This window comes from Cornus florida, unplaced genomic scaffold (genome assembly GCF_030987335.1).
Source record: "Cornus florida cultivar Cherokee Brave unplaced genomic scaffold, ASM3098733v1 CherokeeBrave_3.0.0_Hap2_Chr03, whole genome shotgun sequence".
Classification (NCBI taxonomy): domain Eukaryota; kingdom Viridiplantae; phylum Streptophyta; class Magnoliopsida; order Cornales; family Cornaceae; genus Cornus; species Cornus florida.
The window spans coordinates 6,623,008-6,694,675 of record NW_026775573.1 but is presented as its reverse complement, the minus strand read 5'-3'; the positions used below and the strand labels follow the sequence as shown (position 1 = coordinate 6,694,675).

Here is a 71,668-nt window from a genome sequence, read left to right as displayed (position 1 = left end):
AAACATTAAATTAAAATTCTTCAAGTTATTTAATTACATACTATCAATGTTTATTTGTTAATTTTTTCTCTACAACGGCGTAAATCTCTTGCATTAGGCTAACTTTTATATTAAAAGAAATGTTGTGTTCGGAGAAGTAGCCAAAAACTTGGCTCATAGGGCATACTAAACCTTTAAAATCGAAGGGGAAAAATTTAGAATTTCATTGAATAAAGGAAATACAATTTTTTAAAAACAAATTTAGAAGGGGAGGGCATTAAGCAATTATATATATATATATATATATATATGAACCATTTAATAGAGCAGCATGGCCCGTATGGGTCCAGGGAGGCACCTTTCAAAGGGGCCTATGCTGGCTCCCTCCTGGTTGTGTCTAAGAAACTTGTGTGTAATTGAGGAGGCCCAGGACGACATGGGCCGGATCTGACTTGCAAGCACGACATCCGGTCCGTACAGCTGGGTCGGCCCATAAAAAGACACTGCCATATGGGCCGAACGCGAATAAGCCCATCAAAGGTGACCAGGACTTATGGAGGAACAGGCCCAGATCCAGCAATCCGTCAATATTTGTAAATATCTTGTAAATATCTATAAATAAGGGAAGGAATGGAAAGAATGGGGGGATCTTTTTGTTGAAATGTAAGAATTCTAGAGAGAGAAAGAGAGTATGAATTTCTTGCATCTTCAATTGGCGCCGTCTGTGGGAATCGCATGGAAGTTTGGTTGATCAATGAGGAATATCGAGTGGATTCAGACCAATTCGGTTGATCGAGACTCGATCTTTGGGATTTGGATCCAGATCTGAGCGATTGTGACCTACTCTGGAGGAATTACAGTTCTTGAAGCTTTGGCAGAAGTGGCTTCAGATCTACGCAACAACGAGTTGTTTGATTATGGCAGGATCTGACGGATTTAAAGTTCAGACAATTCAGATCTCGTAAACGGTGAGCATAATTCGGAGAATTCGAAACCAGATCTGAAAAATTCCCACTCACGAAGCTCGGATCTACTCGCGAACTTGAGATTAATGCCTTTACTCCGTTCAGGAATAATGATAGGTGAAAGCTCCAATCCGATGGAGGCTGTCCAGCAAACAAAGCTTGAGGAGTTGATGAACTTGATTGAAGCTCTCAAAAAAGAGAATGCAGAATTAAAAGCTGGAATGCAACATCGGCAAATACCTGCGGTTTCGCATCCACTTCCGGTCGGTGAAGGAGGTCTTCAATCTAATATCGCGCGTCAAGGCGAGCAGGACGAGAACAATCAGTCAGCTCACCACCGTGATGAAAGGATGATGGACAATTTGCCGCCAAATGTTCGTCGAGTTGAGGATCACGAAGGATCGACTCACGTTGATCCGCGACATGAGCAGATTAGACGGAATGAAGCCATAACCTTCGATCCGCATCGGGAAAGGTTCGACCGAGAGGAAGTGATAGAGGTTGATCGCCGTCGAGTAGCTTCGCCTTGGCAAAGAGAGTTCATAGAGGAACGGTCGTTCGATCCGTCTTACCGGCCCTCTATGGCTACTATCACTCATCGCGGTTCGGAGGGCAGAACCGTAACTCACAGAGCTACCGCTGGACTCCAGAGAGAGAATGAAGCTCTCCGATCCGCAGCTCGGACGGTTGATTCACCATTCACCGACGAGATCTTGAATGCCCCGCATCCAAGGAAGTTTGCTATGCCAGTCTTTATTCTGTTTGACGGAACAACCGATCCGATCGATCATGTGTACCGTATCCAGTTGAAAATGGCCCTGAATACGGAAAACGACTCTTTAATGTGCAAATGTTTCCCTACAAGCCTAGCCGGACCGGCGCTCAGCTGGTTCAAAAACTTGCCTAGGAGCTCCATTGGTAGCTTCAGAAACCTGTGCGATCGGTTCATAAGCCAGTACTATGGGAACAAGCGCCCGCCGAAGGACATCTCGAGCCTATTCACGATGAGGCAGCACAAAGATGAACGTCTCCAGGCTTTTCTTACCAGGTTTAATCTCACTAAGAGTATGGTGATCGAATGCCACCCTTCTACAGCAGTTCAAGCCTTCAAGTTAGCCATGACACGTGGAACTCCGTTTCACACCAGTCTGGTAGTGAACACGCCGACTACTATGGATGAACTCAATGAAAGAGCCGATGGCTTTGTGCGCCTAGAAGAAGAGGAGGCAGCTAATGCTCGGACAGCGTCGCTCGTGTCGACCGAGGAAAAATCCAAGGCAAAGATCAGGCAGAAGCAGGCTCAGCCGCAACGTCAGACCTCTTGGAAGGCAGAAAAAAGGTCCAGGGAGGAAGAGCTGATTACTCCGCTGAAGGTCACTCTGGCGAGGCTGTATCAGGAGAACAAAGATAACTTTCATCCACCACTGCCAATTAGGCAACCCCTCGAACAGAGGGATCAAACTAAACATTGTGCTTTCCATTCCGATTTCGGTCATCAGACTAACGAATGCAGGAACCTGAGGAGGCAAGTGGAGATGTTGATAGCTAGAGGGGAGTTCGCGAGTTATGTTCAAGGCTCGACGATAGAGCAGAATCGACCGGTGGAACAAATAAAAAGGAGTCATAAACAAAGCTCCCACAATTCACAACCAGTTCGTTTAATCAATGCTATCCATGGTCGACCCGAGCCTAGTGAAGAGTCAGATGAGCTACTCCGGGCGCGCCTGCGGCAGGCGCAGATGAAGAAAAGGGTCAGCAGTGTGAATACTCTACACCAGCAGAGCCCGTCGATGCAGATAAAGTTCGACTGGATAGACCTGCAGCGTGTTCAACTGCCCCATAAAGACCCGTTGGTAGTCAGTTTGACAGTGGCGGACTGCTTGGTGCGCAGAGTTCTGATCGATCCTGGGAGCAGTGCGAATGTCATGCCGAGGGACACATTTGATAGGCTCGAGATTAAACCAGAGAGGCTCAAGCCCACTGGAAATCCCTTGTTAGGGTTCGATGGGAAGAGGGTGGAGCCCGTCGGGATGGTGGAAGTAGAAGTTCAAGCTGCAGAACGAGCTCTTATGGAAACTTTTGTGGTTGTAGAAATTCACCCCTCGTATAATCTCCTGATGGGAAGAGGATGGATTCACAGAGTCCAAGGTGTACCCTCAACTCTGCATCAGGTCATGAGGTGCCTCGGACCCGATGGAGATAAAGTGATAGACATTCGGGGGGATCAGGTTGCAGCCAAAGAGTGTTATTCCGTCACAATAAAGTATGCTGGGAAAGGGAAGGCGCCCGTTCGTTCGGCAAGCCCCAGATAGCAATTACAGGAACCTCCGCCCGAGCAGAACAGGGTGGAGGAGTCAGTCGACTTGACCGAGGAGCCCCTTCTGGATGTACAGATCGATCAGTCCAGGCCAGAACGAACTACCAGAGTAGGTATAAGACTGACCAGAGAAAAGCGGCAAGAGCTAGTGGACTTCTTGTCCCACAATGCCGATGTATTTGCATGGAGTCACCTAGACATGCCTGGAATTAGTCCCTCCGTATCCTGTCATTCCCTGAATGTCAATCCCAATTTCAAACCAGTGAAACAGAAGCAGCGAAGATTTGCTCCAGAACGTAATCAAATCATAGCGGAAGAAGTCGATAGGCTGCTTGATGCGGGATTTATCAGAGAAGTGCACTACCCTGATTGGTTGTCCAACGTCGTTGTCGTGCAGAAGAAGAATGGGAAATGGCGAGTATGCATTGATTTCACCAATTTGAACAAAGCCTGTCCGAAGGACAGCTTCCCGCTGCCTAAGATTGATCAAATGGTGGATGCCACCACCGGGTATGAGCGTTTAACCTTTATGGACGCTTATTCAGGTTATAATCAGATCCATATGGACCCCGCAGATGAAGAAAAAACTTCTTTTGTCACCGAGCGAGGAACATACTGCTACAAAGTTATGCCTTTCGGACTAAAGAATGCGGGAGCAACTTATCAAAGACTTGTTAGCAAAATTTTTAAGAATCAAATGGGAAAGATTGTGGAAGCCTATATTGATGATATGGTGGTAAAGAGTAGGAAGAAGGATGGTCATCTGAAGCATCTGCAAGATGTATTTGATGTACTGAAGCGATATGGGATGAGGCTCAATCCAACCAAGTGCTCGTTCGGTGTGAGTTCCGGACAGTTTCTGGGACACGTGGTCAACCGCAGAGGCATCGAAGTTAGCCCCGCTCAAGCAGAGGCTTTGATTAAGAATGCCGAGCCAAAGACGATCAGAGAGGTGCAAGCCCTCACAGGACGAATAGCTGCATTAAGTCGATTTATTTCAAAATTGTCAGATCACTGCAAGCCGTTCTTTGACACAATTCGGAGCCATGGAAGGCAGGCCTGGGGGGATAAGCAACGACAAGCATTGACTCATTTGAAGGAATATATGCAGAATCCACCAGTCCTGTCAGTCCCAGACCCGGAAGAAAAGTTATTTCTATATCTTGGAGTATCTGGTGTCGCGACAAGTGCCGTTCTGATTCGTTGCAAGGAAGGGGTGCAATACCCGGTATTTTATGTAAGCAAAACAATGACAGAGGCAGAACAAAGATACTCAAAGGCCGAACGGGTGGTACTTGCACTTGTAAATGCAAAAAGAAAGTTGAGGCATTATTTCGAATCCCACCCCATAGCTGTTCTAACAACTTTTCCAATCAGAACGCTTATGCACAAGCCAGAGCTCTCGGGCAGAATGACAAAGTGGGCCATAGAGCTGAGTTCATTTGACATAACGTATGAGCCGAGAACAGCTGTTAAAGGGCAAGCGGTGGCCGATTTCCTGCTAGAATGTGATGCCGAGGATACGGAAGAAGACCTTAGATGCGGCTCTTGGAAACTTTTTGTGGATGGCTCCTCCAACCAGATGGGGGCTGGAATTGGGATCAAACTGCAAACCCCAGAGGGTACTTCCTTGAGTCAAGCACTCAGACTTGAGTTCCGAGCCACCAATAATGAAGCGGAATACGAGGCGTTGCTAAATGGATTAAAGTTGGCCAGAGAGTTACAGATCAAAAGTTTGACTGTGTATAGTGACTCGCAGTTGATTGTTCGGCAGGTAAATGGTGAGTACGCGACCAAGGATGACACGATGGGGGCATATCGTTCTGCCATTCTGCATAAAGCCAAGGACTTTGCAAAGATTGAATTCATACAGTTACCGAGGGAACAGAATGCAGATGCGGACCGGTTAGCATGTAGTGCTTCGAGTTCCGGTGAAACATTGGCGAGGGTGATTCCAGTAGGAATACTGACCCAGCCATCTATTTTCGAAGAACCCTTGGACTCTGACCCTTGGCAAGTCAACGTCATACCGTATGAACCGAGTTGGATTGACCCCATCATTACCTATATTCGAGATGGCGTTTTGCCTATGCAGAGGGATGAAGCTAGGAGACTCAAAAAGAATGCTGCAAAGTACGCCATCGTGCGTAACCAGCTGTACAGAAGGTCCTACTCTGGCCCATACTTGAAGTGTGTCACCCCCGCGGAGTCGCAGCAGGTATTGCGAGCTATTCATGAGGGTGTGTGTGGCAATCATTCTGGGGGGCGATCGTTAGCGCATAAAGCAATGACACAAGGGTATTTCTGGCCAAACATGTCAAGAGATGCGGAGGAGTTCTCTCGAAGGTGCGATAAATGCCAACGATATGGACCATTGATCCACCAACCACCTGAGGAATTGCACGTAATGGCCTCGCCATGGCCTTTCGCGCAATGGGGGATGGATGTGGTCGGACCTCTGCCAACTGCAAGAGCTCAGAACAAGTATGTGTTACTGGCCACGGATTACTTCACTAAATGGGTGGAAGCAGAACCCTATCCTAGCGTGACTCAGACTCATGTGAGACGATTTATTTGGAACAATATTATCTGCCGTTTCGGCGTTCCAAGATCAATAGTCATGGACAATGGCACAAACCTCGACAGCAGGCAAGTAAGAGAGCTGCTGGAGGAGTATGGAATCAACCAGAAGTTGGCTGCAGTAAGTCATCCTCAGGCCAACGGACAAGCAGAAATCACAAACAGAACCATTTTCGCCTGCATTAAGAAGAAGCTGGAAGACCATAAAGGGAAGTGGTTGGATGAGCTCCCGAACGTTCTATGGGCTTACAGAACCACCCCAAGGCGGCCGACTGGGGAGGGCCCGTTTGCAATGGCATATGGTACCGAGGCAGTTATACCGGTTGAGCATTTGGTCCCCACTATCAGAAGCTTAGCATGGAGTCGAGATCAGAACGACAAGATGTTAAGATTGAACCTCGATATGATAGACGAAATGAGGGACACAGCGGCTATAAGGTTAGCATCGTATCAGCAAGTATTGGCGAATAATCACAACAAAAGAGTAAAACACAGGGATTTTGCCCCTGGCGATCTGGTTCTGAAAAGAAAGGTGGGGATGGTCAAAAAAATGATGCCAACCTGGGAAGGCCCATACAGAATTGCAGAAGTCATAGGCAAGGGAGCATATACGTTGGAAACCATGGCGGGAAGGTTGGTCAGCAAGCCCTGGAACGCCACGTCTCTGAAGAGGTACTACCAATAAAAGCTAAGTTTCGGCTTTAATTGGATGTTGTTTGTTGTCAATCAAATACGTATGAATGTGCAAGTTACTGAAGTTTACAAAAAAATAACTTTCTTTTCCAACGGCCTACTAAAAAATGAAAAGCCAAGTGGCAAGTGGCATTCTAGCCGAGCGCCAGGCACTTAAGCAAGATAAGTGGCAGCTGGCACCATAAGCCGAACGCCAGACACTTGCTAAAAGTTTAAAGCCAAGTGGCAAGTGGCATTCTAGCCGAGCGCCAGGCACTTAAGCAAGATAAGTGGTAGCTGGCACCATAAGCCGAACGCCAGACACTTGCTAAAAGTTTAAAGCCAAGTGGCAAGTGGCATTCTAGCCGAGCGCCAGGCACTTAAGCAAGATAAGTGGCAGCTGGCACCATAAGCCGAACGCCAGACACTTGCTAAAAGTTTAAAGCCAAGTGGCAAGTGGCATTCTAGCCGAGCGCCAGGCACTTAAGCAAGATAAGTGGCAGCTGGCACCATAAGCCGAACGCCAGACACTTGCTAAAAGTTTAAAGCCAAGTGGCAAGTGGCATTCTAGCCGAGCGCCAGGCACTTAAGCAAGATAAGTGGCAGCTGGCACCATAAGCCGAACGCCAGACACTTGCTAAAAATTTTAAGCCAAGTGGCAAGTGGCATTCTAGCCGAGCGCCAGGCACTTAAGCAAGATAAGTGGCAGCTGGCACCATAAGCCGAACGCCAGACACTTGCTAAAAGTTTAAAGCCAAGTGGCAAGTGGCATTCTAGCCGAGCGCCAGGCACTTAAGCAAGATAAGTGGCAGCTGGCACCATAAGCCGAACGCCAGACACTTGCTAAAAATTTTAAGCCAAGTGGCAAGTGGCATTCTAGCCGAGCGCCAGACACTTAAGCAAGATAAGTAGCAGCTGGCACCATAAGCCGAACGCTAGACACTTGCTAAAAATTTAAAGCCAAGTGGCAAGTGGCATTCTAGCCGAGCGCCAGGCACTTGCCATAAACAAACACACGGCAAAGCTAATATAAAAGAAAAGAGAGAAAAGATATATATGTATTGAAAATAGGTTGAACAGAGCACAACACAAAGGGAAAAAGAGTTCTGTCATTTCATTGATATTAAGCATTGAGTTTACAAAAAGTGAGATGTCCATCGTTACAAAAAGGTATGGAATCGAAGAGTCCGGAGGGGCCTTAGCTAGACGCCTCAGTACCAACAGCATCCTGGTTGTGCCGACCCGCCTCCTCGGCCCCATCAGCCGTCTCACCTTCACGAGGTGGGGAATCAAGATGAATGACTGAATCGTTCGGCTGGGGCTCAGCGTCAGCAGTGGCTATGGAAGGTACCACAGTTGACGATTGAGGAGCGGTCAGAGGCAGAGCGGTAGGAGGAGCTGTAATGATCCTTGAGGAAGCAATGTCCTGGCACTCATCGAATATGCGCTCCGCTTCGGTGGGTTCTGGGTCGACATAGACCCCCAGAGGTTCGATCCCTAAATCCTTGTCGACCTCATCTGGAGTGGAACTGGTCTGTCCCTCATCCGGAACTCGGTCGGCGAAACCTTCTCGGAATCCTTGAGCATATCTAAGAGCACCGACCCTTGAGAACCGAGCGTGAAGAGCCAGCATCCCACCGCTCACTCTGCTGATCGCATCGATCAGAGCGGTACGCTCGTCCAGAGCTCTCTTCTCAAAAGCCATCCGAGCAGACTGTTCATCAGCCAGAAGGCGCTGGAGCTCTGCCTTTTCGTCTTTGATTGAGTCACGCTCAGTCTGCCAGACGCTCTTTTCAAGCTGGAGGGCATCCTTCTCATCCTGAAGAGAGTCATTCTCCTTCTTCAGGACATCTCTCTCTTGTTCAGCTTTTTCAAGCCGAGCCAGTACCTCGGTATTCTTGATGGCGAGAAGGTCGTTTTCTTTATTAGCCACCTCCAGGCTATCAGAAAACTTACGAGCCCTGGCGTTCCCCATCTCCACCTGCTTCTGCATAGCCATCATTCCGAACAATGTCTGCATAGATGTACATTAAGAACGGTTAAGCCAATAGTCAGGTCGGGCGAAGGCAAGACCAAATAATATGAGAGAATTCATGAGTTGGAAAATAAAAGTCACCTCCATAGCAGATTGGGGAAAGCGGCTGAATACATCCTTCTGGGATAGGCCCTTTGTCGCCTCAAGGTCTTTCGGAGTCCACATGCTCCTATAGTACGCCATGGCGGTCTGGCCATCCTTCAGCATGGTCTCGTTCGGTTTCACGAACGTCCCATCCGTTCGGGTGTACCGAGGGGCCCATGGCGGTAAGGTGGGGATAGAAGGGGGGCCTGAAGCAGAAGCGGAGACACCAGCTGCAGTAGGCCCGGAGGGAGCAGGAGCTCTGATCGCACGATGCAAGAGAGCACCCGGCCCGGAGACCCGGGTCCTTCTTATGAGAGGTTCATCCTCAGGATCGACTTCACTGTCAGGATGAGGCCTTTTGCCTCGTTCTTTGTCCCGAACGCCCCCCGCGGCAGCAGGAGCTGTGGTAGTTTGGGGAGACGTGCTCGGGTTGGCAGCAGGGGTGCTGACAACGGAATTAATAGCCACTGTGCTCGGGATAGTGTCAGAGATGGTGGCTGAGGAAGAGGCTGATGCTGGAGAGGAGGTCGCCCCAGCAGCAGGAGTGGCTGGGGGAGTATTTTTCTTCCTGCCAAAAGAAGGAATCTGAAGCCTGCTCATGTTGTAGCCGAGTGATGAGAGCGCTAAGAGGTTGTCTGAAGTGAGGAGATCTGAGCAGGAAGGAATATCGTTCAGAACGTATTTCTTCAAGTAATTACTCCTATCCCTGCAAACACTGTAGCTCAAGTCATCACAAGGTATTCCTAAGGAACGGCATAAGAAAGTACAAAAACGGGGAACGCATGTTTCGCAGGGGCAATCATGTTTATGAGATTTGAATTTCTTATAGGAGGAAACAGAACAGACACCAAAGGCGCTCGGGATTGGGTAACCCTCTGCAGCCGGCGAAGACCAAGCCCCACTAATGCCCACGATGCTATCCCTCTAACCCTTTTCAGATTTTATTGTGTCCGTACATATGGACATCTTCTCGAACGGGTAGAGGTGGTAGAAGGGTTCGTTAGTACGGATCTTACTGACCTTATAACACAGAAGAAGGTCTATGAGGTCAAGGTCCAGATTTCTGTCACGCATCAACAGGAGCATAACGGATATGATTCTAAAGAAATTGGGGTTTACCTGCAGGGGGGATATCCCCAATCTATTGAAGACATAACTAAAGAAAGGGTGCAGAGGGAACCTAACGACATTCAATTGAAGGTTCGTGAATAAGACTTCGCCGGGCAGGAGGCCGGCACCGGTCATAATGTTAACGTCCTGAGGGCAAACCCTAACTTCGATGTTGTCAGGAAGTCTAAGTCTCATACGAAGAACATCCAGATCTACAACCATGGTGGAAGTGCTTGAAGGATCTAAAAGGGGGTAAATAGAAGCCTGCCGAAAGTAAAAAGGAACAAAACTAACCTCTGAGGACTGCAAGATCGCTGGAAGAATGACTCTTGAAGGATTTCACCAGAAAAAGCTTAGCACTGTTCTAGAAAGAGAGAGATTTGACTGATGATGGAGACGGTAAAAAGACGTGAAGTGGTATTCTAGAGCCTTATAAAGGTGAGGGGGGCCCGAGGGCCGAAGCGTCAGGAAGGCGAGAAATTCATCGAGCCCCGGAACATTGATTCTGGATCTGACCGTCCGTTCCCCCACGTGGTTTTCTCGAGCCGTCAACGTCATGATGAGACGCCATCAATAATTACCCCCTTATTAAATAAGGGGCAATTATGGGGGCAGTTGAGGAGGCCCAGGACGACATGGGCCGGATCTGACTTGCAAGCACGACATCCGGTCCGTACAGCTGGGTCGGCCCATAAAAAGACACTGCCATATGGGCCGAACGCGAATAAGCCCATCAAAGGTGACCAGGACTTATGGAGGAACAGGCCCAGATCCAGCAATCCGTCAATATTTGTAAATATCTTGTAAATATCTATAAATAAGGGAAGGAATGGAAAGAATGAGGGGATCTTTTTGTTGAAATGTAAGAATTCTAAAGAGAAAAAGAGAGTATGAATTTCTTGCATCTTCAGTAATTAAATGGTAGCTAAAACTTTCATAAGATATTTTAGGGGCATACTCTTTCCCACATATTTAGGCTTATGCTATAATTTTCATCACTATCACCCCACCGAATAATGCTGTGAAAGTTGTACCCCAGTCAATTAGTGTAACTGGGATAGTCTATTTTGAGTGAAACGACAAACCAACTGAATCATAGTGGGCCCAATTCTATACCGGATATGTTAGGTATGTGGTTTACATTGCCTATTTTGGATAATGAATTTCTGGAGGTTAGAAACTACCATGTGTCACAATTCCATTGTCTCCCACCAATTGAGAATTTTGATTTTATCTTCCTCACCATTTTCAATTTTTTTTTTTTAATTTTTTGCTGGATTTGATTTTTGTTTCTTAAAGATTTATATTCTAAATCAAGTACTTGTTTTTTACTGTTTATTTGGGTGGGGGGTACACCAGCTAAAAAGTGAGGAGGAATTTCAAGCAATAACTTTGACTTTTGAGTAAGAAAGAAATTCGTTAGTTTCATGATGTGCTTTTGAGTTTAAAAGGACTTTTGCTTGTTGCATGGTCTCATCAATATAGGGTTCTTAGATAAAAAAGAAAAAAGAAAAAAGAAAAAAGAAAAAAAAAAAAATATATATATATATATATAGAGAGAGAGAGAGTGTGTTCTTTGAAGGGATGTAATTGTAATAAAGATAACACATATAAGATTATTGTATACAAAATGGATTCTCAATTAGGCTGTCATGATTCGCAACTGAATTCTGTTTAAAATAATTTTTGAGTGTGATCGGCTGCATTTAATTAAAATTTGTGAAATTTTAAAAATTGCAAATATCTCCGCTTACAAACTATAAAGTAAAATTAGTAAATATGTCTACTTCCAAAGTGCAAAATATAATTATTTAATATCTATGCTTACAAACTGCAATGCTTTGAGTATTGGTGCCTCTTACCATCACACCTTCCAAAAGTCCACAACATCCCCTTGCAATGCCTTGTGTACTTGTGCCTCTGAGCATAACACCTTGCAAAAGTCCACAATATCCCTTTCGAGTGGAACAATAAGACATGTTCAGTTTTGTTCGAAAGGTGTAATGGTCAGAGGCACAAGTGTCCACAATATCCCCTTGGAGTGGAACAATAAGACATGTTCAATTTAATTCGAAATGTACTTTATAAAAAAGTTAGAATACTTAGTAAATATTTCAATCTTTTTATAAATTACATTCCTAACTAGACGAAAAAGATTGAAATGTACAATTCACAAGTGCGAATTTTCTTCGTCTACATTCAATATGGAGCATTGTCGAAATTATACTTTTATTAGTATTATTATTATTATTCATTTTGATATTTACAATAGCGCATAACTTTCATTTCATCCCATTTTTGAATTTTAAATTCGAGAGAGTCAAACCATTTATCTTTCTTAATACGGTTTAGAAAGAGCCGGACCCTGTACCTTTTACTAGTTCAAAAAGCTTGGAATAGCCCCCTCTTGTCCTAAATTCATGCAAACCTTAATTAAATCGTAAAGTTTTTAACCCATGAAAAGACTTTACCAGCTGTATTAACATGTACAGTCAAAGGCATTCAATCTCTAATTGACTTTACATCATTTTTATCATTCGTAAAGTCCATATATAAACAGAATATTGAGATACCTAGTTAAAAAAAAGACTATTATAAACAATATTATATTGATATGGAATAATAGTTTTGTTCCATATGTGTTTTCTGAAAATGGTTTCAGAAATTGTGGTTCATGAGAGCTGACTACATAGCCCTCAAACGCACCACACACCATATGTTCCCTAAAGTGAAAACACAAAAATGTGTTCATGTAATTTTCATATCTTTAAATAGGTGAGATTTGGTTGTCTCCGCTTATTGATTCTGATTGATTTTGTTAGCTAACCCAACAAATACATTGGCTTTGCCACCAATCTGTTTTTTGAGTCATCAAATTTCATGATGACTTTTGCATTTAGAGTATACAATATCCATGGCTATCTTGGCCTACACGTCGACGTTTTGCTAGTCCACATGTGGGTTTTCAAGGTCATGTCAAAAAGTTTCAAAATCACATCAAAATATTTTTTGAATAGTAAATCCATATTGAAACCTTGCTAATAGTAATATCCCAAATGGAAAATGGATTCAGACATTATATACCAAATATAGCAAAAATTGATAATATCATGTTCCAATTTTTATTAATAAAAATTTTAAAAAAAAAAAATAGTTCGCCTTAGACAATTTATGATCAATGTTAATTATATATGCTATTTTCAGAGGGATCATTGCTTGGTTTGGTGTAATTGTGATATAATAGAGAACATTTTTATTTTTTATTTTTTTTTATAATTGTGATATGTTTCATAAAAATTATGTATCACGAAAATTCAGCATTTAGATTTTACATGGCGTGTGCATGACATGAGTAGAGATTGTCAAGGATTGTAGAGAGAGTTGAAATATTCTGAAATGTTAGAGAGATTATAAATACTCAGTAGAGAATTTTATAGGACTGTAGAAGATAATTTATCAGAAAAGTTTTAGAGAATAAATATAATTGTCTATAAATAGTAAAAGTATAATTCGTAGCCAACAACTTGATGAGAGAGCCTTATAGGAGACAAAAATTTCTCTACATACTTTAATTAAAAAATATATTGAATGGGAAGGGTGTTCATGCTAATCATAAGGTGATGGTGGTGACAGAGATGATGGAAGGGGAGTTAAAATTAGTAGTACAAACACCGTAGGAGCTGAATTTTTGAACTTCAAAGTAGGTACAAATTACAAACAAATACACCAAAATATATATATATATATAGAAGTTACTGAGTATAAAAATTAGATTTTTATTACCCAAAATCTTGAAATAAACATGTGTAATTTTAAATTATTTCGTCACCCAAAAAAAAATTAACTATAGTTATTAGCAATTTAAGACACGCAATACATAAATAGTTGTTTAATATCTTGAATTGGATAAAGCCTTACAAAAAAAATTTAGTTGTTTAATCTCTTGGTAGTCCACGTATGGGTTTTCAAGGTCATGTCAAGAAGTTTCAAAAACACATCAAAATATTTTTTGAAAAGTAAATCCATATTGAAACTTTGCTAATATCCCAAATGAAAAATGGATTCAGACAATATGCAAAAAATGATAATATCATGTTCCAATTTTTATTAATTAAAAAAAAAAAAATAGTTGGCCTTAGACAGTATATATGATCAATTTTAATTACACATGCTATTTTCAGAGGGACATTGCTTGGTATGGTGTTTGTGATGGAAGATTATAGAGAACATTTTTTTTTTATATTTTTTTTATATTTTTTTGTAATTCAAAAAGTTATGCTTCTAATAAAGGAGCTTAGCTGCCTAAGAGTGGGAACGAAGAAGGGTAACTATGACCAATGATAAAAGTTTTTTTTGACTGCGTTATTTATGAATCTGAAGCCAAACAATGTCTCTGACCAAATTAGACAAAATAAAAATAAGAGATTCTGCGATTTTTTTTTTTGTATAAAAATAAAAAATAAAAGGTTGAAAGTGAATTATAAATAGTCACTGGAAGTTTGAAATAATCAATTCAACATTCAGGAAAAAAAAAAATAATAATAATCAATTCAAATATGTACTTTTAGGGAACGCTTTTTGCATTTTTATAATCTAAGAGACAACCAAACATAAATATAGCTAGAATTAATTCCTATTGAAAAAAAAAAAAAAAATGGCCCAAAAAATTTGCCACAACCATATATATATATATATATATATATATATATATATATATATATATATTTTTTTTCTTACAACAGAATATGACAAAGTCTGCCCGGCACTGTTGGAAATGTATCAGTGTGCTGAATATTCATGTCTTGAATGGTGTACATGATAGTCTGAATATTTTGAAAATGTATGAGTCAAATAGACAAACTTTAATATGTAATTGATATCCGTTTTAAAAATTGTCAGTTATTATGAAAATCTTGGAAATGTACTATCTTAGAAATATATGATTGAAGTACTCAACTTCAATCTGCAATTGATCTCGTTTTTCAAATTCTCGGTTATTATCGACATTATAAAAATGTACGAGTCAAGTAGGTTTTCTAGATTGTCATTTAATGTGAACTTGTTAGAAATGTATCGCTCACTCTGTTTTGAATTCTCATTTACGGTGAAATTCTTAAAAATGTATCATTTTGTGGATGGTGTTATATTTCATAGTTTGTGTGAACTTTTTAAAATTTTGTGTCTTAAATGATGGTTTTTCTTCTTAGTTACTGTCAATTTCTTAAAAATATATTACTCGTGTCACCATTTATGCCTTATATGGTAGACCGAACATCTTAGAAATATATATTTTACGGTGGTAGTTGAAGTTAATATATCTATTTTCTTAGATTCTCTGTCAAATTTATTGGAAATGTATCACTCTATATGTTGTACACTTGTTGGAAATGTATCAATTGTCTTTGTAGTCTTGAATTATCACTTAATGTGAAATTTTTTGAGAGGTATCATTTCCGGAGATACTGTGAACTTCTTGAAACTGTAACATTTATTTCGTGACTTTCTTGAATTGTTTTCCCAGATAACCTTCTCACGTTAATATTTTTTATTTATTAGAGCACTAATATTATTATTATATATTTTTGTTAAAGATTAGAACACTAATATTTACTTGTTAATGGAAGAAGCCATTTTTTTTTTTCTCTAAAATTACTTAAAAAATTATAAATATTAAATTTTTTTTTTTCAACACACCAATTTTGTTTGTTTGTTTTTTTTTTTTTTAAACATATAGAAAGGTTTGTAATCTAAAAGGTAGAGAAGTTTGCCATTGTTAGTAAGCGGTGGTAACAAGGGTCATTTGTCCCACATCGGAATCGGATGGAAAAGTGATTGGGTATAAATGGGTGGGTATGTAGCACTACCTAATAGTTCGAGCTTTTGGGTAAATGGGCAAGCGCCCACCCGTTACAGTTGGTATCAGAGCCAGACCCAGTCCTTGATCCGGTGTCACGCCAAGCACCCGGCCCGGAAGGCGTCCGGACTAACATCCCGGGTAGGCAGGGTGGCCCGAACCGCAACGAGGGCATTGTGAGTTTTGGTGGGGGAAAATGTAACAAGGGTCATTTGTCCCACATCGAAATCGAATGGGAAAGTAATTGGGTATAAATAGTTCGAGATTTTGGGTAAATGGGCAAACGCCCACCCGTTACAGCAGTCCACTGTTGAACTCGTAAATACTCGACGGACGTGGACAAAGGGTTAAATAATCAATTCAAATATATAATTTTAGCACAACTAAGCATAAATATAGCTTGAATTAATTTCTATTAAAAAATTATTTTTGCCGCAACTATATTTATTTTTATTTTTCTTACAAGACAAAAGTCTGTCATTTCTCCTTAGAACGCACAAGAAGATATTGTTGGAAATGAATGAGTATTCTGAATATTCGTGTCTTAAATAATGTACGTGGTAGACTGAATATCTTAGAAATGTATGAGATTGATTTTCGTTTATTAGATTGACAATAATTCTGAGAGCACACGTTAATGATATTTATTTGTAAATACATCAGTCTTGAATATTTGTGTTTATCATTTTTGTTTTGAATAGTGTACGTGTTACATATTATCATAGTTAGATAGACAAACTTTTCCCTTTTTTTTTTTTTTTTTTTTTTTTTCAGATTCTCAATTATGGTAAACATCTTTAAAATGTATGAGTCAGAACATTTTTCAAAGTCTCAATTATTATGAACTTGTATCACTCAGTGTGTCTTAAAATCTCATTTACAGTAAACTTCTTGAAAATATATTATTCGTTGCCAATACATGTAAACAGTTTTAGAATGAGTGTTCTGTTCAAGCATTTGATGATAAAAAAAAAAAAAAAACAACATATCTTATATCATGCTTAAATGAGAAAAGAGACTAAAAATTCTTTTTGTCGCTCCTACCCACTACAATTACAATGTGCAACATTTTAGTACAGGTTTTCTTTCTTCTTCTTCTTCATCTTCTTCTTCTTTTTTTTTTCTTTTCTTTTTTTTTTTTTCACAAAATTGAAGTACAGTTATCAGGCAACCCTTTTTATAATTTAAGAGGCCGTTTTTATATTTTTATAATCTGATATAGTTGTTTAATCACTCGTATTAAGAAAAAGTCGTCGTAATTTTTTTAATTTTCTTTTGGACGCAACGAATTTTATTTTTATTTTTTTTGGAAAAAAAAAAGGACAAAGCTTCGCCATCTCTTCTTAGAGCGTCCTTGGAAATGTATCATTTGTGTTTTGGACAGTGATAGCCTTCTGTTACAAGTGGGACTTATCTAACGTCGGATTTGGATGAGAATTGAAATGTGTATAAATAGATCGAAATGCAGCAATACCCAATAGTTTAAGTTTTTTGGTAAATGAACAAAAACCGACCCGTTACAGTTGGTATTAGAGTCAAACTCAATTCTTAGTATCACGCCAAGCATCTGATCAAAGGAATGTACACAGATGTATGTTACTCCTGTGAAAATCAGCATAACTATAGGATATTTTAACAATTAATTACTTAGAATAGTTTGGTACCAGCACAAGGAATTACTGGGGAGTGCTAAATAGAAAAAATAAAAATTTAAAAGTAGTACAGTCTTCAATATTTTTTTTAAAGCAGAAGTTAGAATCAATTTCTGTTTGTGTGTGTAGTGTCCCACATGAACCTTGACTAAACAACTGTCAATTAGTATCATTTTATAATGAAAGTGTTTTTTTTTTTTGGCCAACAACTCGGGTCACTAGTCAGTTGTCGCAAAATCTATCATTACTCTGTTTTTCAATCTCAATTTCAAAACTTATAACCATCGATTAGTTTGAAGGGACTTAATATCTCTCTTGTCTAATCACATTAATATAGAATCATCACTTACATCACATTACAAATAGAATTTTTTTTTTTTTTTTTTTTTTTTTTTTTTTTTGGTTATTCTCATAATTCAAATAATGAAGGGTTCATACCTCATTCACTGGAATATATGCATTATATGTGGCTTCAGTGACTAGCTTGCAAATAGAACTGGACAACTTGAATAAAATAAATTTCATGACAATGCAAATTCTTATTCTATGATTCTTTTTAAATGTATATAGCTCAAAAACTGAACGATATGTACAACATTCACTGGATTTGTATGCATTCTATATATGCACAGCTTGCAAAAAGAAATAGACAACTTGATAAAACAACTACACGTGGTTTGATGCATGAATGCTTATTTGATTATTCCTCGGAATATATGCTTTTATTATATGCATTCTCTGTGTCTTCAGTGACAAGCTTGTAAACAGAACCAGACAACATTACATTCCTAACAATGGATCTGTTTAATTGTTAATTCAGAATAAACAAACCAACACTCTCCAGATGAACCCCATCAACCATTTCCTTGTACCTGGATAATATAATACACACACACACACACACACACACACACACACATGTATGCATTCTTTATGTCTTCAGTGACAAGCTTGCATACAGAACCAGACAACATAACATTCCTAACAATGGATCTGTCGAATTGTTTTGAGAATAAACAATCAATGAACCAACACTCTCCAGATGAACCAATCAACCATTTCCTTATACAAGGATAAATCTGAACCGCGTATATGTGTATGCGCGCGCGCGCGGAGAGATAAATTTCTTGCTCTGGTGTGCAAGAGATCATATTATATATAAATATGAAGGTTGCTCACTTATTGCCAGAAAAACACCATTTCAGTCACCAACCACAATGTAATTAAAACAAGTAGACTAACACCAATGACCACCAACATAACATCTCCTGCGTAAAAATCAAATTGCAATGCATGTTTCACTCCAGCCAAACACAAAGCGGATCCAGTGTCAATACAATACCGTACTATAAATTTTAACTGAATCCATCATGGATGCATCTTTTATTTTGTCCGACCGGATTACATAAACTATACAAACAGTATATAAAATTATCAGAACAAATCATTACAAGGCACAGGGGTAATCCAAAAGAACAACTACAGCTCAGAAAATCTGAAAGAAAATCAAGATGATATGATCACATGTTCCACTACTTCTTTCAGTAAACCATCAGGTATTTAAAAAAAAAAAAAAAAAAAGGTAATATGATCACATCCAACCGTTTCTAGTTTATAGGGAAATCAATGAAGTACTGCATTAAAAGAAGAAGACAGAAACCGATTTCTATTAAATAAAGATTTTCTTACAATAATGAATGAAAATATTTACAGGTGTGATAGATTTTATTATAATTTCCATCAAATAAAGAACTCTCACAGTAATGAATGAGTATATTTACAGGTGTGGTTGATTTTATTATAACGTTGACTTCAATGAAAGACATAAAGAGTGTTAACCACACACAGTAGAAATCCATGCAATCAGTACTATAGGCCTGCATTCCAGGTTAACCCTTGATATCTCCAGGTGCAACTGGCAGGCCTTTGGCCTCTGGTGCTTTTGTGTAAGACATTGAGATCAGATTAGACCGACACTGTTCTGCCCCTTCACCATTTATACCGTCACCCAGATTCTTACTTTTTGAATTTTCGGGTTTTTGCCCAGAAAGATCCTTCTCTGGTATGCGATAAGAGATGGAAATTAGCGACTCTCGAGTCTTGTCTTCAGCAGCCTCCTTATCCATAAAATGATTTTCTTTGACCTGCATAACTCATAACATGTCATTCTATACGAGGAAGGATCAGGTTGAAAGGATAACAGATACAAAAAACTAATAGAAATCATTAAAAATTTCCATTGTCTGGTATCATAAAACTACAACCAGTGATTTTAAGCATCACTCTCAGCATGTATATTTAACATGCATTCAGTTTAGACATATATCTGAAAGGGACAGCAAATAATTCAATTTACAGTTGGCTGCAAGCATACTATTAATCTTGTTGAATACATCAGTTTTTTTTCTTGTTTTTCTTTTTGTAAGTACACAAATCAGCTATTGAGTTGGCTCACATTTTAACAAAGAATTATTCTTTTTCTTAGTGTCTATGCCTAATGGTGCTGCTGTCTGTTAATCAAGGATAGTGGGAGGGTGGACTAAATACAGATCTAATCTTCTACAATATTTGCACAAAGTGACTGCCCTCATATTGGAATTCACAGCACGAACATTTTACCACCACATCAAGCAATGCCAAAGGAAGATAGGATAACTATCGAAGGACACAACAATCTCCTTCCCACAAACTCTCAAGGAGGGTGGAAGGGTGAAGTGATCCCTGCAAGGAAAAGAGAGAACAACTCTTCTCTTGGTATGAAAAATCTGCTCTATAAACTGCTGACTTTGGGATCCAAACATCCAACATTTTTTAAGCAAGTTACTCGTGCACACCCAACATTCCGGCCACCGCCCCCCCCCCCCCCCCCAACACACGGGCGCACACGCACAAGGGCACTTGAACCGTCAACCTTTCATTCGAAAGGAAGAGGAGGTACCATTAGAGGCTAGAGCTAAAGGTTCGATGGTCATCCAACAGATTTCTGCATCTAAAGAATCTTGTGCAAGTACAAGATCTACTTCACAAGATGGTTGTAACATCACCAACCAATAGAAGTCCAAGATCTCACCCATTCCACCACCACATCTCAATAGCTGTCAATCACAAAATGCTTCAAATTTATAGAAGCTACCCGTAGGTATTCCAAGAAAGCACCAAATGTTTACCTCCATAGTGAAACCAGTGTAAACTTATTTTCCATACACTAGAGCTATATTCCTACCATCATCTAACCACCCCAGGTTGCCAAGGGAGCATTTATTAAAGTTAAGTATGACTTCGATTTCAGCAGTAGCCTGCAAGAAACATGGACAACTTCAGCATGCAATGAAAAGAACTAACAGCTGTATAGTGGTCCCCAAGATTCAGGAAAAACGCAACTCCTTTGAATTGTTTGGTAACTGACACTCGCTGAAAAGACATCATTGAATTCTTCCCCAAATCTCACGAAAAGAATTCTTATCATCAAATATTATAGAATTTCGCTCAGTGCTTTACTCCCAAATTATAGACAGGATAGCGAAGTATAAAAAGGTTTTTAGCTCCCCCCCTTGCCAAACACTTGAAAACAGATCTCAAGAGATGACCGTACCATCTACTAGAAGCTAAAGCCCGAAGTCTCTGGCAAAGGTCAAAGGAGGTAAAGCACTGAATAAAGGTATGTTTAGAGGATCCACTGCTCCCTCTGAAGATGTTTTAGGCTAAGAGCTCTGTTAGGCCTTCTAGCTTTTAGCACCTCATTCTTGTTGTCTTTTGTGCAACCGAACAAGTTAATGCCTAAAGTTTAGGAGTAAAAATGAGTTCTCAAATGAGATTGGCCACTTCAAAAAGGAAAGGGGTTTCTAATTTTAAAAAGGAAGAAAAAAAAGAATTTAGTAAAAAATGAACCTTTTGAAATCAAGTACCAATGTCACCTATTATCAATGATCATTCCATAATGTTAGGGGAAGATCAAAATTGACATGGATAGCTTAGTAACGAAAAATATAATAACATGTAGTTTAACTAAGGTTATGGGCTTAGATAGAGTATATTCATGTAGCGAACTCCAAATAGTTGGGAAAAGGCTTTGTTTAGTTAAATTGAGTTAACCAATACTAACTAGTGTTGGGTCTCTCTTCTGGTATTAGTTGGTTTCTTTAGTAGTTACCAAATTAGTGCAGTCATGGTTATATCCATTGTTAATTTAGTTGTTTTGATATTAAATTAGAACAATGTATGCACGCTAATTGTTTGTTTCAACTTCCTTTGTGAAGACAATGCATGGTTTTTCTCAAAACGAACCTCTAAGAGGTTCCCCCAACATTTGAGGTGGGCTCATCTCCCCCTATTCTAATACTTAATTTTAGTTTCGGAAAATAAACATAAAACTTTGCAATATTAATATAAATAAAAGTAACCACTAATTTTTTTATTTCTTTTGTAAGGTAACAAATAAGTATTTACTAAACTAACATTAAAATGTTGGAAGTATAAACTTACATATCAGATCCCTCTCTCCCTCTTTCTCAACTGGAGATATTTAAACCCTAAGGCCGTGATTCAACCACAAGATTGGGGCCAAAATTGGGGGCCATAATTGGAATAGAAGCCCTCAATTCCACTTCCATCATTTGGATATGAGATATTAAATTATATTACTCTCTCATCTCGACATTCTCTCATCTAAAAACTTGCTCCTCTTGCTTAAGTATCTACAATGCAAAAAGTGATCTGAATCTCAACAACACTTCCTCTCATATGGCTCTCAAGGCTTAGTCTACCTCTTCCTTCTCAATCTGGATTTCTGTTTCATTTAGACAGTGCTAAAAGGAAAATCACTTGACTACTGCACGCATGCAAGAAACACTAATCAAATTTGTCATGCTCAAATTTAGTTTAATTAGGACTTATGAATGGAACCTGAGGCTTTGATAGGTGTCGTGCAAGACCTATGAACCTAGAGAGGGGTTAATAGGTCTTATAGATTGACTTATCGATTTTTAATAGTTTTTTAAAAATTAAATAAACATAACAGAAAATTAAATTAACTTTCATCAATGCAATTAAACGATAAAGCAATAGAATAAGGAAAAAAAAAAAAAAAAAGGTTTGGCACCCAGGTTACAATGATTTTTTACGTGAAGAACTCAACCAGGAAAAACCACGGGACTTACTCTTGGCAAACTAGATCCACTATCTGAGAAAGAAAGTTTACCACCTAAGATATAGTTTCCTAAAACCCAAAATCCTAATTACCTCATTAACACATATTAATCCATCAAACTCTCATTGAGTCTCCACGCACACAATTAGCTCGACAACAGACTTTGATCCTCACAAAATCCGCTTTTCCACCGGTGATCCAGTCTCAGCCATAAGCTGTCCTATCCAATCTCTGATGATAGATTGAGAGTGGTGTTGAACTCTTTAGCTGTGGTGGCAGCAATAGATATAACATAGAGACATGAAGAACACTCACCACTTCTTAGAATGATGAATGCAACACAAATATATATTGCAACTCTACAACTCACAATAATGCTCTGTGTGTATGTACATGAGTTATTTTTATTCTGCCATAGCATAGTATATTTATAGACAAAATAGAGTATGTATGGAGTAAGGTTTGTTATGCTTAGATCAAAAAAGGAAACTAATTTTCTGCAAGGCTTGGTCAGTCCAAGAGTTGGTCGATCATTTCAATGGCCCTCAATCGATAGCTTAATCGGTGATAGTCTACTATAGTTTTAAAATCGAAAAAATTCAAACCAGGTAGTTTCCAATAACACATTTATGCATATTTTGAAAGATTTAGAGAATCAAATAAGATCAAATCAAATGAAAATTAGAAGCCTTAATCATGTATGCATGAACCCTAATTTGGTGAGTTCATCTATGTGTCAAATTGCCTTTTCAGCCTTGTAGAAGAAGATTACGCAAATACCCTTGGATGAAGCTTCAACTTTCTTCTTCAACCAACACTAACTAACTATTGAAAATTCTAATCTAAACTAGAAATTAATATAGAATTTATATAATCCAGTTTTCTTCTACAAAATTTGGCAACCTAATTCAATCAAAACCCTATTTCTGTTCTCTTTAGTCCCACGAATCCCACTCTTTAGTCCCACGAAGCCCACATAATTCTGTCTTTCATTCTCAGTTAAACCTCTCCAAATTCTTAATCTTAGGATACGAGACCCAACTTGAAATGCATCCAAAACTTGGATAGATACGTAGACACGTCTTACACACTTAATAAGACAATATGTTACATAAAAGTGTAACGCAGGAGATTATAATTCTGTGAAAATGTAATATCATCGAAATTAAATGAAATATGGTGAAAAAGGATTCTATCCATCTCAGAAGTAAGTAACTTTTCTTTGTTATCACGATTAGCTTTTCTTCTTTCTTCTTCTCATAAAAATTAGAGGATCTGGGTGTCCTATTTAGGTACATGTGTCAAACACATTGCATACCAATTCCCATGTCACATTCTTTCATGTAGACATGGGTAAATTCAGGAAAATAGGAGAGCCTAGATAACAAAGCTTCTACGTAATCTTGAATTGGCCCTCTTCTCCTACTGTTTTGTTTGATACATCACCTCCTCACCCTTCCAAAGCTTTGTTTTCCTGTTACCTATTACATTTTCCCCTTCAATTGGAGTTTCAGTCAGCACCCGCAACACTGTGTAGATAATGTTTGCTTTGCACAATCCCCGTGCTCAGGATTTTCAAAACGTGTCTAGGCAAGTAGGAGACATCCCCTTTATCAGTGTCAAGAAATTATCCCCCAAGGCAATGTGGGACGAAGAACTAATCTGTATAGGATTGAATGGGATTTCCTTGCTTCTATGATGAAACAACTAGGCTTCGATGGATCAATCTGATTATGGTTATTGGTCAGAATTGTGATTTCTGCTGCAATAAGTTTTGAGATGCCTTTAATCTAATCACAAAAGAACACAGATTTGTAGTTCCATATTTAAATCAATACATCCATATAACAGAGTTACTGACTTCGTTTCAATTCCAAATCTGGTGGAATTGATATTGAAATTAGAATTCCCGGCTCTAATCCAATTCTATGTTCCAATCAGACCCTTTAAAAAACCCTAAATTTGAATTTCACCTATGAATTCTCTGTAAAAAATAAAAAACTTTAAACCCCATACGCTTCAAAAGCCCTAATTTGTGTTAGCAAAACTCAATGCAATCAAAACATTCTTTAAATCCTTCAATTTCACAATGAACTAAAAGCAGGTCAACACAGTCAAACAAAATCTAATCAAATGAGAAATAGAGCTCGTACAAATTAGAGAGAGAATGTGAGAGAGGTCTAGAGAGAGAAATGAGGGTACCTGTTGCATGTTCTCTCGAGGTTCTTGGTCCTTCGCTTTCGTCTCTGCGCTTTGGCTAGGCTTCAACGTCTCTATCGATCAGATCCTCTTTAAATACCGTTCGATGGATTGTTTTTGGGAAATCAATCAATACCGTTCGATGATTGGTCGAAGATTACGCACCAAAACTTTGAAAAAGTATATAACAAGATATAGCCGTTATCACGTGCGTTGCGCGTGAGCAATAAATACCCAACGTTAACAAATACTTGCTGTAAGGATTGAATCAAGATCGTGTAAGAACAATATTTTTGGATGTTAGTATTTTTCTTTAATATTAAAATAAATATAAAAAATAATAATAATTTTTTTTTTAGGTGGGTTAAATTAATACTAAATCTATTCATATAGTCCAATAATATCACGACACAATTTAAATTTTTTAATGAGAAAATTTGTTCATCACGTGTCATAGGCAAGTATTAATTTTATTTATTATTATTATTTTTTTATAATTTATATAATACATAGATATATATCGGTTTTGGATAGACTCAAAGGAGATAAAATTTGAAAGAAAACTGTTCATGGACTTGGTCACGGAAATTCACAGAATTTGTTTCAGTCAATCAATTTGATGGACTTAAATGGCATATATGTGGGGAAAATTGGAACTGTGATTTTATTAGTTCAAATTTTGAATCAATTTTTCCCAAATTCTAAATTAAAGTGTGAATTACATGTTTAATGCAGCATTACGATAATTTAAAAAATGGTGAAGACTTAAATTCTAAACCTTATATGTTAAAAGACGGTGAAATACGATTAAAGTACAATCTTTATTTTAAATTAGTTATTGACTTATGAAAATTCAAAATTTTAACTTTTTGTTTTTTTATTTAAATCTTTTTACTATTGGATTAAACTTGTTAATTTGGAATTTTCTAGAAATAATTATCCAAAAAAAAAAAATCTAGAAACAAGGTGCCTAATAAAATATAGGGATTTTCTGTAACTAATTGCATTCAATAAGTGAAGCTAATAAGTGGTGAAGCAAAAGCCAGCCAGAGCCACTTATTTGTGATGCTTATAATTGACACTGTTATTTAAGGAACATAGTTCGTTATGGGCCATAATCAACAATTTAACAAACTTGTTTGACTTGTCACTGTGACATACTAAACTAGAAATTGCCAATTTGGCATATTTATGTGCTTACCACGAATAGATAGGCAATTTAACCGTTCTCTCTCATTTGGTTATAACTGCTTAAACCTCATCCTTAGACTAGAAACAGATTTAATTAGTGTGTGTTTTAATTTAACTATTACCATTTATATGAACAGTATGTTTGATTTTGCTTTTTTTGGGTTAGTGGTTCAGGTACAGCTCTAACAGCAATGATACTCTTGGGATCGGTTTTCTTTATTTACAATTTAAGGAATAAAAGAAAGAACCTGATGAGTTTGGATCCTCTGTTATACTGAATCTTTCTGTACTATGTTGCAATGGTTTTTTTTTTTTTTTTCGTTTTTGTTTTGTAACGTATTTAAATTGTTTTTAATAATTTATTCTATAATTTAATACAATTTCAACACATAAAACAAATGTGTTTAAGTGCTAAAATTATAAATAATTATGTTGAAAATAAATTTCAACACATTTAAATCTTATTTCTTGTTATAAATTTAAAATTCAAAACAATTATGTTGAAATATGATATAAGTTTGTTGCAAATTTTTGCAGCACACTACAACAATAATGAGTTATAGAGGATTTAAATACGAAACCAAATATGTTAAGGGTTAAAATTAGATATAAAGATGTCGAAAAGATATTTCAACGCATCTAAATCTTATTTCTTGTTTTAAATTAAAATTTAGAACAATTGTGTTGAAATATGATATAAGTGTGTTGCAAATTTTTACAGGATACTACATCAAGACGGTGTTGTAAAGGATTAAATATGAAATCTAATATGTTAAGGTGTAGAGCCCCACATAATTATATGCGGACGGAGTCAGGATTTCATGTGAGAGAGGCTACAATATAATTGGGTAGTAATTTAATGATTAAAAATTTTCAAGGGTCACCTTCAATAATTTTCAAGGGGCACTTTGTAATTTTTTAAAATATGTATATAAAAAAATAAAAAATAAATTTTTTTTTTGCACGTCCCCCTTTGAGTTCTAAATTTTTGAAATTGTGTAGAGAATTATGAAGTATTGTAAAAAGAGTTAGAAAGATTGTTTAACGTTGAGGAGTTTTGTAGGTAGTAGAATGTTTTTCAATTGTAGAGAATTTGGTATGGTTGTACCATTAAAGTAGAGAGTTTTAGAAGACGATGATGCCTATAAATAGGTAATTGGTCATTTGTAACAACCACCTTCAAGTGAGTGACGACTCACTTTGAGATACACACAAAAGAACAAAAAAAAAATAGAGTTTTGCTTTTCATTAATAGAATAATAATTAAAAGGAAACACGATAAAAACGTACTCCAAAAACTAGCTAGTAACATTTATACGCAACAATTTTATTTGCAATTCCAGAAAATGCGTTGGCATACAATCACTACAGGTTTTCAGGCTATAACACAATGATATGTATTGTTATATCAAAACTATATTTGTAATAGTTATTCTAACTATTACAAATTATTTAAGTGAAGCAAATTTACAACCAAAATAACCTCAATTCCCAACAAAGTTAAATACAACATACAAACTAGACAATTTAGTTTGGTTTTGATTTCTCTCTATAACGTAAATGAAGCATTTGATTGAAAATATTCCTAAACGTGAGAAAAATTATACTAAAATAGGATGAGAGAATTGTGACTCCCGAGTTCATCTCTACTTTTAGAATTCAATTTTGATTTATCTCAAAAATGTAAATAAAGTTGGCGTAGACTTTGGGAGTGAGGGTGAGAAGTGAAATGAGATTGAGATTTATCAAAAATAAATAAAGAAAAAGCGTGAGAATTTTTCATGAAATGAAATATATATATATATATATATATATATATATATATATATATATATATAAAGAATGTGAGGAAACGAAATGAAATATATAATATATAATGTGCAAGACCATCACGTGCGGTACTTTCTAGAAATTGCTCAGTTAAAATTTTGTCATTAAAGGAGTATTTTGTTGCAGTGATTGCAATAATTGGGTATATATATATATATATATATATATATAAAGAATGTGAGGAAGCGAAATGAAATATATAATATATAATGTGCAAGACCATCACGTGCGGCACTTTCTAGAAATTGCTCAGTTAAAATTTTGTCATTAAAGGAGTATTTTGTTGCAGTGATTGCAATAATTGGGTGCAATAAAATCAGTAAAACTAGTGGAACATAAAAATCTACTCCTAAAAGTATCTAACAGTTTGAAAGTATTAGCAAGTAAATTTAAGGGTTAATTACACTCGCACTCTTTGAATTTTGTCATATTGACAGTCAGATAAAATTTAATTTTTTTTTTTAACACTGAGATCACCTATCAAAAATTTCATCCAAACATTTCATTAAAATATGCGAGGATTGTAATTAAAAGGTCATACCGGCTACAATAGAATCAAACCACCACTGCTATCAAGAAGGGTATTCAAGTCATTTAATTATTCAAGTGTGTTTGTTGATAAGTCAAAGGTTATTTAAGTCATTTTATCCGGGTAAGATTGGTGTTGTAAAAAAAGAGGTTAACTTTCTTCTGGCAAACCTCAAAAAGTGTGAGTGTAATTAACCATTTTAATCCTGAATTTAATATAATTTGTATTCTACATTCTTAAATTCCGAACTTTTCTTGAATCTATTATCAAAAATTGCATCTATAAAGACAATAAAGTAAGAGGCTTGTGTGAAAGGCGCGAGTGGGAGTGCGGGAACTAGCGCGGTTGGCGGAGTGGACAAACTCTAGACCTATTGCTCCCTTGTTTAAGTCACGTGTTTGAAATTTGAATCAAGGGCTTTGGGCTTTGTTTGGGTTGCGGTAATTATGATCTTTTAGCCCATTGTCTTGGGACTGTTCTTACATGCTGTAATTCCGTAGCCCAGTATCTTGGGCCTGTTCTATGTGGTATTACTTTCGGATCCTTGATCCTTTAGCCCAATGCTAGCTTGCTAGTTATTGTTTTTTGTTTCCGGGTATTTGCCCTTGGTATATTGTATATTCTTGCTCTTTTAATATAGATTTATTTACCAAAATAAAAAATCCATTATGGACCAACCCATGAGATTAAATATGCATATATATACACACACACACATATGTCTATGTATTTAAAAAATACAAAACCGGCAAGGAGGGAGGGGGAAGTATGGGGTGAGTCGAATCTAGATTGTAGAGGACTGGAGTGCCTCTCTACCAACTGAATTTAATATGCACATATATTGTTTTATGTTATTTGGTCTTTTATTTGTACATGGACTTGCAAACACACAATATGGTTATTTCAACATGAGTCATTTGATTATTGATATTTATAATCTATAATAATACATTTATATGGGCATAGAATGTGTCAAATGAACCTAATGAATACATATACATAAAGGGGGCGGAGCCAATATTTTAATTCAGAGGGGCACAGTTTAAAAAAAAAAAAAATTAACTAACATTGATATAACACGCAAAAAGAGAAATTTTAAGAAGAAAAAATGAAAGAAAATTGAGATATATTTGAATTAAAGAAAAAAAAAATTAAGAACAAAAGAAATTTGACTTTTTTTGTTTAAAGAAGCTTAAAGAATTTAAAGAAAAAAAGAAAAAAAATAAATTAAGATAATTTTAGAAATTAAAAATTTAGGAGGATACGATATATATAAGTTTTCATATACACTAAAATAAATTACAAATTAATTATATATATTCTATTGAGCGGGGCTAAATAGGGGGGCACATGCCCCCAAACCTTAATTGTTTCCGTCCCAGACATTTGCCAAATGAACATAATGAATACATATACATGTAGGGGTGGAGTCAAGATTTCAATTCAGAGGGGCACAGTTTAAAAAAAAAAATTTCAACTAACATTGATATAACACGCAAAAAGAAGAATTTTAAGAAGAAAAAAGAAAAAAAACTGAGATAAATTTGAAAGAAAAAAAAAATTAAGAACAAAAGAAATTTAACTTTTTTTTTAAAAGAAATTTAAGAAACTTAAAGAACAAAAGAAAAAAAAAATTAAGATAATTTTAGAAATTAAAAATTTAGGAAGACACATATATATAATTTCTCATATATATTAAAAAAAAATTACAAATTAATTATATATATTCTATTTTGCTGGGCTAAATAGGGCAGGTACCCTCAAACTTTAATTGGTTCCGCTCCTGCGGACACGTGCCTCAAAATAAAATATAGAATATATAACTATTAATTGTGTGTTACCTGTGCTGCGATATTTGGGCTCAACTAGTAGTCATGTGCCTGGTTTTTTTTGGGGGGAGTTTAATTCATAAAAACATGACAAATCAAGTCAGTCTCTTGTTTTTTTCTGAAGGACCCTTAAGTTCTAATTAGTTTAATTTATCCTTTTAATCGCATCAAACGAAGAAGACAAACAACCGAGGCCCAAAAGACTTGCTACAGGAGTCTACCATAGCAATTGCAGTCATTGAAAACTGTTATCACAGAAGGGACAGACCGGAAGCGTCATGGAAGAAATGTCAAATGTGTCTCTGTGGGGTCAAAAAAAGTGGTTGGGTTAGGTACCAGATGTTTCATGTTTGAACTCCAATGTGGCAAAGACTTATCACATTATATTTTGAAGGTGAAAGTTCAAAATAATTATTCATGGGTAAAAAAATTATGAGATATTTTAAAAGACCAATCATTACAATATATTTATATAACCATCCAAAATAGTTAGGTATTTTTAAGGGTCACAAGTTCTAAAATACCTAACTATCTTGAGACAGAAGAAATATAAAATAATAAAATTCTAAAATTTTATTTGGATGTAAAATATTTTTAAAATATATATTTTTATTTTTTTTGTGTTAGGTTGTCATAAAATATTTATGAAGAAAAAAAAAAAATACCTAACAAAAAAAATTGTCTATTAATTTTTGGTAAGATATTTTATATGCCTTACCTGATAAATTCGACCTCAATCTCGACCTACACATTTACTAAATACCAAAAAAATAAAATTAAAAAAATATATTTTACTTGAAAAATAAAAATCTTTTTTTTTAAAAAAATATTTAACCTAAGGCGCCTAAATGTTTGCAATTTCCATTGAGAAGGGACAATTTGGTCGTTTCATTGAGAAGAGACACCAAAGAATTGAATATTCGCATATAAGGTTTAGAGTTTTTGTAGGATGTTTAGGATATAATGTTAGCTTTTGATATCATTTGTTTAAATAAATTAGTTGACATCCTTAGACTATACATCCTCACGTTTGAGAGTTTAAACTTTAACTATTGCATAGAATAATGATCCCTATTCAGTAAAGAGTTCTGAGTCTCCCATAAATATTGTTTTAGTTTTCTTACCCGAGAATTCTCGCTTGACATGGCTTCATTAATTGAATTTGCCAAAAGTCTTAAACCTACGCATGACATTAAAGAAACTTTCAATCCCCACTTTTTTCTTTTTTTCTTTTTTTTTTTTTTCCTGGGAAGGTTACTTTCAATCCCTATTTGAGGGTCAAACAATGTCTATCGCCACCACCAAAAGATAAAAACATGTTTTGGAAAAAATAGATAAATAATAAAAGGTAGATATTTATTTATTTTTTTTTATTGTTGTTGTTGTTACTACAGATATCTCGATAGCTCAGTGGATTAATATTTTCGGTGACTTTGGAAAAAAAAAAAAAAAAAATTTAAAAAGGTTAAAATTAAAAATTGTATATTGTATGTAATTAAAATTGTATATTGTATGTAGTTATTGGTTTTTTCTCTCCTTCATTCCCTTCAAAATTGGACGGATAGAAAAACATGAGGAAAGGGTGATTCCTCTCTTCCTTTCTCTTCAACCAAACACCTTTCCTTTCAACCAAATATGAAAAATTTCATACATTTTCTTCTCATCCATGTATCTCAATCCTTCCATCCAACCAAAAATAGCATAAAAAAAACTTTCAATCCCCAACTTCTTCTTCTTTTCTTTTTTTTTTATTTTTAGGAAGGTTACTTTGAATCCATATTTGAGGGTCAAACAATGTCTATCTCCACCACCAAAAGATAAAAACATGTTTTGGAAAAAAATAGATAAATAATATATGCAACTTGCTCAATTGAGGTCTATCTCCACCACCAAAAGATAAAAACATGTTTTGGAAAAAAATAGATAAATAAAATATGCAACTTGCTCAATTGAGGTGGCTGCCAGATGATAAGCACTCACTCTCTTCATATGTCACTATAAGATATCTAGCGGTGCTTATTTATATATACATATGTATCATTATAGTTATATATATTTATTAGGCGATAGGTAAGCCAAGCTGTGCATGAATTGAATACGAGCTGTTGCTTTTCATGTTCCCTTTCACTTGGAAAGTGAAAGCTGGAGTTAGACTCGTCTTAAGCCTACCAATTTTTGGATTCTTCTAAACCGACGGCTGAAATTTGCACAAATGAGAACATCAACTTTGATTAAATGACTATATGTCTAAATCGTTCTTTAGCTTTCTATATTATTTTAGTTTGCAGTTTATTAATTTGATTAGAATTTTATTTTAATGAAACGACACATGATTTGGATATGGACTAGAGTAAGGCAGTTCCCTTGTGTTTGTTTTCTTTCTTCTTAGGGAGATTCCTTACTAATTTGGTATAATGTATAATATACATTATATCACTTATTTTCGGTCTGATTGGAGGGATGAAAAAATAGACGAAAAAATAAAAGAAGTGGAATGAATAAGACATTCTGAAAAACTTGGTGTAATTAACTCCATTCTTGTATAAGTTATTTTGGATCGTCGAGATAACTATTAGTAAAAAAAGACTTTGAATTCTCTGCCTTTTATTCGAAAAGTGAAGAAGCACAGGTAGAATAATTTGGGAATTAGTTACCATACAGAATGGGATTTGTATGCTACATATTCAAGAAAATGAAAATGTCCTACGGGTCAATAAATTAGGTAGGGGTCATTTAGTCAAGATAACACATAGTTGGGAGGTTATCCAACACGTGTCAAGATAACATATATATTGACTCCATGCTGTGTTACATATTACTTCTAAATTTTTTAATTTTTATGATATGCTCAGTATGTTATAATATCAAATCTCTTGATTGTAACCCCTACCCATTTTTTTTCAGCATTCAATTATCAAAGGATGCTGCAGATTTTGCAGTTGGAATGGCTATTTTCATTGATTCCTTTATCCATGTCGTTTTCCCTCACGCTCAAACTTCATAAACTCTATAAAATTATGTGTGCATGCAACTGGTCCATAAACTATAATTTAGTCATGGCTATCTTGAAATAAATCATTAAACACAAACCTAAAAATTGGCTCACTAGTTTGGCACTAGTCCAACAACAAATTTAATTCAACGCTGCATAAAGTCTGTTTGCAGATAAATCGGAGTAATGATTCTCAGACCTAATAATCAAATCAAAAATCATAACAGAGAGAATTTGGCCTTATCCAATTCATTCAAGGAATATAATTCTCTCGGTTAAAATTTTCAATCTGTTAAATTATTAGGTCTGAATAGTATTGTCCTGAATAGCAGAGGTAAAATTATTAAATTGATAATGCATCCTAATTTTACAGTGTGATGTTGCATCCTGATTTAAATTTGTATTGGACCAGTCTAGTGCAGTGGAATAGATACTAGATTCCTTCACTAATTAGTTCTTTGTCATTATACTCTAAGTAAGCATCACAAGAGACTCTTCACCAGTTAGTCCCTGCCTTTCTATGTCTCAATTATAGACCTGGCTCAAGTCTGTACAAGCCACTGTTCTGAGCATCACCAAGAGGCTCTTCACCAGTTAGTCCCTCCCTGACTATGTATCAATTAATTGAGGAAGTATTATATTGCCTCGGACTAATCATGTGCTAACATATAAATAAATATGTCAGCTTTATCTCGCTTTTTTGACTTACGTGTCAATGCGTGATTGGTCAAAACAAATAGTCAATAATTTCTCCAATGAAAGACCTGAGTACTCAAGTCTACAAGTCAATGTTCAAAACTCTTGACAGCAATGAAGATAATTTCTACATATAAAATCATATGATAAGTCTGTTTTTTTTAGTAGACTTGTCAATTAAGTTAAAATGGTAAGGCGGCAGATTTGGTTGATGTATTAGTAAGAAGCAAGTAGGAAAGAGCCAAGACCTTACAAGGAAGGAATGGCTAAGCAAAAGTTGTATGTTTATGATCAAATGTCACTCTATTTGTTAATTACAAAATCTACATTGCATCTGACTTTGTTTAGTAGCCTTCTACATGATAAAATTCCATTGATGTCTTTTTCTTGTCTCCTCTTCCACTTCTAAAAGTTCAAAGAAAATGATCCATGCCTTGCTACCACTTTTGGGACTTTGTGGATGCCTTCAAACACCCTACATATTTAATAATTTTCTTTAGCACTATCTCACATTAACCTGCATTTAGGCCAGGAAAGGTGATATTTTTGGATCCACAGTTAAATATATGTTTATATATATCATTATAAATAGATATGTTACTGTGATGTTGTGGCCTGAATTTTGTTTTCGCCTTTATCGCGTTGCGACTCGGTGAATGAGATTTTGACTCATTTTTCTCTAGCAGATGGTGGACCCTATTTAGAACTCTCTTGTACCCCAATATGTAAAGTGCGTTTAGGGTTTGGAGTGAACAATGAGAGAACACTGAAAATGGCAAAAAAAAAAGAAAGTGAGAAAAGGTAAGGTGTAAGGACTGAAACTTGTAATATTTTGATTTTCGCATCGTTGGATCTTTACCGTGGACATGACCCAGATATTGGGTTTTGTATGACAAGTTTATTTTTCGGTCATAATTCTTGTTTGTACTTTCGCTATATTTATCGTAACAATCTCTAAATATAAAAGAATACTTAAAATTAAACTAATATTGCATTTGAGAGAATGAGATTCATGTTTTGGAATTGGAATACATAAAAAAGAAAAAAAGAAAAAAAGGGAATTAGTTCAAAGTTAAACTAATATTTAGTTGTAATTCCAATTCCTAGCTCAAGAAACATGAAAAATGTTGATTATTGGGACGAATATGTTAGTTAGTCCAATAATTAAAAAATAATATTCTTATACATTTTAAATGTCATAGAAATATTCCACTTGAAATGAAACTTGGTGAGAGTGCAAGTGACCTATAATCTACACACACAACTCAACAAACATGAGTCATCAAAAGGTCCTACCTAAAATGAAAAAAAGCATACATAAAAAGAGCCCATCTGAAGTGCATGTTTCAAAATGTCAGTGTCAAGACAGCCATATCACAACCACTATGAAAGATTCATCATTTAACAATCACCATTCACCAAAGCTCTGTATCCAACCGTGCCACGCTACTTCCAAGCTAGTCACCAATTTATGGACTTTGAGGTCTTCTTCCTCATGATCACTTCCCATATAATCTCAGCCATCCATTCAACCATTATACACTCTATATATACACATGACAACCCCCCTCTTTTAACTATCTTTCTACCTCAAAAACCCCCCCTCTCTCTCCTCTCTCTCTCTCTCTCTCTCTCTCTCTCTCCAACTTCAGCATCAATGGCTACCTTGAATGATGTAAAAGTGGTTAGTTCTTTTCTTATTCCCCTCGTATGAGCAAAAATTGCCACCTTTCCTTCTTTACTAGTATATTTCTTTCCATTTGAATGATCACTTATCCTATATTCTCAATGACTTACGCAATTTTGTTTTTGATATTAATGGTCACTTATTTGCTTTGATAACATTAACAACAGGTCAATTTTGCAGCCCAATATATTAATGGCGGCTTAATATGATAATTAACTAGGTACTCTGCATGTGTATAGTGATCGATGCAATACCAACCTCTAAATGAAATTTGATTGCATGGGCAGATAATAATTAACAATCATCATTTTCATGACAATCACCTTATGCATGTTCATATTTTGCAAGGGTACAAGGATAAGCCGTAGATGATTTGAAGTTTACAGTGAGAACAACCTCGTGATATAGTTATACACTTTTAGTTATTATGGCTAGAACAAGCTTCGAACATATGGAACTATACCATTTAACCAAATAGTATGTCTTGTAGCTCACAAAGTGAAAGATTGAGGTTCATGCATATGTTATTTGTCAATACAAAATTAATAAATACATAAAGTAAAATAGACAAAAATCATATCGAGAGATTAGTTTAAGTGTTACGTCCTCCTGGCCTAAGTGGAAAGTTAAGAGTTCAAGTCCCATAAAGAACAATTCTGCTAGCTTAGTGCCAGAATTATAATGAATCAACAGATAAAAATTGGAATGGATAGACTTCACTTGGTTAATTCCACTCTTTTGAAAGGGACTTTTAAGACTAAACTCAAAACTAACGGCTTTGTGGCGGTTTTGTGGTCTACTGATATTTCCTATACCTCCCAAAGTGGATGGTGAGCCTTCAAGTCTCCAAAGGACCAAAGTGGTGTGTGAGTGGGGGGTGTATTTCTTGCTGATGAAAAAAAAAAAAAAGAAGGCCCAAACACGACTTTAATTTGTTAATTATACTCTTAATCGGGTAGTAAAAATTGTCAAGAATACAACAGTTCTTGTTCACTTAGTTTTTTGGTTGGTTAATTAATTTCTGGACTTTATTTATTTATTTATTTTGAGTTCATACCCTATGTTTAATTTTCAGGATAAAATTGAAGAAAAGATAGTAAAGGAACTAGGGGATTGCACCCTTGATGGAACTGTTGATCATAAAGGTCACCCTGCAGTGCGTGCAAGAACTGGAAGATGGTTTGCAGGAATTCTCATTCTTGGTAAGTCTCACTATTTAATTATAAGCAATTTTGATTAATTTTATAATTATTTGTTAGCTTCATTAGTTAGTACTATTAGTTGTTATTGCTAGTCTAATTTTGAAGTACAGTTAGAAATTCCTAAGAACCTTATTTCTTCTGATAAATGTTTAATGAACTCCTTATGCAATTTCACAATATTGATTCAAAATTAAAGTCTATATGTATATTATGTGTCTATAGTTCTTGCTATAGTTCTATGTTATTTCTTCTAAATTTTTCCATACTTCTTAGTTCTTGTTATAGCTCCGCACCAAATTCAAAAGTTCATATGATTGTTCTGTGTGTATTTCTGTCTGCTAAATCAAACATTCTTATGAAGTCACTTTGTCTTGAATGATAATTTGTTTTATTTGATTGGAAAACAAATCAGTGAATCAAGGGCTTGCTACACTGGCATTTTTTGGGGTAGGGGTGAACTTGGTCCTGTTTCTTACTAGAGTGATGGGGCAAGACAATGCTGAGGCAGCTAACAGTGTTAGCAAATGGACCGGCACAGTTTATATCTTCTCCCTCCTTGGTGCCTTCCTTAGCGATTCCTACTGGGGCCGGTACAAGACCTGTGCCATCTTTCAGTTCATCTATGTCATTGTAAGTTTCCACCATAACAATTTTGCATCGAAATATCAAAGATCATGCATAAATATGCTATAACTACAGAACAATGTTACTCTAACTGATAAATTAGACCTAAAACACTAGCAGAAGGACATTTAGGTCTAACTTACCGGCTCAAATATCATTTTTTATAAGTATATGCATATGATTAGTTCAATTTGTTGCTTACATTAATGTTGTTTAATTCCAGGGTTTGATATCTTTGTCACTGTCATCCATATTCTTAGTCAAGCCTAGAGGCTGTGGCGATGAACAAATTCCGTGTGGGTCCCACTCGACTTTGCAGATCACACTGTTTTACATGTCCATATACCTGATTGCCCTTGGAAATGGAGGGTACCAACCTAATATTGCTACATTTGGGGCAGATCAGTTCGATGAGGAGGACCCTAAAGAAGGGCACTTAAAGGTGGCCTTCTTTAGCTACTTCTACTTGGCCTTGAACCTTGGTTCACTCTTTTCAAACACAATATTGGGCTACTTTGAGGATGAAGGAAAGTGGGCACTTGGTTTTTGGGCATCCACTGGCTCTGCCATCGTGGCACTGGTCTTGTTTCTCATTGGGACCCCTAGGTACAGGCATTTCATACCTAGAGGCAACCCTCTCTCTAGATTATGCCAAGTAGTGGTTGCTGCAGCCCGAAAATGGAAGGTCGTGATCCCGCCAAGTGGAGAGGAACTCTTTGAAGGGGATGGAAAAGAAAGGAAAATACTTCATACCCAAGGATTTAAGTAAGTTCAGCCCTTAGCCTTAGAATTACATTGATTTCCATTAAAAATTAACATTTAGAAAATGTAATTTGAAAATGCTAATTGGAATTGGTATTCATTAAACCAGATTCTTGGATAGAGCAGCTGTGATGACTTCAAAGGAGTATGACTTGAAGGACAAAGTTGACAGTGCTTGGCATCTGTGTCCTGTGACACAAGTGGAAGAAGTGAAATGTGTACTAAGGCTACTCCCAATTTGGTTATGCACTATACTATACTCTGTAGTCTTCACTCAAATGGCCTCCCTCTTTGTGGAACAAGGCGCCGCCATGAAAACTACCGTTGCAGGATTCCACATACCGGCTGCAAGCATGTCTAGCTTCGATATACTCAGCGTTGCAGCCTTCATTTTCATTTATAGGCGCATTCTTGACCCCTTTGCCGCGAGGCTAAGAAAGGGTAGCCCCAGAGGGCTCACCGAGCTTCAAAGGATGGGAGTAGGGCTTGTTATCGCTATAATGGCAATGGTTGCAGCTGGCACAGTGGAGCATTTCAGGCTCAAACATGCACAAAAAGATTGCACAAGCTGTGAAAGCTCGAGTTCATTAAGCATCTTTTGGCAGATCCCTCAATATGTGCTCATTGGAGCATCAGAGGTTTTCATGTACGTAGGTCAATTGGAGTTCTTTAACGGACAAGCACCGGATGGATTGAAGAGCTTTGGCAGTGCACTTTGCATGACATCCATTTCACTAGGAAACTATGTCAGCAGCTTGCTAGTGACCATTGTCATGAAAATCTCTACTGAAGATAAAATGCCGGGATGGATTCCCGGAAACCTAAACAAGGGTCATCTAGATCGGTTTTATTTCCTCTTAGCAGCATTGACAGTGGCAGATTTTGTGGTCTACATTATATGCGCTAAGTTGTATAAGCATATCAAGTTTGGAGGAAAGTATGGAGATAGTAACTGCAACAACTGCAGCTACTCAGAAGTTTAAAATTTGTGATCTCGGGTGTTTGGTTAGAGGAATGATGTGTGAAGAATAAAACAAGAAGGGGAAATGCCTATGAGGGAATAAATAGTTGCAATGAAACTAGAGAAATGTCATTTTTCATTTCTTTAGGTTGAGCACAATTTATTTTGACTATCATCTTGTGGAAAAGAAAAAGAAAAAAAAATGGCGACCTCTGTTTGTAATATAGTATGCAGGGCACTTTTGTAGCATTTATAAAGATGCAATACATGTATTTTCGCATAACATGGCCATATATATATATATATATATATATATAAAGTATTAAATTTCAAATTTCAAATTAAAATTTATAAATTAATAGTTCAAAAATAAATCACTGATTCTCTATTTTTTGAAATCCAAATTGGACGACCCAATCCGTTTGGTTGACTTTGGCTTGGAAGGAAAAGTAAAACTGATATTTTTAAATTTTTTATTTTATTTAGGTGATTATCTGAAAAAAGAAAAAGAAAAAAAATTTCATCTTAGAAAGTCAAAGAAAACATAAAATAATATTAATAACAAGATAAGGATAGACATTTTTCTTTATCTCTTATATTTCTCAGCTGAATTTTCATTTTCTCAAATTAGGATATGATAGATAAGTGGACTAAATTTTAAATTATCAAGTAGTGGATATTAATATATTAACAAATACTTTCAGTAAAGGAACAAGAGTTTTAAAAATATAAAATATATGTTTTATATATAAAAAAATTAAAAGTTATATGTATAATCGGATGGGATTTTTAATTATTTTATTGTACCCGTTCCAAATTCATTTAGGAACCACTAATTCTATCCCATTAGGAATAGGACTGGGCGAAACCGGTCCGGTCAAAGGAAATTGCCAATCCTAAGGAAAAGTAAAACTGATATTTTTAATTTTTTTATTTAGATGATTATCTGAAAAATGAAAATGAAAAATTTCATCTTAGAAGGTCAAACAAAACATAAAATAATATTAATAACAAGATAAGGGAAGACATTTTCCTTTTTATTTCCTATATTTCTCAGCTGAATTTTCATCTTCCCTGACATTCTCTCATCGCCAACACCGTCACGGACCGAACTCTCTCTCTTCCGACTTGCCCTTGACTCGCCATGTGGAGAAACTCACTGAGTTTCTCTTCCAAACTCGTCACCTCCTCAAATGCCAACCCTAGACCTACTCATCTTCTCTCGGGCATTTTCACTGTTAACCATGTCTCCGAAAGATCAGTTACCCAGTCTCGGTTCTATTCCGCGAGTTCACCTTCCTCTTCTGATTCACTGAAATTAGGGTTCCAGAGATTGGATCGGACTCGAGCTGGATTCGCCTCTACAGCCGCCTTCGTTGAGCCCTCCGCCGCGGCGGCGGCGTCGGTTGCGTCGGTGTCGAAGGCCAAGGATATCGTGGACCTAGCTCGGCATTATGGGCGGTGTTATTGGGAGCTCTCGAAAGCTCGTCTCAGGTTAGGGTTTTGGCAATTTGGAGTCTGTTTGGACGTTCAAAAAAATGATAGTTTACTGAATTATATGCTCTAAGTGATTGGACTGCTTATAAAAATAAAATAAAAAAAGTGACTGAACTGTTAGTTTGTGATTATATTGTGAAATTTATTGGGAAGCCTATTTTTTGTTGGATTGATCTGCTGAATATCGTGTTATAATTGATTGGTATTTGCGTAATTCAACTTTGCACATTCACATGAAGAACAAAATTAATAACTTGACCCCAGTATGACTCACGCACCGTAGCTGAAATTAATGTCTAGCAAATATCCTTTTAACACCTTAAATATAGGAAACATATAAAAAGTAACCTGTTACATACTAATCTAAAAATAGAAATAGAATAGGTATCGACTAACTGTCTAAGATTCAAAATCTATTAAGAAAGGTCCCAGCGAGCTCTGCTTTCAAATTGATCAATTTTATTATTTATGCTCTGTTTTCTTCCCGTGTAAGATGTGCGGAATCACTTTTTCTAGAAAGTGATTTGGCATTATGGGAGGTGTTATTGGTAGCTCTTGAAAGCTCACCTCAGGTTAGGGTTTTGACGGTTCGGAGTCTGTTTGGATGTTCAGAAAAATGATAATTTACTGAATTCTATGCTCTAAGTGATTGAACATTTGGTTTGTGATTATATTGTGAGGTTTATTGAGTTTTGGCCTCTTTAGTTGTTGGATTGATACGTTGAAAGTATTAAAATTGATAGGAATTTTTGTAATTCAACTCTTCTAGTCGGAAGTTATACTCACATTACGCATGAACCACCGAAGTAATAACTTGACCCAAGTTTGACCCATGCATCAAGTTGCAAAAATTAGCAGAAAAAGAAACAAGAACACAAGAAAGATCACACAGATTTACACAATTCACCCAAAACTTGGGCTACATCTACAGAGTCGCCGATATTTCACTATGATGGAGAGCGAAATGAAATTAAATAGTTCAAAATGAATAACCACTGCCTCCAACTATAGTTACTATACTGCTATAGAATTAAAGCTACACAACAAGTGTGAAGTTTTGCCTTAGTCTGCAGAGTCACAAAGTTGGAGTAAGGTGTGTTTCATGTCCAATAAATATCATTTTAACTCCTAAAATATAAGAAAACATATAAAAAGTAACCTGCAACGTACTAATTTAAAAGAAGAGATAGAATAGATATTTACTAAGAGTCTAGCTATTAAATAACTCAATTTAGCGCTTAATTCTGAATGGATTAAGCACTTATCCAATTAAGTGCGGTTGATAATGCAATTTGAGTATTACTAAATACGGTAAACCCCACTTAAAATGGGGTAGAATTTTAAGGGAGGGACATCACTTATCACTGAATGCTGAACACTAAAAATTGAAAAAGATACCAAAAACTATTTAGTTTTTAATTACCACTTAAAACTTCAGCACTTAAAAATTTCATTACTTAATTTTCAGTTTTACCAAACAGCACCTAAGATACAAAATTGAATAAGAAAGGTCCTGGTGAGCTATGCTTTGAATTTGGTCAATTTTTATTCGGGATGTCTGGTGCCTCTTCTTTTCTTTCCGTGTAAGCCGTGGATGTGCTGAATCAAATTTTCTAGAACTCTAATATCTCACTTTTTTTTTTTTTTTTTTTTTCCTACACATTATTTGCAGCATGCTAGTAGTTGCTACATCTGGGGCCGGATTTGTTCTTGGGAGTGGCAATGCCATTGATTTTGCTGGTCTCTGTTGCACTTGTGCTGGTACTATGATGGTTGCAGCATCTGCCAACTCCTTAAACCAGGTTTGAGATAGAACTTCTTTAAAAAGAAACTCTTACATTTTCGTTTCAACTATTTAAAACTTACACCATGTCGGTTTCGCAATTACAATTGCAAATTAGTAACATTGTCTTGATTTTGCTTTGCCATTAAGTTTATAATACAAACCAGTGATAAAGACCTCTAAGGATAGGGATGCCAATAGATCCGATTACATGGGTAAGTTGACCCACCCCACCTTGAGTTCTGGGTTCATTTTGGCCTGGTTCTAACCAGAGTAGTGGTGCATCTGGATTTCCGAACTTTTGTCCGGCAAAAAGAAAAAAGAAATCCTTTGCAGTCTCAGTTATATTGCTTATAAGGAGTGCATGTCTCATATCAGTAGTCAGAGAAAAAGTGAATTTTCTGGTCTTTGTGGAATGCCTGCCAAATTTGAATACTTCAGCTAAATGTGTCACTGTGACGTCATGTGACTTATCAGTTGATGTTATAAATTCTCTTGAGTCGATTGGAATTGTCTTGTCGCCACATGACTCAGTTTAAAATTTTAAATTTTGAAAAGGAGAAGAAAAGAGAGAGCAAGCATAATTTTTCCTTCTTTCTACTTTCAAGTGTTCCAACACCATATACTGTGCTTGATGCCTTGAGCTAGGTGACTTTGCATCTGAATTCTTTTTAATTGCCACATCTCATGTGTTAGGTTTTTGAGATAAATAATGATGCAAAGATGAAGAGAACAATGCAAAGACCACTACCTTCAGGGCGCATTACCATACCTCATGCTGTCACCTGGGCATCTTCTGTTGGTGTGGCTGGTACTGCTTTATTGGCATGCGAGGTGACCTGATAATTTCACAGGCTTGCAAGCCATTCGACCAATATTTTGAATTGTTGTCTTTCTCATTTTTTAATTACTATTGAGTCAAGGGACTAATGTTGCAAAATCACTGGCAAGGTTTTTGCAGGCTAACATGTTAGCAGCTGGGCTTGCTGCTTCTAATCTGATTCTATATGCATTTGTATATACTCCGTTGAAGCAAATACATCCAGTAAATACTTGGGTTGGAGCTGTTGTTGGTGCTATTCCACCCCTTCTTGGGTAACTTTTTCTTTGATACACCTTTGGATTCTTGGATTTGGTGTCTTATTTCTCTTTCAGAATTTTTTCCCCATTAATGGCTTTGGTTATGCATGATTTCTCGACATTTTTAGCTGTCATGTGTGCAGTAATCAATGCTTTGACTTGTTAAAAACATCTGAAACTTTTTGGTTTCATGGGAATCGACAAAGTATTAGGGAAAACCTAAATGATGTTATTTTGTGAAGTTTCAGAAGGAAAGATTCCAATCCTCTCGAAACTAGTGTACTCTATCAGCCCCAATCTCAGATGTCTGAGAAATTGCTGAATGAGTGAAGAGGAGGAGGAGGAGGAGGTGGGGAAAGATGTACCCACTTTATCATCATTGTCATCTTCTTCTTCTCTATCATTCACATCCTTTTAGGGATTTATTTTTTTGTTGTCATCGTCATCATTGTTTTTATATTTTTCTGCTAAGTCTGTAACTTTTTAACGATATAATTTCACTAATAGAAACACAACTACCACACAATATTAAGTGGGTTCCACAGTTGGGGTTGATTCCCCTAATCCTCCCTTTGAAAGGAAATGCGTTGAATATTTTTTTTTCCTTTCTGCAAATTGTGCCGCACTATAGAAATTGGCACCACACTTTTGGTTAGTGGTATCAAGTAAATTAATTGATACATTTGGTGTTTGTTTGGTATATTAGCACAACCAATCCAATGCGTAGTCTTTGGGTTTTAATAGAATTGGGGTTTCTGTACTTTTAGTTTTTTTATACTGTTCTAACTAGAAAAGATAGATATACAAATCAATGTGTGATGGAGAGAATAGCGCCTATTTAGTGACAAATTAAGAGCAAATAGATTTATGTGACATGGAGACACAGAACGTAGACCCATTGATGCACTGGGGAAGATTTGTTTGCATAGAAGGTAAGAGATAGTGAGGCCGACCAAAACTAATATGGACTGATTCACCTTTTCTGTTCTTGAATGTCAATAGGTTATATTAATTACATCTGATATTTGTCCGTTTAATTGTATTACTGTGCTTCTTGCTTTGGATTTCCTCAACACGACTTTTTTAGCACATGTTATAGCACATGCATGTGCACATACATCTATGGCTAACTGATATATTGTCTATTTGACATGCTAACGGTTGCTTCCTTTTTTAGGTGGGTGGCAGCTTCTGGTCAGGTTTCACTTAATGGACTTATTCTCCCAGCTGCCCTCTATTTTTGGCAAATACCCCATTTTATGGCCCTTGCATACTTGTGCCGCAACGACTATGCTACTGGAGGGTAAGTACACAAGCCGTTTTTGAAGTTCAAATGTATAAAAACCTCATTTTCTCATCATCCTTGTTATTTGAGTCATATCTGCTATTTGGAATCAGCTGCACGATTCTTCCACGTTTCAACTGATTTTATAGAGAGAATTTTCTTGAGGGATCTTCATGAACCTGGCATTTGTCTACACTATTTTTTGCCTTACACGTATGACTTGCTCACAAATAGCCATTGAACTACAATTAACTGGGAACTTCGTGCAAATAGGACCTGATGGCATGAGTCTAAATATCTTTTACTCCAAAAGTTATTGATTTTTTTTTTCTTTCCCCAGTAAGGAAAAAGTTATTGATTGAATAAATGGTAATATATTCAAAAAAAATAAATGGTCTTGAGGTGGAAGTTAAAGGTTCGTGATGTATTTCAATTTTCTAAATTGATGTCCTATGCAGCTGGTAAGAACCTCTGCATGTCTGTACATGCAATTTTGTGTGTGGACCGTGTGTTTTACTTGGTTTCTTTCCTCCTATTCTCATAGTTTTGCCATTTTCTTTATCTTTAGGTTTAGAATGATCTCTCTTGCCGATGCTTCTGGTCGGAGAACCTCGTTGGTGGCATTGAGGAACTGCCTATATCTGCTTCCATTGGGATACTTGGCCTATGATTGTGAGTTATTGTCCCAATAACAATACACACACACACACACACACACACATATGTATGTATGATCATTTCTTTTTCTTTTCAAATTTTCTTTTACTTTTTAATGTCAATTTTCATTTGTCAATTAAATTAATGTCTGATTCATAATTCTATAATGTAAAAGTTACTGGTGGTATGGTTTGTGTATCATGTACCACTTGTCGCTGTGTAAGCAGCGTGAAGTAGTAATTCTTCATGTGCAAAAATTCAGAGCGTAACTTCTCAAAGGCCTCCAGTGCAATACCTCCATGCAGAGCCTTTGGCTTTACCCTGAGACCTCTACCTTGAGTGTGTTTACCTTCCTATTTTTAGCTCACCCCACTGTACCCTGGAGGGGTTCTGGTACCTTGCCATTTGATCTCTTTGTTATCGCCATTGAATGGACCATTGTAAACTTTTCCAGCTGCTGTTCAATTTGTCTCACTCTAAGGGAACCCCAGTTTTTGAGAATTGATAGTTTGTTAGACCGTATCCCGAGGCCTTGACAGAAAATCTCGCAAAGTCTATCATTTATTAATTTTAACTACTTTTTAAATTCAGACAGATTAGTGGAAATTTAGATACTATAACCTAGGTTTAACAGTTTTTCAAAATCCCAGAAAACCCCTGGTTGCCACTTAACACTGATTGATCTACCAAACTTGCCATCAACAAACTTCGCACGAATCTGCTTCTCGAACCAATAAGTCAGTCTCAGCCAGTACTCGTCCAACCCAATCTCTAACGGGCTGATTAGAGTGGTTGGTGTTGAAAGAATAGCTCTGCAACGATGATGTCAACACAGTCAGAACACACTCAACAATTCTAATGGAAGAATAATGAATGTATATGGATGCTCTCTAGAACTCACAAATATGCTCTCCATATGCTCTGTGTATGCTCTATCAGATACATGTGGTCTGCCCTAGGGTAGTGTATATAGAGGAGAGTGGTTTGTCTCTGGGCAGAGAAATGGCTTTCCAGTCAGAAGGATGGAGAATAGGTAGGAATGGGCAGGCAAATTAGAAGTACAGAGAAAATATGTTTTGGACTGTTTCAATCTAAAAAAGGAAATTGGAATCCCGAATAGATCGATTGATCGAGGACTTGATACATAGATCAAACCAGATCCACAGAGCTTTGATCTGATACATTTGAATTTCTCTCTTAAATTTCCTTTTTTCCTTGTTTGAAAAAGTTGTTTGCGTGTGTGCAATTACCAATGCATGCTGCAGTAATATAAATGTAAGATTTCTGTTTAAGTTGGTAATTCCATTGAGAATTCGTCCCATTGCACCATCTAAATACCAGCTCTTGTTGCAGGGGGTATAACCTCTGGATGGTTTTGTCTTGAATCAACGCTCCTTGCTTTTGCAATCGGTGCAACAGCAGCGTCATTCTACCTAAACCGCACAACGAAGAATGCCAGGAGAATGTTCCATGCCAGCCTCCTGTATCTTCCCATGTTTATGTCTGGTCTTCTATTTCACCGCATTTCTGGTAGTGAGCAGATCCTGACAGAAGAAAGTTCAGAGAGGATTGCCGAGCTCTCATCTCCCCCAGAAACTCTAATACAGGAGACAGAAAATGTCAACTGTCGAAAAAAGGCTGTTGGTGGTCAAGCACGTGCTCCTGTAGCATACGCTTCTGCTGCACCATTTCCTTTCTTGCCAGCTCCTTGTTATGTTTCCTCCTGATTTACATTTTTAAATTTATATCTACCTTTAATAAAGTCGTGGAGAGGCGCAACGAGGTTTGCGATCATGTTTTTGAGTACTATATGGTACATTTTTTGTTCTTCGCATTGTTCGGGGTTGCAATAACTGATGTTATTGTGGTTGTTGATTTTGTTTGGCTTTTTATTGTATAAGTTGTACACAACAGGTTAAATTGATTCACACACACACACAAGAAACTACCTTCTCGATTAAGCATTATGTTTTGGAAGTTAGTGACGCAACAATTTGTGGATAAGAAAGTTTCGTATTGGTTCAAATCCATGTCTTACATTTCTTTGGTGCAACTTTTGATTTTGAGAGGTATATTATTAGACTCTGGTCTTTCGTGGTTGCACATAAATAACATAACCCATCACTTTGGCCTGTTTGGAAACTACTTTATTCTTCTTTTTTGTGGCTTGTTGCAGATCCAGAAACAAGTGAAGTGCGGAAAAAAAAGAAAAGAAAAAGAAAGAGGTGAAGAAAGTGAAAAATAAAAAATTGTTTTTGTTACTACAAAGGATTGTAGTGGATTTTTTTTTTATTTAAATAAAGCCTATATAATGTAAATGTCAGATTATTTTTTTGAGTTTTTCAAACATTTATTTATTACTCCGTATTATTATTATTTTGCCTTGAAAATTTGTAAAAAAAAAAAAAAAATTAAGTTACCAAACACGTTGTGAATGAATTACAACAAAATAAAAGCACTCCTTCTATTACATATAGAATGAAAAAACATAAAACAAAAGTGGTTGCTTATCATGCTTTGTGTAATTAAAAAAATCACTGTAATTAAAAATAGGAACTAAAAACAGACCAAAAAATTTAAAATTCTATTTGTCTCCTATAAAATTTTAATCTAATTATTCGAAAGAAAAAAAAAATGGATAAAATTGAAGAATCTTTGGATACAATTTGGAGCTTTGAAATGTACTTTTGGAAACTCTAAAATCGAGCCCTTTTCTAAAATTTGACGAATGCGCCATATATTCCAATTTCTGTAAAACACAGAGAAATAACTAATGCCAAAGAATCAAACGCGAAGGCATAACTACAGAGACCTCCGGTTTAACTACATCCTCGGCTAGAGAGAGAGAGGAGAGAAGAGAGAGAAATGGCGGTGAGACAGAAAGCAGTGGGAACACTTCCGACGCTGATGCGAGTTCTTCGAAAGGAGTCCCCAAAGCCCTCAAACCAACCCTTGCCATCACTCCGACGCGCTTTCTCTCTCTACGATCAGATCAATCTTATCGATAACATCCCCGATGACCAATTACGCTTCCAAAGGTATCAATTCATCAGTATTCATTCAACAATTCTTCCAATTTTTTATTATTATTATTATTTTTTATTACAATTGTTCTATTCTTTCCTATCTCGATTATCTTTCACCATCTTAAAACTGATTATATAGATTATTCAAAGTCAATTTACGTTTCCTCATAATTCTAGCATTTCTAGGTCATTTTTTGGACTTTCTAATTTGAAATCCACATTCGTTCCAATCGCCAAACTTGTTGTTCAAATTGTCAAAAACCGTGTTTATATATATGTTTGTGTGTGTGAGCTAAATTTGTAAAAGGAATAATTAAACCACTAGTTTGATTTCCATTCGGAGTCAATTCAGGTTTGCTCAAAACTTGGCATTTGTAAGTCGTTCTTTGCATACTTTCTAATTTGAAATCCGCATTCACTCGAATCACCAAACCTATTGTTCAAATTATTAACAGACCGAGTTTATGTATCTGTGTGTGCATGTGTCCGCGCATATGTATCTATAGAGAGAGATGGGGAATATATATATATATATCTACACACACATGTTAGCTGGATTTGTAAAAAGAAGCCAATTTTATTTGTATATCTTCCACTAATATGAAAAATTAAAAATGTTTGCCGATTTTCTATTAGAATTTTGGCTAATTTTCATGGCTATATGGCTGAAGTATGATACACTTGCTAGTTCTTCGTTTTTGGATGCTAATAGTTACATTTGTGCTATAGCTATACCGATACAGGGTTTACTGTGAATGGAGTTCATTATGAAGGCAGCTTGCTTTGTGTTGGAAACATGGTAATGTCTTGGAGTCCGAAGAAATTTTCAGAAATCACACCTGATAGGTAAGTACAGATGCAAATATTGTTTTTGGTAATGCTTTTTGCAGTGAGTGCAATTCATAATTTTATGCAAAGTTGAAATGTTTGTATGACATAGTTTGGCTTCTCAAACCTTGCACCTTTGAATGCTAGTAGTTTAGCAGTAGGGAAAATTTTCATAATTCGGACGGTTTGAACTGTGTGTACAATTTGTAGAGTGCCAAATATCAGCCCATCATCTAATTATTATTTATGCCGTATATGAACTTGAGTGTTCCCTCATGAAAATCTACTGTTAGCTAGAGTAAGAAAATGCCTCCTTCATGATGTTATTTTGTATATTTTTCTGACGTATAATCATTTATGTGTTGATGATGCAGCTTATCGATCTTTAAAACAGTGCGGCCTATACCAGGTGAGAACTCAAATAATATGTGTCTGCTAAAGAGTGCGATGCCCCATGATCTCAGTTACTGAGATTTAATGCTGGACATTGTACTAAACTGCTCAAAACTGCAGACAATACAATCGGGTTTTTTTCATTTGTCAAAATTTAAGTATAGAACAAGCTTGAGACCATGAACCACCCGTTATAGTTTACTTCTTTTTTTTTTTACTGTTACAAACTGCATGACTTTGTGTCCAGCATGTTGAATATATTTTCTGATTCTGCGTTTTCCTGGACTAATGGTTATTAGGGGTGCCTTCCTAGTACTTTCTTAATATACTTTATATGACAAAAAAAAAAAAAAAAATGTGCCACTTCGCAGAAATTACTCTCTATAATACTTGGCCAAGTTCTGCCAATAATGTCCTTCAAACCCCATTTAAAGATTAAAACCTTCACTAGGTGCACTATCCCTATCCCATTTGGATTGGAAAATAAATTTTTTTTTTTTTTCAGTTGGGATGGAGAATTCAAAATTTACGCTAGTCATCAACATCAGACATGCATTTGCAAATTGTATTTTGTTACCCTATGTCTATCAAATATCAAGGAAATGATTCTACATTCTTTCTCTTTTTGCCTTTTTCGTTTTTCCTTTTCCGGGTAGGTAGGTGTGCACACCCAACTCTCAACACACACTCACTATTTCCGAATGGGACTAAAACTCTCATGCGGGAGGAGGAGATGCCACTTGAATTAAAGCCTTCTTGTTGAATCTATATACTTTCATTAATTCTAGAAATCGTTTCTCATTTGTGTTATTGGTACTTGTTAAAATTCTTTTGACATGTTTAATGAACCTCTCTAATGTATATTATAGAGTAAGAACTTTCAGCAATTAGGAATGCAATTTCTGACATATTTACCGAACCTCTGTCTACTATAGGCTACCATATACTACTTGCTTTTAGCTTTTTCTAATGATATTAATGTTTTCCATTTGCATTCTTATCGGCATCTGTTATTTAAGCTTTCACTTATGATTCATTTCAGAAATTTTGATACTTGGTTGTGGGAGGTACACTGAACAAGTCAATCCTGAACTCCGACAATTCATTCGGTCGATGGGCATGAAATTAGAAGCAGTTGACTCGGTATTTATCTTGAATTAATTTGTTTCTATGTACTTGTTATTTATTTTATTTTATTTTTTGAGATAGTGATATATGTCAAAACATAATACTTGATATTGATATAGTAAGCATCATAGTTGACCGAAAAGATATAATAAATGCTTAGGCGACAAGTGAACTAATGTTGTCTGGGTGAGCTGGGGCAAAAATACGAAAAAATGCTGCTTGGCTACGCTTCATTTGGGGTCCAATCAAATGGAAAGTACCTTTTCCTAGAAGGATGGGCTCCCCCATGTATGTGCCAAATGTCCCAAATCAGCTTGACTCACAGGCCAAGCTATCTATGGATCAAATCATAAATAAGCAGCATCGTGGATTAGTTACGTTAAGTATAGCTTAACCTCCCAAATTACTGTTTTTATCGTTCCCTGCCTTAGAGAATAAGTCGTCACTATGCAAGCCATGTTCATTCTTTTCTTTTTCCTTCTTCAATCTGCACAAACACTAGAGCATCTTTTGATTGTTTAGAGTAAATTTTTTTCGCTCTGTGCTGATGACAAAGCTACCGTGGATATAAATTAGAAGCTTCATTAGATTATTTTACCTTATGCTTCATTAGATTTTATTAATCTTTGAATCCTCATAGGATCTTTTTTTCTTTTTTCTTTTTTCCTCTCTTTTAAAGTTGAATCCTCATAAGATCTTAAACCGTGGTTAATGATAATCTGAAATACAAATGTGGCATACCTTAAAAAAAATTTATTTTGATAAGTGGCGTACCTTAAAATGAAAGGTAATACTTGGCTTTAGCAGCGTGTACTTTTGTATTTGATACTTTGTTATTTTTTAACCTGATAACACTGACCTTTTGAGAGCTAGACATCAAGCCTTAAAGAAATGAAATACCCAACTCACTTGAATTGGAACCTGCCGCTAAGTAAAAGAGTGAAGAGTGGGGACGATTGGGATAAGGTTTGAAGTTTGATAATCCCACCTGGCACCTGATTGTTCCACTTGGAACCTGTCAACCTCCAAAAGCTCCCCTTTTAATTTTGGTTTTTGTTGGATCTTAGCCTTAAAATATAGCACCATTTTATCATTGTAGTTCACATAATTTTGGCTGAAATCTAAAACTGAAAGTACCTTTCCTTTGTGGCAAAAGTTGAGCTAGATGAAAAAATATAGCAGGTAAAATTTTAAGGAGGGACAATTGAAGTGATTAAATACTCATTTTTAGGATTATTAATTAGAACAACTTTTTATGTAGTGGTGTTTCAAATTAATAACAGGAGTAAGAGGCTCCAGGTGGGCCATCTGCCAGTATTTGGATTTCATTTAAAATTTACAGATCTAGTTGGGGCATATGAAACAGGAACACTTATATGAGTAGTAATAACGCAAGACTTCGCTACCAATCTGAGACTGTGCATGTCTCCATGTGTGTAAAAATAATTTGTTGTAGCAATATGCAAGCAGGATATGAAACAAATCGATGTACATGTAAAAGTCCTGTCTTTGAGTGCATACCTAAGCATTGGTCTTGTTTTCGTCTGTGGCTTTGGTGGACCTGGGGGGTTCATAGATTCTGCTAACCTGGGGGATGCCCTTTGTTATGTGTAATTTTTTTTTTTTTTTGAGTTAATATAAATTTTTCTTACCTACCCGCTGCGGGGGCGGGGGGTTTGTATCCATATTTTTGTAGCACAGAAAACATGTATGAATGAGGTCTTCATCCTGTTGGGCATATCTGTGAAATGGTGTAACCTTAACTTCTACAGTTATCATAATCTTCATTTACTTTTGTTGCAGAGAAACGCTTCATCAACTTACAACGTACTGAATGAGGAAGGCAGGATTGTGGCTGCTGCAATTATCCCGTATGGAGTTTCTTCATGAAGCCCAGACCCTATACCCAGATGGTTTTTGGTTTTTGCCTTTTCCCCAGGAATGGTCTGCATTATATTCCACCTCTCCTTTCCGTGATGACACTAGAGGGTATATTAGTTCTCTTTTTAATGAGTAGTGACTGACTTGTATCCCATAGTACCAATTTTTAGTTGTGTGAAATTATGGTTTCTGAGGGAATAATTTTTGAATCCAGCATCTGTCATATTCCAAGAACTTTGTACGCTGGACATCCATGAAAGCTTGCTAAACGAAAACCTGAATGCATCTTTTCATTTTGCTGGTTAAAAGTTGCTGGCAACAAGCGTTCCTTTCCTATAAAGCCTAGGGTTGTTTAAATTGAATGAAGTTGGTCATCTTCTAGGTAGGGCACATGTCTCATTACAATTGCTTCAGGAATAGAACTGTACTGGGAAGATATTTGAAGACAGCATGTGCTACATGAAAGTTTCTATCAGAAAACTTCAAGGAGTTGATATTTGGTTATAAAATTTGTATTAGAATTTTTTTTTTTTTTGGAGAAAATCAGACTAAATAATGTCTTCGTTTTAGTTTGTAAGATATTCAAAACAATGGAAAGTGACGCAGCACATCCTAGAAAAATTGGATTTGTTGAGAAATTTTGGAACTTCTAATTCATAATTCAATTGAACACCCTATCAATATCTTTTTAATAGATTATATAGAATTGGTTAAATAAATAAAACATGTAAAGAATTTAACATACGATTAATTGCCTCAGCCTCTTGACAGCATTAGCCACCCAAATAATGAACCCAATTTATTATGAAAAAGAGAATAGTCTTGTCCATCGTTCAGTGTTTGTCCAGAATACAGAACCAAACATGCATTGAGGTTCTTTTGGGAGAATACTTCTTGTTCAAGCACACTTCACATCCTGTCAAGTGATTTTAATTCTAGAAACAGAAAATAGGCTTTCTTGAAAAACCTTGTTTTCCCAAAGCTCACACATGAAATGAACATGCTGGAAAACTAAAAATTCTCAAAGCCAACATGACAAACTCTAAACCAAAATAGGGGGACCGAAAATTTCTAATTGGCCTATCAGGTGGTAAATGTAATTCTATGACAACCAATATAAATCATTATTCTTCCAATTTAATTGACAAAACTACATATAGCAACATTTTGGAGCAACAATCACTTGCAATTCGGATACATAGCTACATGTCACGCTCCGCCAATGGAGGTTATGCCATGTAGGCGACACGCGCTGGGTAAGATGTTGCATGGCGTTTGCATGGCATGAGAATATTCTAGAGTTCTCTAGAGTTGTGGAGACTAATGTGGAGAGTTCTAGAATAGTGTAGATGTGTGTAGATGTATGTGAAGGTTGGAGAAAGTTCTACAGGAATGATCTCAACCGTCGGTGAGATTGCATCTTAGTCGTCCGTTAGGGATGAGGTGCCTATAAATAGGGAGTGATTTCATTTGTAAGAGGCAAGCTCCAAGAGTGAGAAACTCCGAGTGTGGATTAAGGAGCCGCCAAGAGTGTTGAGTCTTGTATAGAGACTTCCTTGTAGTAATAGAAGAGAGGAGCCTAAGACGAACTACATTTTTATAGCAAGTACACTGGAATCCAACATTTCACGAAAAAAATCATCTTTCATGGTTTGAACTTGGTTGTTCATCATTTAGAAGTAAATCTGCTGCACTTTGAGAACCTGGGATATCAGAGACCAAACGTTTTTTGCGACCTTGGGTGGAATCTGCATCCATCTTCATGAAATGAAAGCCCATTATATACCTGTATTCTCCGGTCCCAAGACAACGAGAGCAATAACCGAGGCCACTTCCACCACAGGACCTGCACCTGCAGGGATTGAGAGTAGTTGGTGGAAGCACCAATACAATTTATAAATTATAAAGTCATAGATTGCACTTCTAAAATTGAAAAAACAATACAATTTATAAATTATAAAGTCATAGATTGCACTTCTAAAATTGAAAAAACAAGAATTTTATAACTCACCATTTTGGCCACTCCCCTTTTGGAAGCATTGGTAAATTTAAGTAATTCGTCCTGCCTATGATATCAAAACATAGAAATAAGATAAAAAGGAAAAGAAGATGAATGGAAGAATGAAACATTTAGTAAAAGCCAATTCATATATGGAGGAACATGTTTATCTGGTCTACTATCCAATACTAACAGAAATTCCAACCTTAACGAGGTCCACATGCATGAGTTGAGTGATGACAATAAGAACAAGCTCGAGTCTGGATTGGATGAACGGAACAACACTCAGAGACTTATACTAGAATTGTAGAAACACCCTAAGCAAGTTCTTTCTGGTCAAACACTTTATTTTATTATTATTATTTTTACTCGTGGCAATAACAGATCGGCAAGATCAGAAACAAATTGAATGTCAGAAGATGGATTTTTGGGTCGGACAAAGTGGAAGCAGTGCAGTGGTTTTCCATTTACAAATTAATGCAGCCCCACATATTGCATAATAAGGGTATGGTGTCTGAACTCAGATTTTCATTTGAGGACAATTGCCGCTCCCAATTAAGTAGTTTCCATGTTATGACAAAGCAAGATATGAAGTTGCATGAAAAAATTACAGGGGTTATTTGGATACACATGAAACTGAAATCAGTCCATTTAATTATCAAGACATTTGAACTAAGTTGCCTTAACCTTAATGATTAGTGAACTCATTCTACAGGCTACCTATTGTTTTGATAAGGTTAGTGAACTCATTCTGTTGCTAAAGGGGGATCAAAGAGGAATCATTTCGCTTTGAAGAGACACCCATACGCCCTAGCGAATGAGTACTACCCAAACAAAGCAGAACCATATCATGGTTCAAAGTATTGGTACTGGTCTCAGCATTAAACAGTCCTAAATGACTGAAAAAATTCGATTGGCTGTGCAACAAACAACACATCCGGGAAGACGAAAACAAAAATAAAAAGACAGCAATATAGAAGCAATCCAATTAAAAGAAGAAGAAAATAAGTAAATAAAATCAGTCCAAAAGACCATTTACATGTGGTAAAACAATGGTGTACTGTACATTTGGAGACCGGGTAAGTTAAAATTTTGAAGTATATGTATATTTCTGTTGCTAAAGAGGTAGGTATAAATTATCTATGTGTTGTACTTGAACTTTTTGGGTTTCAAATTTTGAAATGCTTGAAGTAATGGCTCTACTTACCACTTAAGAATGGTGCTTCTACTTTACAAAAATGTCACTATATATGACTGTACTTTGGGTTGCTATTTCTCTAATACAGACTGCTTTGCAGAACTCTACTTTCCTCTTTAGCATAGGTAACATTTTGCGTTTGGGATTTCCTCTAGAATTCATTCAAAGCCCAACTTGATCATGAATGTATGTGTGTGTGTGAGAGGGAGGGAGAGAGACCTTTTCCGCAACAATCATGGCATTCAACTCTTCCACTTCCTCTACATATCACGCAAGGTGGATCTGGCTTCTTCCTTCGTTCTATCCGAACATTTGACTGCAACAAGTAATTGTTGTCAAAACATTAGTAGGACATATAAATGGCAAGACCAAAAACACTTTCTGATCTCTCATTGTTTTCAAATTCCATGTGCCAAGGAAACATCTCTTCCAGGCTGAAGAAGGTGACTAAAATCCTTTAAACAAATGACTAACTATAATAATCAAATTCTTTGCATCCTTCTATAACTAGCTCACTTCCATTTTTCTTAAAACAATAATTTTGATAATAGATATTGATGTTTGTATGCATGTCAATGTTACAACAAATATAGAATTACACTGCACGCATGTATATGTATACCACGTATAATATTATCTATAGTTTGTGGCATATCCATAGAATCTCAATAAAACTTTAGCTAATGTGGATACAGACACTCATAAACACAATATTTGTTATACTTACTGGCAACAGGTATAGCATGTTCAAATCACAAAAGTTGTTAACAGGAGCCCACATATATACACATACAAATATACATATCTATTAGAGGGGAGACACTATCCATGTGCAAGTTCCTTACTATGTTGTACTATTTTTCTTCATTTTTATGGTTACTTTTCACAGCATTCCTAATCTCTCTTTATGCCAATAAAGAATTTGAACTAACTAAAACTGCTCTCATTCCAAAGCTGTTGTTAGACAATGTGGTTTTAGTTTAGTGTGTGTATATATATATTACACATTACAAGTAAATGAGAAATGCACCATATTTTTATGATATTGTTAACCTGTCTAGATCCTCTGCTGTAACGGGCTGTAGCATGTAGTTAAGCCGTGTTTCAACACATTTATTCGAGATTTAAACTGATAAAACTAATGTGTTGAAACACGAAATATGTGTAGAAACACAATTCAACTGTGTTGAAATGTCTTTTCAACACCATTATTTCTAATTTCAACACATTAGCTTTATTGTTGAAATTTAGAAGAAATTAGTTGAAACACGATTTAGCTGCGTTAAAAACCTCCAAACCATGGACCCAGGATCCAAGACTGTTTTTAACATCCATAAATGGTAAAAATAAAACAATTGAATATTTTGATAATAGATACGGAGTAGTTTGGTTAATAGCATAGACAATAAAGTCACTATTATTTATGAATATGTTTCAAATTTTATGCTAAAATTGTTATTTGTCACTATGCTTCAATGTGCCAAAAAAAAAAAAACTATGCTTCAATAACACATAGTACAGGTAATCATGTACATGAGCAATTATACAAAAATATAAAGCCACAAACAAATTTCCTTTTCTTTTCCAGCATTTTCTCAGCAAACAAACAGGGAGATACACAGATTAGAAGAGAGAGAGTAATGGACTTGCCTCTGTTCTAACGATCCAAGATGGCTTCGAAACTGAGAGACGGGGCACTGGTGTGTCCGGATTGCGTGGATGTCTACCGTTACTAGAATTTGTGGTCTCGAATCTGACTGCTGTTAGGACACTCGGCGTTCTCATCACCGCCATCTTTGGTTGAATCTCAACCGTCCACTCACACCGGATGCACGGATAGTAGGTCCCAAAATTTCCGGCGAGGTGTTTCTCTGAGCAAGTAATCGGCGATTCGTTGTTCCGTTCGTGAAGTTGGAACTTTTTGGAAGTGAAGAGAAAGGTTTAATAGTGATTAAGATATGAATATGAAATTACCGGTATGTCCTTTGCCTTTGTAATTTTGTTGTGTATATAAAATATATATTTTTTATACCCAAGAAAAAATAATAATATATATATATATATATATATAAACTCATTTTGGTGGCAATGCTAGTATTGAATTATTTGCTTTCAATGCTTCATTTGTATGATTATGCTGTGTTTCTGAACCTATTGCTTTATGTATGCATTAATTTGTTTTTCTTTTTTTAATTTCAATTTCATATCTCTATGCCTCCATTTAGGTGAAATTCTATCTTCATTTTGCCTATAAACAATGTTGGAATTTCTTAAATCTATAAACTAGGCAATTTCATGTACATTTCTTTCTTTTTTGTCATTATCTCTCTGTTATGCAAATTGTCATTGTCCAAACTCCAAAATAATTAGTTCCCACCTCTGTGAATTCATCTTTACAATAGTGCCTTATCTTTTCCTGCCAGAAGTTGCATTGTCCTTGTTATGGAATATGAAGTTCCATTTAGTTTTGCAGGTAGTTCAAAAGTATAAGTTTTTTGTTTTTTTTTTCAACCTTAAAAAGGGTTAGTTTACAAGGAAAAATTTGTCTCACATCTGATGATCCGGATGAGAGAGTAATTGAGTATATATGGGATCTACCGAAGGCGTTGCAAGTTCGGGCCAAGGAGAATATTACAAGGGGAAATTTATCTCACATCGGATCCGAAAGGGAGAATGATTGGGTATTAGATCGCAAAGCACCCCACCCATTATAAAATGATGACTCGGATTGCACTCAACATTGCATATCTGACTCAGGTAAGAACTTTTGGACACAAAATTAAGAATTTTTGGGCGCAATGGTTCATTCAATAGTATGGTATGCCACAATTAACTCCACCATACAGTTTAGTGTAAATCATATTTCAGTTTTAGAATTTGGGAACTTGTAAATGACTCAAGTCTTAATGCGCTTATTGATTTAATATATATCTTTTGCATACTACATTTATGCAATTACATAGTATGTACTCTATAGAAAATCCTTCTTAGTGGTATACAAATGACAAAAAATTACCATTTACTGGAGTTTTTGAATTCAAAGCATAAACTGGACGCATATTGATGCAACATGGATCGCATAATTTCACACTAGACTTTTATTAGGCAATAATCTTACACATATATATGTTTTTCTAATAATACACCAGTAATCTTGAATGATATTATGATGCCTCTGGGAGAATCTTTCATTATTTTGTTTTTATCATACATATGACAGCCCTAGAAATGCTGAATCAGGATAAGGAATGACTTCAGGCTTGTTACAGGAAATAGCCTCAGAGGTAAGGTTGCGTACATCAAACCCTCCCCCCACGGGTGTCGTGTGCACTGAGCCCTTATTATTATTCACTAATATCAACGGCACTTCACCTCCAAAGCAGTCTATCTGTCTCCTCTGTCAGAGCTGAGAAATGACTCAAACCTTTGTTGCCTATCTGAGTGATGTGCTACTACCCCTTAACTTATGGTCTCTCTTTCATGAGATGGCCATGCAAGTTTCATTTCTTGAAATTGTCAGCATCAAGATTCAGTTTTGCACTTGCACCAAGCTATTGAAATTTTGTGATCTCATGGAGTACTCCTTGATCAGTTTTGAGAAGAAGGAATCCTCTCTTTCCAGTAGCTTTGCTGGTGTGTCGTACTCCGCTATTCTTCCTGTTGACAGAAAAAAAAAAAAAAATTTAATTAGTTTTCAATCAAGTAGTCCATGGAAACACAACTATAGGCTTATCTGCTCATTTATCATATATACATCGTCTTTTGTGCTTACCTTCATCAAGGACCAAGACAAGGTCACTATCTATAATCGTGTGGATTCTGTGAGCTATCGTGACAACAGTTCGATCTCTGAACTCTTGACTAATGATCTTCTGTATCACTCCATCAGTTGCAGTATCAACTGATGCTGTTGCCTCATCCAGTACGAGAACGCTACTTCTCTTTAGCAAGGCTCTTCCGAGACAGAATAACTGCCTTTGGCCCACACTCCAGTTCTCTCCATTTTCGACCACTGTCAGAGCCATATATATTAGGAGCTTTCACTATTGAAAAACCTACAAACCCTACATAATAAGGAACAATGATAAATCTAACCTGTAGAATCCAGCTTCTCTTCCTTAGCACGCACTAAATCACCAAGTTGACATTTATCTAGTGCCTGTAAGATTACGGAGTTGTTTCAGTTATAATAATTTCATACCATAACCACATTTAGCATATATGTGGCACGTTCATGGCCTTGTTACATAACTCATGCCAAAACTCAACTTAATTTATGCATTATGGCCACTGAACTAGGCTCTTTTGTACTGCATCAATTTAGTAGCTATATTGCATTTCACTTGTATTTTAATAAATAACTCGAGCTGATTTGCATTCAAGTCATAATAAAAATGGTTCTATGGAATGTATGGCAACAATATTTTACCTCCCAAATTTCATTGTCAGAGTACTGCTGTAGTGGATCAAGGTTTCCTCTAATTGATCCTTCAAACATTGTTGGGTCTTGTGGAATTATGCTAAGTCTTGTTCTCAAATCATGAAGACCTATCTTGCAAATATCTACATCATCGATGACAATGCTTCCCTCTCTGGGTTCTACAATTCGAAAAATGGCTTGTATGAGGGTTGATTTCCCACTGCCTGTCCTTCCCACAACACCTACTTTCTTTTTTCCCGGAAATATGCAAGTAATGTCTTTCAAGACCGATGGGAGATGTTCAGCGTAACGGATCTGCAAAATGAGGCATACACATAAGGAAATGCTTAAGACAAAGCCCAAAGTTATTCTTCTAACCCCTCAGAGTTGTATGTGAAATGGTCCTTAATTTCAAATAAAAAAGAAAACTTGTGAACTCATTGAAAAAGGTGTTGGATGGGAGTAATTAACAAAATTCCAACACATTCATTTTTATTAAGTATTCTAGAATTTGTATGGAAAAATGTTTCATATGAAAACAAATTCCAAATTATCTGAAAAATATTTTATATTTTAAAAATTAATACCATGCTTTGAAGGTTTACCTGCAGATTTTTGAAACAAATTGTTCCAATATCTGGCCAGTTGTTTGGTGGTCTGCATTCTTCATTAACCAGAGGTGCTTCACTGGCTAGATTTGAGTACTGAAGAATTCTTTCGACAGATATCATTTTATTTTCTGCATTGCATATGTTCCAGATAACTGAAGCTTGAAGTATGTTCAAATTGATTCCATATGTTACCGCCAACCCTGCAATGCCTGTAGAATATCCAAGTCTGAGATTAGTTCTTTGTGAATACATGTGCATTGAAACTAATATTTTCTCATAAAAAATAGGAAATTGACTATCATGTAAGCTACATATTTGGCATACACCTTCATAATGTGATGTACATGGGAGTGGTGTCCACCCTTTGGTTAGTGCCATTTAAAAAGGATCCTAACCATGTCTAAGGAAGCAAAAGATATTTTATGAGCTCCACTTTTAGGTCATTCTGATCAAAGACGACGTCTGCATATTTTATGCTTAGGAAAATCAAAATATTACAATAAATTTCTGATGCTCACTTGGATTAATAATTCCTTCAGGGAGGCTTACAAGCAAAACCAGTGAGAAGGCAAAAACAAAATTGGACAACTGGTTTAGTCTGAAAGAAAGCCATTCCATTGCTGATACATTGTGAAACCATGATCTGGAGTGGTTATCAATAAGACGGAGATTCGCATCAGTGAAGCGGTCTTTTTGGTCAAAAGCACGGATTGCTGCTGCTCCTGCAAGTGATTCTGCAAAGTGGTGGAGGATTGGAGCTAGTTGTATTCCTGCTAAACGTGCCAATTCTCTTGCAGTTGGTATGTAATATTGCTGAAATTACCAAAAAGATATTAGATATATATCAACAAAATAAGAACAATTTTTAAGTGGTGATGTTAAGCTACTTATCAATTTCTTTTTCCCTTTTGGGTAGCTAAGTTTATTTGCTTTTCTAAAAGATTCATCAAAATAGTGGTTATAACAATTTCATAATAATTTTCATCCGTTTTCTTTTCTTCTTTTTTTTTATTATTATTGAAAATTTTGTAATGTACTCTACATAATTTAATTGAGCAATGAAATGTTCTAACACCAAAACTTAATCACTTCGTAGTGTCTTACTTGGTACCATATGCAGATTGCTGTTACTGGAATGAAGATGACGAATACTTCCCATGCTACCTGCGACATGACTGCAATGGTCCCAAGAATCTGTATTATTGAGAAAGCACACCAACCTAATCTGGCTGCCATCTCCAAGTCTACCACACTTTGGTCTGTAGATGCCTGAGAATAAAATAATTAGGTACTGTGAGTCTTCAGGAAATTTATGCTTTCAGTTTCTTATGAACAAGATGTATAAATGTCTGAAGGAATAAATCAAATCGGAACTCATCTGTACTATCTCATATCTTAGAAATTGAAAATATATGAGCAAGACTTTTAGCATTGCATTGATCTTCAGGCTTCACCTTGAAAGCTGTAAACTCAAAAAATGTCTTTTCAATTTTTTTTCTTTATTACTTATCAATTATTATTTAATTCCATCATTTATCAAGTCATTTTTGTCTTACTCAAGATGCAGACTGCTGGGACATTATTTCTATTTCTAAAAGAAGTCTTTTCCTTGTCATGGAGCAGTGGTCCTTTTGGGATCAGTGTGTTCTTTGGGGAAGAATATTTAATTAAAACTCTGGAGGTGAGCTGGTTATAACAACAGAGAGAGCATATTATGGCAATAATCACCCCCTTGCAAAGGTTAAGGAAATAATATTAGTTTCTTTATAAGTTGGCTGATATCATTCATACTCCTATTATTGTCCGCTATGGAATGTCTTTTTTTTTTTTGGTTGAACGAATTCATCTGAAATTGTAGTTTCCATAGGTTAATGCAAACTTCAGTAATTAGTAAATAAATAAGACTTCCTTATTTCGTATGCTTAGTTTTCTTGTTTAAAGTAAAAAAACTAACTCATTTTATGCATTTTAGACATTGATCTTTGATGTAGATTTTGTGCGAGTTGAAATTTGAAATCTTCAGCGCAACTGCTACTACTGTTCATTCATGTACAGCATCTATTATTTTCCTCTAGACTGATGCTATATACCTGCAAACTCTATTACACACATTAAGCATATCAAATTAGACTAGAACCAGCCACTGCCAATCTCTATATGTTTTAACTCCAAAATTGATGTTCTTGGAAATTAGAAGTGAGATTTGTTTTACTCACCCTATTTAAGATTCTTCCTGTCGGTGTTGAATCAAAGAATGCCATTGGAGCACGGAAGACACTATGCAGCATGTTGGTGAAGAGCTTTTGTGCTGTCTGAAGGCCGGTTGTGGCGACTAGCGTGGCTCGGACCAGAACACAAAGTGAACTTCCAGCAGCAAGAAGTGCATAGACAAGTAATATAAAATTCATCCCAGCTACTGGCTCAGTTTCATTGGTAGGAGGACAAGCCCATGCCATCCAGTAATTGCTGGCTATCTGTAGTACTTGGAAAAGTGACTGGGCCAAAATTATGATTGGTACTAAGGCTCCACCTTTCACAACAGTCAAGTAAGACCAATAAACTTCTTTTCCAATGCTTCCTGTCTCTCTCTCTTCATCCTGCACCAATCTCCCATCCTTTTCTGTTATTTCTAGAGAGATATTATGCTCTGATTCCTGATTAGTGAGTGGAAGGTCTGCATTTGAAGTGGGATCTGTGTCGCATTCACCATCAATTGCTGCAGATTTAGATGTTCTGCTAGAACTTTCGACTGTTAGGATTGATTCCAGTGCTTGACTATGAGCTCCAACTAGAACTTCAAATCCGATATTTTGCTTCAAAAGTTCTTCGAATGTTCCAGCTTGTGCTATTTTTCCATTTTGCATCACCTGTTGAAATCATTATTTAACATCTGACACCTTTTCCTAAAATTGCAGTCACTAATGGTGTGCCAAATGTTTACTTTTGAAAGTAAATCTGAATTAAATTCCGTTTTTTCAAAATCTATGGAATATGTTAATTCTTTTTTCTAATCTGAAAGTCATTTACCAATTTCCTCAACAATAAAAACAGTTCTTAAATAGTTCGAGAATCATAACAAAGCATCAGTATTCTTGCATGCTTAGCGTTCTGGTTACTCAAATTCTTTCTTTGAATTTTGTACCAAACACACCCACACCCACGCACATTGTGCAATACGACCTTAATTCTGAATTATTCTTGGTGGTAAAGAATGCATGAATCATTAGTTTGTTAACATGTCCCTGAAGTAATTTTCTTAATTGACTCAAAACACAAATTGGCATCTTTTGTCACATGGTACATACCAGAATGAGGTCTGCTGCTGGAAGAAACTCAACTTGGTGGGTAACATAAAGTATAGTCTTGTCCTTAAGAATTCCCATCAGGCAGTCCTGCATGGAGTACATAAAAAAAAAAAAAAAAACACATCAGTTATCAAATTTTTCGTAATTGTTGCTTCATATATGAAGAGTGCAGGCATTCTAAGTGGAACTTAAGGTGATTAATTGTAAGTTCTTAACTCCAAGATTCTGGATTTACTAACCTCAAAGAGTTTCTTTCCTGTATGAGCATCCACAGCACTGAAAGGGTCATCGAACAGATATAAATCGGCATCCTGATAGGCTGCACGAGCGATTTGTATCCTTTGCTTCTGGCCTCCACTCATATTTATCCCTCTTTCTCCAATCTCTGTTAAGTCACCAGCGGAGAATAGCTCAAGGTCCTTATTTAAGGCACATGCTTCAACTGTTCTGTCATACTTCGAACTATCATAAGGATTCCCAAAGAGAATGTTCTCTCTGACATTCCCTGTTAGTATCCAGGGGCTCTGAGGAACATAGGCCTTTGTACCACTAATCTTCACTGTCCCTGACATTTTTGGCATCTCTCCTAGTATGCATGAAAGCAAACTGGACTTCCCTGATCCTACAGTGCCACAAATTGCCACCTTCATTCCCCTATTCACTTGTAACTGTATTCCATCAAGGGTTGGGTTTTCTGATTCTGCATCCCAGCTAAACTTTCCGCCATTTATCTCAACTCCGAATTCTGTTTGATCTTTTGGAACAAATTTAATGGCATTCGACTGAAGTTCATCTTCTTGGAGGTAAGAAGCAATTCTATCCACAGACACCTTGCCCTGAGCAATCACAGTGAGCAAATCAGGTAAATTGTATATGGGATCTTGTAACATTCGGAATGTGGCCAATGCAGATAGGACTCGCCCGGCTGTCAGTGGGATCCCCAATATGAAAACACATGCCCCAAAAGTCACCACAGAAATAAATGTCGGTGATCCCCAGAAGATAAAAGCTGATATTGCTGACAATCTTAGTGACTTCCATAGCCAATTGTATTCTGTTTTCCTCAGAATGTCTAAATTGTGAAGATAATGATTGTCCCATGCTTGAAGTTTTAGTGTCTTCATGTTCCGGAGAACTTCTGAAGTGGCTTTCATCCGTTCGTCCTTGGCTTCCATTATCTTAGACTGGTATCTTTTCTGAAATCTTGTGATTGGTATGTTGCAAGCCATCACCATTAAAGTTGCAATTAATCCCACCAATGACCCTAATCCTAGATTCCTATGTAGAATATAAACTGCTAAGGAAATTTGTATAGGCAACATCCAAATTATGTTCACGTACCAGATGAAGTCTGTAATTCTTGAAACATCCACACTCATATAGTTGATGATCTCTCCACTGCTGTGGCTTTGGCGGGATTGACTTGATAATAAGAGGCCCTTTTTGTATATGTGAGATGTCAGAGCAGCCCTCAGCCGAAGGCCTAGCTGGCGAGCCCCGAAGATCCATTGCCTCTGTGCTATTGTCTCAACCATTTTAGCACCAAGAAAGCCCAGTGCAAGAATATAACCACTCTGTAAGCTCCGAAATTTCTTTTCACTCAGGAAAATTACAAAGTCGTCAATAAGGTATGGGCCAACATATGATGCTATGGCAGTTACCACTGCAAAAAATGCATTGATTGCTGCTTTCTTCCTGACAAACAGAAAGATTGCCTTATAGATTGATGGACTTGTGGTTCCATCTCTCTCCTTGACATGTTTTAGGCTTTCGTCAAAGGAATTGGATAGAAATCCAGCAGAGTCCCTGATGTCAACATCCGGGACTTCATCCTGGTTGAGCGGATTCTTGAACCCCACAGCAAAGAGTGGATTGAGCCAAGAGAATGTAATGAGTTGGAAAAGAGTAGCTTTTCCATATAGACATTCCCTTTTACCTTCAGAACGTTTTTCAGTTTTGCCATTCAGAAGCGGATCAGTGATGCCATTTGGAACTTTAAAGACCATGCCTGTCTTTCCTCGGACTGAAATAACCAATAAGCATGTGGATGCCAGAAGACAAAGGAAGCCAGCATAATCTTGTACTTTAAGGTGGTCATGGTTTACAATTATTAAATGAATATCAAGAGCCGTGCGAATTAGTGACAAGAAGAAGCTGCAGAACCACCAGGTTCTTAAAATCCAAGGGAACTTCATGCACTTTCTATTGGGAATCTTGTATATTGCAATCAATGTTATTGCCCATGATATCACTTGCATGATCTCTGATGAAAGGATTGGGACTGGAGATTTGCACCAGGCACTAGTCTTGTTGTGCAGCATTAGTAGCATGAAATGAGTTCCCAGAAGCAAAGTGGAACAAATTGTGCTGATTTTGTAAGAGTGGCTGTACGTTATGCCAGCAGGGTACTTCTCTACACCTTTTGTTCTGTGTTTGCATAGATTTTCCCGTACAAAGCAAATAAATATGAGTGCAAGGAGCCCAAGTTGCAGAATTATGCTGGCATCCTCCCACAAACAACCAGAGCTTGGCTGTGGCCATTCTATCTGAAACTGAGGCAGCTTGAAACCTGTTATGCATTACAAAACAGGGAAGTAAGAACATGTCTCGAGAAAAGCAAGCTTATATCCCTTCACTGGATGCTATTCGTTCACAGTATCATTGACAAAATGAGTTGATCAGTCTCAGATTTTACTGAGGGTTTTTGGGTTTTTGCTACAGGTGCAATTGGTAAGATGCAATAATTCGACCTCTTAGGGCACATAATAGAACTGATTATAAAGTGTGCATGAACTCTACATGTAATACATCTCATCATCAGCTGGAATTTTAAGTATAACTGCATATCTGTTCAAGATGCTCCAGTTAATACAATATAACAAGCTATGAGGCCCTGGACGCTTGCAATAAAAGGCGTGCGGCGATGAAGCATACTGAATTGGATGGTGCAAGTTTGTTTGTCTAGCTTATATACCAAAATATAAGGTAAATAAAGTTCACTTATCTAATGGACCTGCAGCTACTTTCTGCAATTCTTTTTATTCAGGCTGAAGCGATTCATTTTAATATCTAATTGAAATTTCATGGATTGTCATCCAACAGTGTCAAATTTTGGAGTCCTAGTAGAAACTTAGATTGTGATTAAAATTGTTATTAGATAAATTCTATATGTTCACCTTGTTACTTGTGCTTATTATCGTGCACTTTGGACGTTCGATTATTGAATTCAAAAAATTCATGATGACTGCCAAGGTTTTAACAACTCTCTCTGCACGGGATTTCTCCTGTCCATCAAAAACATCGACTTATTTATTGTTTAAATATGTTTAATCTGGCATTATTTTTATGTATTATACTCATCATACATGTACATGTATGTAGGAAAGAGGAACCTAGTCAAATCATCCAACCTCAGCTATCTCCCAGGAACATCCCATTGGACAAAAATATATGCAGGGCATCCAGAACTGCCAACTCAACTCTCACATGTAGTAGAGGTTAGCATGCAAACAATGGAAGCCAAAAGTAAAGATGTGCTTTGATGTACTGAGGAAATCATTCATGTTTGTTGACTTCCATATAAGGTATGAGCTGAGTTTATCTTGTTTTTTCTCTAGACTGGCATGATTTAATTTTTTTTTTTTTTTTTTTTTTTTGAGAATTCTTGGGATTTCAATTAATTATTTCATTCTTTTTTATTTGATGATTATGCTGATGGATCCATATTAAGCACCTGATGAATCACTTCATAAAGCTAGTTTCTTGTTCTGTAAAGTAATTATATGGAAAGTGCGATAAATGTTTAAAGAAATGCATAGTTTGTGGATACTAGTATAGTTTAATACTGGAGATTCTACTTACTTAACTATAGAAATATACGAAAAACATTAAAATCTAATAGCCTTGTTGTACTCCTGGCGATGCAAATGAGACTGCTAATGTTGTCATGAAACTGAAGACATGAATCATGGAGCAAATAGCCAAAACTCCTACATATATACAACAAATCCAAAACACTAAACCCCCCCCCCACCCCCCCCCCCCCCCCCCCCCCCCAAAAAAAAAAAAAAAAAAAAAACTCAAACGCGCATTAGAAAATAGAACCAAAAAAATAAAGGAATTCAACCAAAGATCAAGTAAAGCATATCAACATAATTTTAATGTTTCGAGTGATTAAAATGTGTACTAATGAGCCCTTATTAACTAAAATCACATAAAAATAAAAATAAAAATTAAATAAATCATGTTGACTATAATATTGTCATGAAACTGTATACACATGAATCATGGAGCAAATAGCCAAATCTCCAACATATATACAACAAATCCAAAACACTTAATCTATTGAAAACTAAATTTTTTTTAAAAAAATTTGCTCAAACACAGAAGAAAAAAAACACCTGAAAAAACAAGAAACTAAACCAAGGAGCAAACAAAGCATATCAACATACTTTTAATGTTTCAAGTGATTAAAATGTGTACTTAATGAGCACTTATTAACTATAATCACATAAATATAAATATAAATATAATTAAAAAAATCATGTTGTATTTTCAGCTATGAATAACAAAGTGAATGTTTGTATAATTGATGTTCATGTATGCATTTTCAAAGCTTACTTGTTGCACTTCTGGAATTGAACATTGCTTCCAAAACCATGCTTGTCTCCAGCTTAAGCCTTCCTTCAACTTGTGGTGGCTTGTGTATACTATATATCAACTTGTGAACTCTCCTACTAATAATATATGGTCAGTCTGTGACTGATAATTAAAGAAAGTTTAGGCTGGAACATCTAACATGCTGGAGAGCTCATAAGTTTTGGGATTGACAGGGACAATGACAAAGAATACAAAGAAAGAGGAGAGAGAAAGAGAGCATAAGAATATTACTGTGCAAAAGAAATTTGTTTGTACATGTAATATAATCATTTATGGAGAGAGAGAGAGAGAGTATCACGTGATGGTAATTTTGAGGGCGGTCCTTTGGCTGGTAGTTTGAACTCATGTTGGTGTTTTCTAGTGTGTTAAAAGGGTAGGCATGTCAGAAGCAAACAAAACTAAGTAATGGGTGTCATAAAGTTAAAGTTAGGACACGCAGACAAGGGCTAGAGTTTACCCCTTTAGACCTAAAATTCCACTAGTTTTTACTTGAGATTTAAAGGGGTGGGACATTCCTTGAAAGTGACAATCTAAGCGGTATTAAATGCTTTACTTCTTTGTCCTTTTGTGATGGTCTAACAAAAACATGATTGGATTATAACTGTGATTAGGAGATTACGGATTTGAAACGAATGGATTCAAAATAATCTTTCTTTACATACGGAAGTAATTAAACTAGGTATATCTGATTCTCTTTCGATCCTACAATGACAAAAACATGTTCATTGAATCAACTCTTTTTAACTGATCCTCTTTCGATTCTACAATAACAAAAATATCGTATACTGAATCAACCATTTTTAACTAGCTAAAAAAAAAAAAAAACTAAATCGAATTAAAGTCACGATCACAAACCATGACATAACTAGGGTTAGGGACTTCAAAATAATAGTTCTGCACAAGTTCTATGTATACAGACATAACTAGGGTTAGGGATTAAAAAAGTAAATATTCTTGGATCAACTAGGTAATTTTTTCACCCATAGGAGGATTTCAACTTTCAACAACAATAATGATATTAGCAGAGGAAAATTTTAGTGCCATCTAAAGGGTAAAAGGGTGTGTATCAAATAAGATGATGTGAAAAAGTTAAAACAAAGATCAAGGAGAGTATATTTCTAGATCTGGAACGAGGAACAAAACTAAGTTACATTGACAAATTAATCTCCCAGCAAGAAAATCACTCTCTCGTATACCTTATTTTCTTCTCTCTCCCTTCACTTCAAATTTTCAGAGTCCTCAACAAAACCACAATTACTTAAAAAGTTTGCTTTGTTACTCCACATTATATGGAGTTGAGTCCTCCACGTGTTCAATCTCTTTTTTTTTTTTTTCTTTAAACAATAAATATAAGGTGAGCAGAATATACCATACCATTGGTAGGAATGGAAATGAAGTTGTTGTCGAGTAATTTTTGGAATGGAAATGAAGTTGTTGTAGAGTAATTTTTGGAAGATAAAAGGACCAATTTCATTGGTGGATTTTTAGTAGCCGGAAATTACATTGATATGGCATTCCCAACTCACCTAATATTTTCGGTTAGGAACAACGTCATCCACAAAATCTATTTTGGAAGCATTTATATATTATTTAAAAAAATCTATATTTTTACAAACTCACTTTATCAAGTGAATGTGTTGTAATTTCGTATTATATAATTTTTATTGAAAATTTTCTCATAAAAAATCCCCATTTTGAGTAATACTAAAAGTGAACATGTTTGTATATGGTTCCGTTTGTTACACTTTTTATCCATTGGGTGAGATCTGAACTTTTCTTCAGTAATGTTGTTATTGGAATCCACCTAACCGAAGAAATTTCTTTTAGAATGTCCAAAGATAGAAAACCTATGTAAACAATATTTTCGCAACATAATAAATAATTAAAATGAGATTTTTTATTTTATTTTATTTTTATGAGATACAGTCTCGTGTCTTGTTTTGTTTGGTTTTTTTTTTTTTTTTTTAAACTGTATTGGAAGATTTGTATCAGATTCCTATGTTGTTGAGACTTGAGGGTATAGTTTTAAGTAGGATTATATTGAATAATACCTCCGGCCAATTAAACACCTCATTTCCTATGACTTGTATTAAAGTATATGGGATATTTTTATTGCCGGGTGTATTCAATAACCGCTACCCTCGGAATAGTGTATATTTTTTGTGTTAATTGCCTAAATCAATTTTTATAAATCTACCAATTCAAATCATTGTTTTAATCTCCGCATCGTTTAATTTTGAATAATCTTTTTACAAATTAATTGAAAGCTAGGCTTTTCTTTGTTAAATATTGTTGTTGGAGTTCACCTTTAAGTGACAAATCTTTTGTGCGATCCCAAATTAATTTTGTCCAAGTGTATCTAGAAAGAGAAAATTTGTGATGAACTTGTTGGCGGGTGCAAGATATTGATAGGTTACCACACTGGCGAGTTGTGGGTGCACAATCTCACATCACCTGGGTGAACCTTTTGGGATAAAATTCAAGAGCAAAACCATGCGGACTCAGGCCCACAACGGACAATATCGTATCATATGGTAAAGTGAGTCGTTATAAATGGTACCAGAGCCTGATCCAACCGGAAGTGTGCCGACGAGGACGTCGGGCCTCCAAGCCTGGGAAAGGGAAAGGTGAAGTGCTTATATGTAAGTGTGTTATCTCCAATTGGTATGAGACTTTTTGAGGTAAAACCTAAGAGCAAAACCGTGCGAATTCAGGTCCAAAACAAATAATATTGTATCATGTAGTGGAGTGGGTCGTTACAAAATTTGTTTAATCCCATTGTTTTGGTGATTAGTGAAAGATTTTGAATCATATATAGTTTCATTCATGTGAACATTGATTTTAAAAAAAATCACTTTTAATCACACAAATGGAGAAAAAAAAAAATTATTTACTGTTGTTGATTGTAGTTTTTGCAGGCTCACACAAACTATCTTGGAAATGGTAAATGGGATGTTGTGAAAGTTGTTCTTTTTTTTTTAAAACAATTTTTTGGGCAAATTAAATCGTACTAATGTGTAAA

General features: G+C 36.1%; 5 protein-coding genes across 5 annotated transcripts; 3 read left to right on the top strand and 2 right to left on the bottom strand.

Moving 5' to 3' along the window:
• Positions 1–35,220: 35,220 nt before the first annotated feature.
• Positions 35,221–39,179, top strand: LOC132299230 (protein NRT1/ PTR FAMILY 7.3-like). The gene is made up of 5 exons (XM_059795727.1): positions 35,221–35,344; positions 36,423–36,549; positions 36,962–37,179; positions 37,397–37,938; positions 38,045–39,179. The coding sequence occupies exons 1-5, from the start codon at positions 35,318–35,320 to the stop codon at positions 38,916–38,918; spliced, it is 1,788 nt and encodes a 595-aa protein (XP_059651710.1). The 5' UTR covers positions 35,221–35,317; the 3' UTR covers positions 38,919–39,179.
• A 743-nt stretch (positions 39,180–39,922) lies between these two features.
• LOC132299231 (protoheme IX farnesyltransferase, mitochondrial) lies at positions 39,923–47,076 on the top strand. Its single transcript, XM_059795729.1, has 7 exons — positions 39,923–40,390; positions 42,066–42,195; positions 42,873–43,010; positions 43,138–43,271; positions 44,434–44,559; positions 45,110–45,213; positions 46,552–47,076. The coding sequence occupies exons 1-7, from the start codon at positions 40,041–40,043 to the stop codon at positions 46,923–46,925; spliced, it is 1,356 nt and encodes a 451-aa protein (XP_059651712.1). The 5' UTR covers positions 39,923–40,040; the 3' UTR covers positions 46,926–47,076.
• Positions 47,077–47,874: 798 nt separating this feature from the next.
• On the top strand, positions 47,875–52,762 carry LOC132299232 (uncharacterized). The gene is made up of 5 exons (XM_059795730.1): positions 47,875–48,236; positions 48,954–49,070; positions 49,427–49,461; positions 50,488–50,588; positions 52,377–52,762. The coding sequence occupies exons 1-5, from the start codon at positions 48,064–48,066 to the stop codon at positions 52,461–52,463; spliced, it is 513 nt and encodes a 170-aa protein (XP_059651713.1). The 5' UTR covers positions 47,875–48,063; the 3' UTR covers positions 52,464–52,762.
• Positions 52,763–53,240: 478 nt separating this feature from the next.
• LOC132299233 (uncharacterized) lies at positions 53,241–57,587 on the bottom strand. Its single transcript, XM_059795731.1, has 4 exons — positions 57,302–57,587; positions 55,871–55,967; positions 54,466–54,520; positions 53,241–54,306 (listed from the first exon to the last, which is right to left on the bottom strand). The coding sequence occupies exons 1-4, from the start codon at positions 57,443–57,445 to the stop codon at positions 54,093–54,095; spliced, it is 510 nt and encodes a 169-aa protein (XP_059651714.1). The 5' UTR covers positions 57,446–57,587; the 3' UTR covers positions 53,241–54,092.
• A 1,137-nt stretch (positions 57,588–58,724) lies between these two features.
• On the bottom strand, positions 58,725–68,866 carry LOC132299229 (putative ABC transporter C family member 15). Its single transcript, XM_059795726.1, has 11 exons — positions 68,608–68,866; positions 64,227–66,556; positions 63,988–64,074; positions 62,899–63,549; positions 61,787–61,951; positions 61,201–61,495; positions 60,677–60,891; positions 60,081–60,386; positions 59,747–59,810; positions 59,424–59,663; positions 58,725–59,308 (listed from the first exon to the last, which is right to left on the bottom strand). Exons 1-11 carry the CDS (start codon positions 68,645–68,647, stop codon positions 59,181–59,183), a joined length of 4,521 nt encoding a protein of 1,506 aa, XP_059651709.1. The 5' UTR covers positions 68,648–68,866; the 3' UTR covers positions 58,725–59,180.
• Between the last annotated feature and the right edge of the window lie 2,802 nt (positions 68,867–71,668).

What these genes read in the sequence shown, in the direction of transcription:
- LOC132299229 (XM_059795726.1), bottom strand. Translation starts at nt 68,647, where the DNA reads ATGGTTTTGGAAGCAATGTTCAATTCCAGAAGTGCAACAA. An exon ending in AGAGAAGCTGGATTCTACAG is followed by an intron (nt 59,664 to 59,746) that starts GTTAGATTTATC and finishes TGGCTCTGACAG; the next exon opens with TGGTCGAAAATGGAGAGAAC. An exon ending in TGTCTTGGTCCTTGATGAAG is followed by an intron (nt 59,309 to 59,423) that starts GTAAGCACAAAA and finishes TTCTGTCAACAG; the next exon opens with GAAGAATAGCGGAGTACGAC.
- LOC132299232 (XM_059795730.1), top strand. Translation starts at nt 48,064, where the DNA reads ATGGCGGTGAGACAGAAAGCAGTGGGAACACTTCCGACGCTGATGCGA. An exon ending in GACCAATTACGCTTCCAAAG is followed by an intron (nt 48,237 to 48,953) that starts GTATCAATTCAT and finishes TTTGTGCTATAG; the next exon opens with CTATACCGATACAGGGTTTA. An exon ending in AACAGTGCGGCCTATACCAG is followed by an intron (nt 49,462 to 50,487) that starts GTGAGAACTCAA and finishes GATTCATTTCAG; the next exon opens with AAATTTTGATACTTGGTTGT.
- LOC132299231 (XM_059795729.1), top strand. Translation starts at nt 40,041, where the DNA reads ATGTGGAGAAACTCACTGAGTTTCTCTTCCAAACTCGTCACCTCCTCA. An exon ending in GCTATTCCACCCCTTCTTGG is followed by an intron (nt 43,272 to 44,433) that starts GTAACTTTTTCT and finishes TTCCTTTTTTAG; the next exon opens with GTGGGTGGCAGCTTCTGGTC. An exon ending in AACGACTATGCTACTGGAGG is followed by an intron (nt 44,560 to 45,109) that starts GTAAGTACACAA and finishes CTTTATCTTTAG; the next exon opens with GTTTAGAATGATCTCTCTTG.
- LOC132299230 (XM_059795727.1), top strand. Translation starts at nt 35,318, where the DNA reads ATGGCTACCTTGAATGATGTAAAAGTG. An exon ending in TTCAGTTCATCTATGTCATT is followed by an intron (nt 37,180 to 37,396) that starts GTAAGTTTCCAC and finishes GTTTAATTCCAG; the next exon opens with GGTTTGATATCTTTGTCACT. An exon ending in CTTCATACCCAAGGATTTAA is followed by an intron (nt 37,939 to 38,044) that starts GTAAGTTCAGCC and finishes TCATTAAACCAG; the next exon opens with ATTCTTGGATAGAGCAGCTG.
- LOC132299233 (XM_059795731.1), bottom strand. Translation starts at nt 57,445, where the DNA reads ATGGCGGTGATGAGAACGCCGAGTGTCCTAACAGCAGTCAGATTCGAG. An exon ending in CTTGGATCGTTAGAACAGAG is followed by an intron (nt 55,968 to 57,301) that starts GCAAGTCCATTA and finishes TACTTGTTGCAG; the next exon opens with TCAAATGTTCGGATAGAACG. An exon ending in AAAGGGGAGTGGCCAAAATG is followed by an intron (nt 54,307 to 54,465) that starts GTGAGTTATAAA and finishes CAATCCCTGCAG; the next exon opens with GTGCAGGTCCTGTGGTGGAA.